The sequence below is a fragment of the Mesocricetus auratus genome, unplaced genomic scaffold, assembly GCF_017639785.1.
Source record: "Mesocricetus auratus isolate SY011 unplaced genomic scaffold, BCM_Maur_2.0 Super-Scaffold_100013, whole genome shotgun sequence".
Classification (NCBI taxonomy): Eukaryota; Metazoa; Chordata; class Mammalia; order Rodentia; family Cricetidae; genus Mesocricetus; species Mesocricetus auratus.
In genome coordinates this window covers 68668378-68740466 of record NW_024429196.1, presented here as the reverse complement: position 1 = coordinate 68740466, position 72089 = coordinate 68668378, and the positions used below count along the sequence as shown (strand labels likewise).

At 41.3% G+C, this 72089-nt stretch overlaps 1 long non-coding RNA gene across 1 annotated transcript; it reads right to left on the bottom strand.

Moving 5' to 3' along the window:
- Window positions 1-23526: 23526 nt before the first annotated feature.
- LOC121143434 lies at window positions 23527-38074 on the bottom strand. The gene is made up of 3 exons (XR_005880619.1): window positions 38010-38074; window positions 24566-24687; window positions 23527-23908 (listed from the first exon to the last, which is right to left on the bottom strand). It is a non-coding gene; the product is annotated as an uncharacterized LOC121143434 (long non-coding RNA).
- Window positions 38075-72089: the final 34015 nt, after the last annotated feature.

The window sequence follows — 72089 nt, the reverse complement described above, 5'->3', positions numbered from 1 at the left end:
TTCTCCTTCCCAGTGTCCTCCTGGACTCCTAGTCCCACCTATCTAGATTCCTATTGGACAGTAGTGCTTTATTGACAAAAGACTTCCCCAACACCCCTTGCTCTAGTTCCATTAAATACAGTAACACCCATGAAAGGTAGAAGAACTTTTATGATGGAGGGTAATATCATCCTACCTGTCCTGCGGTTTAACATCTAAGCCTGGAGGCCCATCTTTCTGCTTATCTCAAATAGATTAGGGAGCCTATGGTAGTTTGAATGTGATTGGCCCCCATAATCTCAAGGGAGTGGCACTGCTGGAGGAAGTATGTCACTGCGGGGCAGGTTTTGAGATTTCCTATGCTCAGCATAACACCCAGTGTCTCAGTCGACTTCCTGTTGTCTGAAAGATGTAGGACTCTCAGCTACTCCTCCAGTGCCACACCTGCCTGCATGCTGCCATGCTCCCTGCCATGAAGATAACGGACTGAATCTCTGAAGCGTAACACCCTTATTCAACTTTATAAAAGTTGCTGTAGTCTTTACAGCAATAAAAACCTAACTAAGAAAGAAGTACCAGGGAGTGGAATAGTGCTGTAAAAGGCCTGACCATGTTTTTATTTGGAGGAATATGGACTTTGGAGTTTGGGTTAGGAAAGTAATGGAATGTTTTAAGCACTGCTTAATGAGCTGTTCCAGTGGGAGCGTGGAAGACAGCGGTGCTAAATGTGATTTGATGAACTGTGGGGTATCAAGAGGTTTCCGAGGACAATGTTAGTGTGTGGCCCAGAGGACAATGTTTGTTAGTGTGTGGCCCAGAGGCTGGTCTTGTGATTTTTTGGTGAAGAAAGTGGCTGCTTTTTGCCCTTGTCCAAAGAGTCTGTCTGAAGTTAAAGTGAAAAGCTTGGATTAATTCCTTTGGGAGAAGAGATCTCAAAACAGCCTCATATAGACTGTCTTGTGGTTATTAGTGGTGACTCTAATGAAGATTTATAATGAAAAGGAGCAAGCTGAGCAGAGGACATCACAAAATGTAAATGTTGAGGAGAAGAGCACCAGGAAGTGGAATGGAGTCTAAGTTCTGTGCTTAAGGAGATGATTGCAGTAAGAAATGGAATAAAGGGAGGCGTGGTCTCAGGGCAAGATCCCACCCAGCCAAGTTTCCAACTTGTGAAAAGAAACTGAAAAGCTTAGAGCCACACATGGTGGGGCACACCTTTAATCCCAGCACTGGGAAGGTAGAGGCTGGTGGATCTCTGAGTCTGAGACCACCCTGGCCTAGAGATCCAGTTTCAGGACAGCTGAGCTTAGTAGGCAGTGAGAAACAGAAAACTGGAGAAGATGTAATTGAAGAAGGGGGCCATGTTCCAGCCCCAGCAAGCAGCAGAACTTGGCAGCTTCAGCCACATGGTTCTGGCTTTAGAGTTAAGGATAGAAGAAAAGGGTTGTGGAATTCACCCCCACCTAAAGAAAGTCCAGGCATGTGTCAGGGGTGTCCCTGAATGGAGACCTAGTAGGGAGGCCATTGTGTGAAGCAGAAGTTGAAGCATGGATTGTTTTGGAGAACCCAAGATGTTAGAGATGCCAGAGTGGTGGGATAATTGCTAAGGAGAGGTACTAACAGGAAGTGGGACTAGCCCAAGAGAAAGAAGTGTGTTGTAGTCAGCAGAGCTGAACAGATTTGGAGATCTGAAAAGCATTTTGACATTAGACATGGAGGTGCAGAGTTTAGAATTTGTCCAGCTGGTTTTCAGTCTTGTTTTGGTTCAGTATTTCCTCATTATGCTCCCTTCCCAACATCTTAGAATGATAATGTATATCCTGTGCCATTATATGTTGGAAGTATGTGATTTTTTTTTTATTTTACAGGGTATTAAAGTTAAGAGAGTGTATGAATCCCAGAAGAGACTTTGAACTTTGAACTTTTAAACCCTTGTGAAGCTGTGATATACTATAGGAATTTTTTAAGTTTGACTAAATACATTTTGCATAATGATATTGTTTAACTAAACGTTTATGGGGGACAGAGAGTAGAGTGTGGTAGTTTGAATTTAATTGCTCCCCATAATCTCAAAAGGAATGGAATATTAGGAGGTGTGGCTTTTTTGGAGGAAGTGTGTCACTGTAGGAGTGGCCTTTGTGGTTTCCCATGCTCGGGATACCACCTAGTATCTCAGTCAACTTCCTGTTGCCTGCACAATGTAGGACTCTCAGTTACTACTCCAGCACCACATCTGCCTGTACGCTGCCATGATGATGATGGACTGGATCTCCGAAACTATAAGGGAGTCACCTGGTTAAATATTTTCCTTTATAAGAGTTGCTGTGGTCATAGTGTCTCCTTACAGCTAGAAAAACCCTAACCAAGACAGAGCCTTTTCCAATATGCTGCATAGATTTTAGTGATAATCCAATTCAGTTAAAGGCACTCAACTGCAACTCCATCTCTCTGAGGTGGAGGATGGGGAGTAAATAAATTTGGACATGAAGGGAAACAAGGAAGTGACCAAGCGTTACTTAGAAAACCCCCAACTATCACCTCCATTAGTTCAAATTCATCAGTATTCTCTGGAAATTGCAAATCAGGCACAAGCTGAAGTCTTCACTATGTACTTAGATCCCTGACCCACTGAACACACGCAGGCAGTACACTGCAATATTTTGCTCAACAGAAAACTGCATATTCAATAGTGCTCTCTTAAGATTATAAAAGAGCCGAGATATTCCTATGACCCAGAGACTTGTAGCCATGGTAACATTGTAGTACAATACATTATTAAGGGGCTGGTAGTGATGCTGGTGTCAACAAACCTGTGGCTTTGCCTGACCTGTAAAAGCATAGCATGTGCAATCATGTTCAACATTAACTGAATATTTGGTAATGGCAGTAAATATCTATGCAACTGGTGCATGTACATATTATAATACATGATCACTATACCTAGTGTCTTCCTCCATAGAAAGAAAGTTTGCTATCTTCTCCCTTATGCCAGCACCAGTCACACATGTCCTGTTTATTGTGTCTCTTGACTACATTAAGAGTCTACCCGGGCTAGGCATGGTGGCCCATGCCTATAATCAGTACTTGGGAGGTAGAGGCGGCAGGTTCAGCTGTCTAAGGCCAGCCTCAGCTATGTAGCATGTTTGAGGTCTGCCTGAATTACAGGAGACTCTGTCACCTCTCCAGAGTTCCCAAAATAAAGGCCACTTGGAGTGAGTGCTCTAACTAACTAGGTTTGGGAAGACACACCCCAGAGTGTTTGCACAGGAGGAAACCACCCCACAAACCATTTCTCATAAATAAGAACGCACCTCATTCAAAAAGGGACACATTGCAGAAAACGGGGGACTGTGGAGTGCTCAGTCCTAAATGGGACATCTGTGTCATCTTTTGACTCCGGGAACATCGTGAGAAAGCGGGAAGAAAGACAGCCACAAGTTAGGCAGGACTGCTATGAGATGTCTTCTGAACATGACGGAGACAGCGTACTCATGAAAGCACGGTGGCTTTGGTTGTCTGCATGAAGCCTGCACAAGATTATGACAGACAAATTTCCTGTATAGATGGAGGAGGGCTCAGGAAGCCTCCACCCGTAATTGAGGAGCTTGAACGATCGCAGGCTGATGAGGTAGTCCATTTCCTTTTGGGTGTGCATGGCCGTACACCAGGTGGCCATTACAGCACTGACAGGACTAAGTGGTTGTGGGAAGAGGACATCGAGCAGGAGGGAATGTGACTGGGGAGTCTAAGGGGAGCTGGAGGGGGGCGGGGCATACCATCACAGTACATTATATACATATGTAAAAGCATCAAAGAATGAATAAAGATATAATAAGATCGATTTTTATTTTAAAAAAACCACAAGTGACACATATCTCCTTTTTCAATGACCCTGGTATTGTCTGAATTTAAGTTGAACCCTATTGCTTCATTTAGAATCAGCCAAAGTTTCTGGTCCTGAATTATCAAAAAATATAAGTCGGGAGGAGGTATGGGTTTCGTCCAAGGCTTGTCAGTTCCTGATAGTGGTTGCCCCCAAGGCCCTTTCTGAACACCCCTGTCAGACAAATGCTTACTTAGTGATGATAAAGCCCCCTTCGCTGTTTTATTTCTGTAATGTGGAATCCCAAAGCCTCATGGTCCCGTTTTCCAGTTCGTTTCTCTGCGGTCACCTAACATCACAGCTGCATGGCACTCAAGTCTCTTAGTGTTAATCGAGGGAAACAATTACTTTTGAGACGCTTAGAAGCTTCTAGATCTTCTAATTTTCTGACCAAGGTTAAAGACAATCATGTTGAAAGTCACCTCAGTAATGTTTAAAAATAAAACACTCTAAGCTCTTAAAAAAAGATACATAGTGCTAAATAAAATCCCAAAGGATTAATTTTTAAGGAATGAGTGCATTTGTTCTGCTCATGGGCTTCCTATCCTCCTCCATACTAATTGAGAACCATTCTTGCTTTTAATGAAAGTTTGTGTGTGTGCACATACATACACACAGGTGTCATCTCTCCTGCTCCTCACCTTGTGCATGTCAGCAGGAGCTGTGGAGGGATCAGGGCTCTGGGGGGATCATCTCCCGAGGAAATGAAAGAGAAACTCATTTTTCAACCTTTTATTGTTGCCCTTGTGCCTGCAGCTTCGCACAGGGCTCTGGGGTGAGGGTCCCTGCAATACCGTTCTCTCCCATTGTGAGTCCATCTCAGAGTTAATCATTTTCTTCAAGGAGGGAGTGCTGTAATAAAGATAATTAAATTGAAATTTAATATAGTAGGGCATTGCACTATAGCTGGGTATCAGATGAGGTTTCTGAGAGAAATCATTTACTGTGAGGGTGGAGTGTATGGTATGTAATTAACAATTATGTTTGTCAGGGTTATGAAACAGAAAATTAATAACACGGTGACTGTGCAGCAGTGCCACAAGAATTAAGGTGACTAGGCTATCATTTACTCTCACAGAGGCAGCGTCTCCCTCTTACAGAAGCAGAGCATTAGTTCATGTGAATTTACTGACTTTTTTAAAAATGCCTCTCAATTTTAGCCTGGGAATTTATTTTTCTCTCTGCAGCAGTTATTTTCAATCCTGACCACATCCTAGAATCCCCCGAAGAGCTCTGTAAATCCCGCTGATGTCCAGGTCCACTGCAGACACAGCAAAGCAAAAGCCCTGAGGTTGAGACCGGAGTGCCAGTATTTCAAAGAGCACTCCAGGTGGTCACCATGGGCAGCCAAGATTGAAGAGCATGATAGTAAATATTTAATGTGATTGATTTCCCTGGCAGAGGTGTTCGGTTAAAAGGCATGGAAGGAAAAAAAAACCCTACAGAATAAGAATTCACAGGCTGTATTCATCATGACCATTGAAATTTTTCAGGATGTGTCCACGAATAGATGGTCTGATGTTTAGACACCTCTGCTTCCTGCAAAAACCCTTTTGAGAATCCAGGATCCTTCCTAGCATCCATTCCTCAGTTTCCATGAGCCCACGAATGTTTTCACATTTCTCAGTGAGCCTGGCCACAGAACTCTCCAAATGACTATGAGCAAGTACTGACTCTCTCCTAGCCTGTCATCCCTCTGGGGAGGCCCATGACAGAATGAGAGGCCAGCTTGGTCACAGCAATGATCCCTCACTGGGGAAATGGAAGCATGCGTGCTTGGAAAATCACCATGCGAAACACGCCTGCTGATCTCTGCAAAAGTGAATGCTTCTAACCTCAGAACATGCAGCTAGTTCTTGCTCCGAGGGAAAGCTGCTATTGTGTGTGAGTGCATATATGCACTGCTATTCATTATCACAGCGTGCATATACATACATGCACACATATATAATTGATGAAATTGCAGACAACTTTTGGGTAAATAACATTTCCTTATTGGTCTCTGTGTTTGAGCCACCATCAAACTGAATTGCTGGTGAGTTTATTATTCACTGGCTTGCATAATTTACTTTTGGTGAAATATGTATTTTGAAGCTATCTTCCTTGGATTTTCAGTGGTCTTTTATTGAGAACCTTTGGGTTTAGCAATAATAGGCTATTTAAATATATTTTCAAAATCCATGTAAGAAGTAATTGAACTTGGCCTGCTTTTGGGAAGTCGAACATACCTTAAGATGGTTGGGTGTGTGTGGGTAGTGGGGGCGATAGAGTTGCCTGGGAATCAGTTGAGATTCAAATGCTAAAACCCCTTTTTTTGTCCTCTTTCAATTTTGACATAAACTATTAGTTAATGATGAACTGGATAAAACATTTTAGTGCCCATCGTATTTGGAGAGGACATCACATTTGCTTTTGATCATAGCCATCAAGATCCTAACAGTTTCTTTTTACACTTGGCCACATGTAATGCAGCCACAGGACTTCTCACCCAAGTCAGTTTTTCCCAGTGCATATTTTTCTGCAGAGATTATTCTGATTTTTCTGACAGCAAATGAAAAGAATGGGGAAAAGCAATTATGCATTTGACTAAGAACAAAAGACCAAGCCTATTAAAATATGAATGCTTTGAAATTCAAATTGGGTTAATCACATTTATCAATACAACTCATTTTTAATTTGCTTTCTCTTTTATTAAATAACTACTGCCTAAATTGGAAGACCATGACTGTATTTACGTAGGCAATAATGTAACTAAATAAGTGTAACATAGCCTTGTAGTCTTGGTTCTTTCAACTCTGACTAGAGGTACCCATGACATGTATGCAGACATGACAGGATGTTTTCTATAGACATCAACTTTGGAGGCCAGGGGATGGCTCAGTAGACAAAGTAACGATGAACAAGCATAAGGTCCCGAGTTCTAACCTCAGACCTTGCAGTTTCAGCCCTGGGAGCCAGAGCCAAGCAGATCTCTGGGGCTCAATAGCTAGTTGTCTACCTGGTGAGCTCCAGACCAACAAGGGGCCTTGTGTACTAAAAATGTGGAAGGCTCCAGATTAATCATAGTGAAGACTGATTTTCTCCATCACCTGAATATGTGCAGTCACATGAACACACACAGTATTTTCCATGTGTTTTATGGAATGAAAACTGCTGAGAACATGGGATATCCGAGGGAAGGGAAGATGGCTCAGTGGGTAAGGCACTTGACACACAAGTGTGAGAACTTGAGTGTGAATCATCTGAATGCACATGAAGCTGAGCAAGGACCCACTTTGTCAGAGCTCAGACTGTCAGAGTGAGATTCTGTTCCTAACCTAGTGGAGGGTTAGGATGACACACCTCTAAGTATGTGCTACACCTACATCCACACACATCAACACACATCAACACACACACACACACACACACACACGGAAAAATGTAAAATATCTGCCTATGTCTAGATGACATATTTATAACACAATCTCATCTATCTACATACCTACCTACCTATCACCTATCTATCTACCATCTATCTATCTATCTATCTATCTATCTATCTATCTACCTACCTATTATCTACCTACCATTGTCTATCGTGTACCCATCCACCTATCTTCTATCTATCATCTGCTTATCTAGCCATCTAGCATCTTCCCTTAACCCATCCAGATGGCAAAAGTTGACTCATTTCACTTCTGCATTCCGCCCTCCTTTTCTTCCTCCTTTATCTGTTTACAATAGTGTATGAATATGTATTTTCCTTTCAAAGGATCACATGGAGTGGAATATTCATTAAGAAACTAGATACATTAATGTTATTCTGGAGAAAGGACATGTCTTTGTGTATGCATCTATAAACCCCTACAGCCACTGAAGCTCTTCATAGCTTTTAGGTGAATATCAAATTAAATGTAAGGGAGATTCAGCATTTGGATCTATCTTCTGTTTCTCACCTTTATTTCCTGATACAGAATGAGTCAGAGCAAAAACAAAGAAGTGAGATAAGTAACAAGATGAATAACATGCAAGATAAATAACATACATGATAAATAACCCTTTGTAGGCAAACCCTGGGGATCCAAAATATTAAGAAATGTTCATATAGCCACATGGAGTCAATCTCTCCTTTCCTTCTTTCACCATGTTCCATATCCAGTGACATTTCCCTGGAGTTGCCTATCACTTGGACTGCGTACATCTGAACTGCATGGGCACTGTAGTTACCATGACACTTAGGTGTGACTGAGGGTCTAAGTACCTCACCCGTCCAAAGGTGTTTATTCTTCTGAACTTTCTCTGCTACTGCCTTTGTTTCTCATGGAAGGCAAAATGATGAAGCCTTTACAAATGCGTTTTCTTATTTTCTGCAATATGTATTTTTTCAGTCCTACACTGACAGCTTTATTCCACAGCACAACGGCTGTTGCTAAGCTTTCATGAACAATGCCATCCCTGCAAAATCACTCAGGGAAGACAGGCTTACAGAGACAGATTTCAGCTTCAGAAAGGATGTAACAAATCACTCTGTGGGAGGAGGAGGAAAACATATAAAAATGATGAAGTGTACCTAGATGGGAGTGTGTTTTTAATCACCACCTTTACAATCAAGCAAAATTCTAGAAACTTCCTCAGTGGGGTCTATGCTTATACATTCCAGTGCCTTCCTTTCTGGGGATCTATACCTCTGCACTCTCCGTCTACCTGTCTGCCTGTCTGCCTGCCTGCCTGCCTGCCTGCCTGTCTGTCTGTCTGTCTGTCTCTCTGTCTCTCTCTCTGTCTCTCTGTCTCTCTGTCTCTCTCTCTCTCTCTGTCTCTCTGTGTCTTTGTCTCCCCCCCCCCTCCTGGTTCTCTTGACCATGCCCATTGTTCTGCAAGGGGCGGAATTCCAGGCCTGGGCTCTTTCAGAGGCTGGGGTGCCTAACGTTTCCATCATGAGCCACCCCCCTGTCTTCCAGCCTTCTGAAGGATCTGTGTATAAATGTCTGTTGGCCTTGCAGCAGTGAGGCAGCTTCCTGAATGGCTTAGAGCTAGCTTCCAGTTGCCAGCCTCTGAAGTGGCATTAAAGCAACGTTTCTTTCTTAATGAGTATTAAATTTACTTTCAGGCAAACCCTCTAGATGACAATAAAGTGTTCCTTGGGCTTGCTACTGGCTCTCTCTTCCCTGCTAATTACTCTGTTGCTGGTTATTACTCAGTCTTTCTCTTTGGATGGAGAAGCTTTGGATGTTTGCTTCTTATGCTTAATTTCAAAACTAGGAACAGCGTGAACACTCTTCAAGTCTCTGAGCAGGGTCTCTTCTTAATTCTGAAGCAAATGTGCATGGTTTTGAGGCTGCGGTAGACTATGAAAATTTGAATCCAGATCTTACTCTATATATCAGGGCTTGAACAACCGTCTACCAGTGGGCCAAGTCCATCCCAGAACCTTCAGCTAAGAATAGAATCTGCCCCACCTCTGTGTACCTCTGTGTGCTCCCAGAGACCAAACTTACCACCTTAAGATGACAGGCAAGCATTTTTACCAGCTTCCCCCACATTCCTTTCTTTTAGGTTTGTATGACAGGGTCTCCTAAGTTTCTCAGGATGGCCTTGAATTCACTCTGCAGTTAAGATCCTCCTGCCTCAGCCTCCTGAGTAGCTAGGATCATAGGCCTGTGCTACCAGGCCTGGATAATTTCACATTTTAAATAGTTAGAAGAAGAGTCCGGAGTGACGTGTATCTGGAAGAGCACTGCAAACTTATGTGTTCACTCTCCAGGGCACGTCCCCCTCCCCTCTTAAAGATATTGAGGTGGTGACAGTTTATGACGTGAAAATCATCTGAGATTTTGATTTTGACTTCCACAAATGAAGTCTTGTTGGAATTCAGCCACATTTGTTGTGTCTGTATGGGCTAGAGCTATTCCTATGCAATGGTGGCAGAGTAGGTAGACACAAATGTCACCTAGCTACACCAATGGCACTGGGGCCCACAAAGTTGAAACATTTATAAACTGCCCCTTCATAGGCAAAAACTTGTGATGCCTGGTTCAAGCATTTGATTGATCAACGGCACATCAATTTCTTCTCACAGCCTCAACAACTTCATCAATCAAAATGCATTGATCGCATAGCAAATCAAGGGGCTATTGTAAAGAACAAATGAGGTCATTGATCTCTCAGCACTTAGGGGGCTCATGGTTACGGAAGAAGGCAGAAGGCCTGGTTGTTAGCCATACTATGAGAATTGTTCTTCTCCTTTACTCCTTTAGCTGATTTTATTTTTATATAGATGATGTATGTCCTATGCAATACATTTACTTGTTAGATATGGTTTTAAGATAGTCGTTTAAAGGAATTTATCATTTCTAAATATTCATGGGGTATTGTAAGTCAGGTTCTCATCTGCTAATATAGATTATATGAAAATTAAAGTCTACTACTCTTTCATAGAGTCTTCCAGGGACATCTTACAGGCATATTTATGTAAGTTTTCCTCTTCATCCTCTTTTGGACATATCTACATGTTTGTTTTAATCATTTCCAGATTGCCAATTGGAGACAAAGTAAATTGTATATTCTCCAACCCAGTTGGACCTTTTCAAAAGGTTTGCATACAGAATAAAAGGGAAAATTGGGGAATTTATTATACTTGTCAAACATAAATTATTTTTATATTATTTTAAATGCTTAATAATTTAAGGTAGTTCTTGAAAAATTCCACCTTAAGTCTGAGCCTGTAAACTCATTTGTGGATAAAAATCCAATAAAGATTTCTCTGCTGACAGGATGAAGGCATTTGCCATGCTGCTAATGAAGGAGGGAATAGAGGAAATCCATTTGGTTATTTTCTGATTTCTGTCCAAAAGCAATTGCCTCCCGCTGTGGTTTGTTCTTCGCGCTCACACAGCGCTGGGCCATGTCCAAACCCTCCATCTATTTTGATCTAGGAGAGCTAACTTCTTTGATGTGTATCTGTGGCTCTTAAAGGGTTGTGCCAGGTTTAATCAAAGGTACATAGCTTCAGCAAAAATAAATGACGAGAAATGATCATAGCATCACACTCAGGGGCTTCAGGCTGCAGACTTTGCCGGGGCCGGGCCCTCTCTTCATATGAAGGAACCCCCCAGTGTCTCTCTCAGAAGAAATAATTTCAGGAAAACAGAACAAAGGGAGCCGGGAAGTCTTCTCAGGCTCTTCCTTCAATTTCATTGTGCAACTGATATTCCTCTGGCTGTGGCAGTGAAGGCCACCACTGCTCTGTAGTGTATTCTCACTGAGAGCATGAGCCAGAGGCGATGCTGAGCTTGGGGCTAGGATCTTTGGGGCCTCAGAGGGAATATGCTGGGGATAAGCATGAGACATGCAGAGCCTACCCTAGCTTCAGTGAAGCAAGTGGTTACTTAGTGACTTTTTAAAATAAAATGTGAGGGTGGCCACAGTTGATCCACATGGCAATTGCAAGAGCAAGGAGCCCCAGAAGCTATTTATCTCGGACACCAAAGTGTTTCCCATACAAATATATCTTTTCCCCTTAAAAATGTGTTGTATGTACATACACAAATATGCATATATTGTTGTCAAATCACATAAAGTGGATGATGTATGAAACCCATTGACGTATCATTTCTACAACCTGGAGCCCAGATTCAGATCTACAGCCTAACGTGTGTTAGGCAGGCTCCCTGCCACTGCACTGCACCCCCAGCTCTATTCTTTTTTTCTAATGTGCGGTCAGTGCTCATATTTTGTGTGTATGAACAGCTATGTCTGCTGGTGCATGTTCACATGTGTGCCTGTGCAGGTGGAGGCCAGACATGGACAGCAAATGACTTTTCCTCTGTAGGTTTCATTTATTTTCTGAGATGTGTTCGCTCACGGAATCTAGAGCTTACTGATGTCTAGCCTGGCAGACCTTCAAGCTCTAGGAACGCGCTTGTCTCTACTCCTGTTCTCCAATGTTAGGGTTGCAGGTGTGCCACCAAACCCAGCTTTCTCGTAGGTTCTGGGGATTCCCTAGCCCAAGCCCACACACTTTTGTGACTGAGCCATCTCTTTAAAGTTTAACTCCTTATAAGATTGGTATGTAATGCTTTCTACCAATTTCCCCCCAAATGTATTAATATTATGCTATGCTATTGCTATTATATTCAAAAACATGTCCAGGGGTCTCACTGTTCTGTTTATAAATCACTGCAATCACTGTGATGTGAATTCTACAAGGTAAAATTTTGTTTTAAAAAGTTTTGTTCAACTTTGAAAATCCAAATCAAAAAGTATCTTCATTCTTTTAGGCTAGATGGTGACTGAATAAACTCCTATAGACTTTACTTGATCAGTCCCTTCTACAAAATTTTCTTAGCTTCGCATTAAGCAGATGTCACCTTCCTGCCTCCCTCAATGCCATTGTATCCTGTGAATATCTTGATAGCGTAACTATCTGACTGCTACTCGGGCACTAGCTCAGAGTAAAGTAAGCCTCCCCCAGAACTACATGACTCCTTAAAGACTGCAGGAAATGGAAACGTTGCCTGGCTTTGGTGCTGAAATCAGTATTTACTAAAGTGAAGTTGCCTTTTAACTTCCTGCTTTCATACCCTGTTCTCAGCCTTCTAGAGACAAACTTTTCACATCACAGTCATCCTCAAGCTTGTCAACCAAGTCACCATCTGTCTCACAAAGGTTATGGCAACAACCTTCTATTTAGTCCTCCATGGCCTTGTGTAGCTTTTCCTCTGAGTGGAGACATTCGCACCTGGAGTGGGGAAGAGAGGTAATCTTCCTTGGAAACTCATTAAGTTACAAGGCGCAAGAGGCTTCTCCCTAAGGTTGTGTAAGGTTGTGTACCAAACAGCTGCTGGAGGAGGCGGCTCTTTGGTGGGGCAGTGCCCAAGCTGGGCACAAGGCTCCGGCTTTCTCTTGGCGCCAATATTGGGATGGGTATTTTTGTGAAGCCTTTGCCTTTTGATTCCCTCTTGTCCTCTAAGTAACTCTATTAATCCCATTGGAGAGCCACCCTTTAGCGGAATCGTCATTTGAACCATCATCAGCGCCCTATCTTGTTCATGTCTTCCTAGGAGGGCTCACTCAACACCTAATGTATTTTCTTTGTTTAACATGTAATTCCAGAATGGAATCTATAGCTATATTTATGGTCCTCCTACTCCTTCTGCCTTTTGGATTACACATGGCATACTCACTGTCATTTCTCTGTCTCAACCTCTTGCCATTTCCTTTCCGGAATTCACTGGCCAACCTCTGGCCTCAGGGACCTTGCTTTTACTTTTCTTCCTGATAGCCAATATCTCAGCTTCTTTCCCGCTTTCCTCTCTTGGCCTGAATGCCCTGTCTCAGTGAGTCCTTCTTTGACTCAGATTTCAGATTATGCTACTATGACACTATTTCAGATTAAGACCTGGTGGTCTTCGTTTCTTTTGTCTCCTCAAAAGCATTTCTGACGCTTACTTTAGTGTTTACTTCTGCTTCTCCCATCCATGCATAAGCCCCACAAGACCCAGGGAAGTTTTAGCTGCTATACAGTACCTCCAAAACTGGTCTGTATGACTGGATGAATGGATGGTTGGCAGGTTGGGTCAATAGGTGGATCTACCTGAATTGCAAGTGAAAAGGGTACAGATAAAGTGCTACTCTGTGAATTTTTGTTACACTCCTGGAAGCCCAGTTATTTAGAAAGTTCAGATGGGAGGCTAGCGAATTCAAGGCCAGCTTGGGCAGCAAAGTGAAATGCTGCCTGACAGGAAATATGCAGCCATCCTTATCCTCAGAGTTAGCTGCGGGTTCCTGTCTATATGCCTATCCGTGGTGTGATGATGAATATTGTTTTCAGCGTGCTTAGCTAATATGCTATACCTACAGCCTCAGTCCAATTCTCTCCTGGCTATGTCTGTGAGGTAAGAAAGCACACCCTAAATGTGGGCAGTGACATTTAATAGACAGTGACCAGAGGAGAAATCCATGACCTTTGGTGTCCCCAGAGCCAGTCTGAAGCATGATGATGCCATCCGCAGCTCCTGTTTCTCATAATATATTAATTATGTCAAAGCCAATTAGTAGATGGTGTTTTAGATGAAATAATTCAAGCATCATTCCTGTGCAAAAAGTGATCAAACTCCTTTAAACAGGAGCAGCACCAAGAAGCTAAACTAAAACGCACAGGTGTCTACCTTTTTAATAGAATTGCCTGCAATTTCAATAAAACGTGTTAGAGAGTTTTTTTATAACTTCTTAAAGAAAACAACAATTCTCCAAAGGCTGCTGTGCTCTGTATTCCTCGGCCACTATTCTCATGGCGTTGTTCATCTTTACATACCCATATTGGCACTGTTAAGTTTAAACAGCCTCCCCGCAGAATGCACCCTAGGTGTTAGCGTGGTTTCTTCCTTTATTGCATTAAAACTTCTTAATATATATAGTCTTAACGTAAGAAGCTTTTCCATACAATGTATTTTTTATCACATTTCCCCTCCCCCAAATCCTTCCAGATCCTTCTCCACCTCCCCAACCCAATAATATCATTGTTTCTCCCCAAAACACACAGATCAACAAAACCTCCAAAGAACACAAATCAAATCAAATAAGACAAAAAATTCCAAAGCAAAACAAAAGGAAACAAAAAGCCCACAAAGAAAGCATGGAGTTAGTATTTGTGTTAGTCAACTACTCCTGGGTGTGGGGCTTGCCAAGTCAAGTGGTTGATATTCCCAATGCCACTCCACTGAGAAGACTGCTTTTCCCTGCAGATAACAACGGCAAATGGCCTCTTGGTTAGCAGTGGGCCCTTGTGTCTACACACCCCTCTTAGCACCGGGACTGGTGTGGCTTGAATTTGTGTTGTTCCTGTGTGTGCTGCCATGGTCTCTGTGAGTTATGCTTGCGTTAAGTGTGCTTGTATCAGGCATGTTTCTTAGTAGAGAGAGGTATCAGTGATTGTCTATGTGTAATTTTTATTATTACTGCTTAACACTTGCTGGATGTTATGATTTGAAGAGTCATCTTTCCTCAGCCCAACAAATATTTTCTCTTTTGCTACTCTCAGTCCATACCTCCATACCTCCAGTAGATCTGATGTTGGAACCAGTGAATTTACCCTACATACTTTTTAGTTTTGTGTCTTTACTTTTTATTCCTCTGTATTGTGCTCTGGGAAATTTCTTGATTTGATTTTCCTTCTTTTAAATGTAACCTCAGTTATCCCATTGAGCTTTTAAGAAGTAGCTGTGAGATTTTAAAATTTTTAGATACTTTGTTGCTCCTTTTCCAGAAAAGATTGTTGTTTTTAAATGGAGCAGTCTCACTGTATCAGACAGTTATTCAGATGTTTCTTCTAATTTATGTTCTGTGTTAAAATGTTGACTCTTAAAAAAAAAGAAATTGTCTTCTAGATTTTATTAAATTGGCCCAAATTATTTTTTGTTGTCTGTAAGGTTTTCATAGCATTTGATGCGATCAGCGACGTGTATGTAGGGAGTTGGAGCAGACAGGTAGGAAGAGAGGAATATAGCTAGTCAGCTGTAACCCTGAAGGGAGGAAGAAAACCCGCACTCACAGCTCTTCCCACTCTACTCTTCAGAATAGAAGAGCAACCGTTCTCAGGTGGCACCCGGCCAATCTCTAACTCGGAATCAATTGCTTTGCCAACAAGGAACACAAAAGATGTTCATTGTTTGCAAACCCTCTTCCCTGCAAGGACGCCTTGTCTCCACACTTGCTGACGGCAGGTTCAGACATTTGCTGTGGCTGCTTCATGCTGCTTTTCTCCTGTGCCCTGTTCCCAAGGCTTTCTGGAAGAAAGCAAATCTGCCTCGCATCCTGAGGGTAGGGAGACTTTCCACTTCCCAGTGTGATCTCTTCATTACTGCTGTGGGACCGCAGCAGGTGACTGTAGTAGAAGACAGTAGCCAATATAATTATCTACACAAAACAAGCCAGTGGGTAGCCTTTGGGTTTTTGGAGTTTTTTGTTTTCAAAATTTGTGTACAATCTCTTATCTCCACATGGTGTATTCAGATAGATTTGGGGAATTGTGATCGTGATGTAGGTGACTCTCTGTCTCTGTCTCTCTGTCTGTCTGTCTGTATGTATGTCTTTCTCTCTCTCTCTCTCTCTCTCTCTCTCTCTGTGTGTGTGTGTGTGTGTATTTGCATGATGGAAAGATACAAAGGGACAAGAAAGAAGAGAACTGAGTAACTGCTTTATCTTCAACTTCTCTGCTGTTCTTTATTTCCTCCTTCACTAACCACTACAGGGTAAACAGAAATGGAAACTGGAAACAGATTAAGACTAAGGCAGCCTGCCTTTAATCCCAGAGCTTGGGATACAGAGGCAGGCAGATATTTGTGAGTTGGAGGCCAGCTTACAAATCGAGTTCCAGGACAGTCAGGGCTGTTACACAGAGAAACCCTGTCTCAACACACATATACACACACACACACACACACACACACACACACACACACACACACACACACACACGCACGCACGCACACACACACACACGCGAGAGAGAGACAGAGAGACAGAGAGAGACAGAGAGAGAGACAGAGAGAGGGAGAGACTGATGCAGCCATTATTCCTCTTCCTCCCCCTTTTCCTCCCTCAACATTTAAGTCTTTGAAAACTCCTGTCCCACTATCTCAGATTTTATTCCTTTCCATGGCACCAGCAAGCATACATTGTATCTTTACTTTGCAGCTTTTCTCTGGGATCACTTGTCCGTCCTGTCCTTCAACTTACAGGTCCTTGATAAATCAAAAACCCTATGTATGGCCTTGCTGAGCTGGTAGCCCCACCCTTCATGTTCATTGGCATCCCGTGTCAACTGGAATCCTAACCATTGCCGCGTCAATGGGAAACATGTATTCTGAGGACTCAAGGACCCTTCCCAGACAAAAACTTAGATACAGCCATGTTGAAGTTTGGAAGTGTAGAAGGTATTTATCATTTTGAAGATTAATTTTATTTTTATATATTTCTCCCAACCCCCTCTGTATACCACATGTTTGCAGGTGTCTTCAGAGGCTAGAATAGGATTTCAGGGATCACCTGAACTTTCAGGTGGGTGTGAGTCATTCAACATAGTGCTAGAATTCAGGTCCTCTGCAAGGGCAGCAAGTGTTCTTTATTTTTTTAATATTTTCCATACAACACATTTTGATCATGTTTTACCCCTTTCCCAACTCCTCCTAGAGACTCTCTACCTCTCTACCCATGCAATCCTATGTCCTTTCTCTTAAACACACACACACACAGAGACAGAGAGACAGAAAGACAGAGAGAGACAGAGACAGAGAGCACAATCAAAACACATAGGGCAAGTGTGCTGTGGAAGAATCCTCTTGTGCACTGCCAAGATTTGTCAATGAAATTGGTTTAATGAAACACTGATTGGCCAGGATCCAGGCAGAAAGTATAAGTGGGGTGACCAAACTAAGGATGATAGGAAGGAGAAGGCAGAAGTCAGGGTAGCCAGAAGACACAGAGGGACCAGGAGAAGAATGTGCCAGGCTAATAAAGGTACCGCCATTTGGCGGAGTGTGAATAAGGACTATGGGTCAGCTTAAAACATAAGAGCTAGTCAGTAATAATCTTGAGGGGCTGGCTGAGCACTTATAAGTAACATTAAGTCACTGAGTCAATTATTTGGGAAGCAGTTGCTGGATATTTGGGGACAGGTGGGTAGAAAAGAATCATCTGACTATAAAAGTATAATAAGACAGGAAAAAAAATAAGGCAAATCCAAACCAAAACAAAACAAAAACTCCACCACCACAACAACAAAATAACAGAGTTCATTTTGTGTTGTTCAACTAATCCTGGGCATGTAGCCTGCCCAGGAAAGAGGCTGACATACCCAGTGACACTGCCATGAAGAAAGCTGATCTTCCATGTGCCAGCGGCCATCAATTGCCCACAGCTCCTCAGTCAGAAGAGTGACCCAAGTCTGCTTCCCCCTGTCAGTGCAGTGAGTGCCGTTGGCCTTGAGTCATCTCCCCAGAACCATACAGTACACTTTTAAAACAAATCCTATTAAAGTCTAGATATTCATTGTGAACATACAAAGGAACAAATATTACAAATACACAAAAACGAGTTACATCAAGTTTCCAAAGAGGTTATTTTGTTCTCCTTTGTTCCCTCCCTCCCTTTCTCCTTCTCTTCATCTCCCCCCTCCCTTTATTCTATGTCTGTCTCTGTCTCTCTCTCTCTCTATTTTTTTGTTGTTTTTGTTTTTGTTTTTTTACTTTTTATTTTAATTTTAAATAGTTTGTTTTACATGTCAATCCCAGTTCCCTCTCCCTCTCCCTCCCCTCCTCCCGCACCCCCCCACCATCCCCCCAGCCTCCCACCCTATTGCCAATTCCTTCCACCTAGGAGATATCTAGAGTCTTGATAGTTTATATAACTGGATCTCTCTCTATTTTTGAGTCAGGGTCTCACTATGTATTACTGGATGACCTGTATCTCACTGTATAGACTAAACTGGCCTCAAAGTCACTCACCTCTGTCTCCCCAGTGCTGAGATTAAGGTATTTCAGACTGTGATCACTTTGTTGTTTGTGAGTGCACTTGAAATGTATTTAGTGCACTGTATATTTTTATAGGGTTTTCTCTTGGAGGTCATTATTTAGGACACTACACTAATGTGTTAAACTGAAATGGTATATTCTATTGAACACTGTTGGACACTGAGCAGAACTATGATTACTATCTTTAGAAATCTAGAATGATTTCTTTTTTTTTTTTTTTTGGTTTTTCGAGACAGAGTTTCTCTGTGGCTTTGGAGGCTGTCCTGGAACTAGCTCTTGTAGACCAGGCTGGCCTCGAACTCACAGAGATCCGCCTGCCTCTGCCTCCCGAGTGCTGGGATTAAAGGCGTGCGCCACCAACGCCCGGCTTAGAATGATTTCTAACTTAATTGCTATAATGGTTTTGAAACAGTAAAGTTATTGATAGGGAGGATAAATTATAAAAACAAATAGTTTTTCATCAGAGAATCAAAGGGTGTTCATAGGATACTAAGCTAAACCTGTCTCGTGAGGACTGTCACCCTTCACTAGAATTCACTCTTACAAACTCATGTTATCTAGCACTTGAGAATTACCCACCTTGGGTTTATGTGAAAGATTATGGCCTCAAAAGTCTTGGGATACTTCATATGTGAAACCTAAAAGCCAGGTGTTGTGGCTCATGCCTTTAGTCCCAGCACCTGAGAAGTAGAAGCATGTGGAGCTCCACAAGTTCAAGTTAGCCTGATGTACATAAGTTCCAGACCAGCCAGAGTTACATAGTGAGACCCCCATCTCAAAATGAATAAAAGATTAATGAAAAATGAAAAGTGAAACTTGTAAGTACCAAATTTTGGGTCCTGATTCCATTTAGTAGTATATTATAATGAGTCAATCTGGCTAAACTTGGCTCCCTTGAAGCTGTAAAACATTACCAAATTGCTATAAAAATTTCTGCTGATAAATTAAAGGTTGAACAAAGTAGTCCTAGATTCCATTTCCCCACATCAGGTATATGTTCATCTAACTCCTAATGGCATCTTTGTCACTCTATAATAAAGCAGCTTTCATGCTCTTCTGGGACCGTGTGTGCTGGTGGCTTCTGTTCTGCTCCACATACAGGTCTAGTTCCTTCACCAATGGATACTTCTTTATAACACTTCTTAGTCTTTCATCCAATCATATTTCTCTCTTCCTCCACATTCCTCGACCTCAGGTCTTTGTCAACCATAGAGTCACCATGCTTCTTCATCAGTATGATTCTAACGTTGTCTGTGGCTATGTACCCCTCCACCTGTCCTAAACGCAGCTTCCGAGTGGCAGCTTGGAGTATGGTCCCATTGCGTCTTTCTTGGCATGCTTCACCACTGATGCAACTTGTCTGTAGGTTAAAATCATATTGCCTTAACATGGCTCATAAAATTCCTTTGAACCACATATGATCTTATAATTCTGCCTCACGCCTCACTAGCTCATCTGGTGTTGTGATGTTTGGAAGGATAGCCACTCAAAGTAGATGTGACTGCTTCACTGAAATTGTTTTCGCATGTACATATTTATGTGTTCTTACTCATGTGTATACACAGTGTGTGCAGATATGGGCACATGTGTTGGGAGTATGTCTATGGAGGTCAGAAGTCAGTATTAAGTTGAGTATCTTTCCTGATTACTCTCCTTATTTTTTTGAGACAGGGTCTCTTAATGAATTAATATGGATACACTAGGTGGCTAACAAGTCATAGGGACAATCCTGTCTCTTTCTACCTAGTGCTGTGATTCTAGGCATGCATTACTACACCTAGCCTTTCACATGGGAGCTGTGGGTCCATACACAAGTCTAAATACTTGGGTTGCAAGTGCTTTTTTTTTTACCATCTGAGCAATCTCCATAGTCTTCCAAAGGAATTTAAGAGGAATTGAGTGAGACTATAATAAACTCCATTTCTCATTTTAAGAATTTCAAGTGGTTAGTCATATAATATGGTGATATATTATTTATGATTTAATAAAGCTTGCCTGAGAGTTCATAATGCAAAGCCAGCCATAAACTATGGAGGTCAGGCAGCAGTGATACACAACTTTAATCCTAGCAGCCACACTAGTTACCCATAGAGTCAGGCAGTGATGACACACACCTTTAATCCTAGGACTCAAGAGAAGCAGATGGATCTCTGTTAGTTCAAGGCCATGTTGAGCTATACTAAATTGATCCAGTTCTAAAGAGAAACAGCTCACACAAAGGTGATTGCAACACTAGGGAGGTGGAGACAGGAGTGATATGTCTGGGTGGAGAGAGGACTATAAAGAAGAAGCAAAGTCTTAAAGAGTTCATCTCCAGTCACATGAGGAGAGGCTGCAGTCTGAGGATTTGTGGAGCTAGACAGTCTGAGGTAGAGGTAAGAGCTAGTGGTGAGCTTCTTTGCTTTACTAATCTTCAGCTTGAAGCTTGAACTCAATATCTTTCCTTGGGCCTTTTTTTCTTTTGTGTTACAATGTAAGACTATGCAGTAGCATTGGAGAGAAGAAATGAATACCTCGCTATTCTAGAATGTTCCACTTGGGAAAAAAAATCACACACAGCCAGTGGTCACTTAGTAAATCATTTCCTAACTAAATATACTTTATTCTTACCCATGTTACTTATTTTCTGTCTTTCAATTATTTAATTGACAGACAAAATTATTTACTTGCTAGCCCATATCAATTTTTGTGTCTACTTCATCCATTAATCTTAGTATTTGCTATATATCTTTAACGTCAATATCAAATTAAAAATTAAACCAGTAAGAAGTAAATAAAAGTAAAGTTCTAACTTAAGTAAAAAAGTGTACTTAATCTTGTCTTGAAAGTTCTCTCTGTGTTTGACATTTTAGTTGGGTATTAAACATACAACAGTTACTTTAATAATGCCAGCTATAGAGTTCAATGTAATTTGTGGTCTGTATCCTCACTTTAAGTAGGAGAGTTAAGCAAATTAAAATGCTGCTTAATACCTCATATATACTAGTGTCTATATACTCTAGTCCAGTATGTAAAGTACTTATTCATTTTAACTTTAAAAGCAATTATGTCTAGTAGTAAAAAGATAATTACAATTTTCTTCATTAAACATTAATTTGTTTTTAAGATTGATGAATCACAGTGATAAAACAAAAGGTGGTGTTATGTTACAGTTTCTTCAGAAACTGAAATATTCCATCTTAAGCAAGAAGAACCAACTCAAAATAGCTTCAGGAAGTCCCTGAAACTGACCAGAATCACTAGGTCCCTCCCTGCCAGAAGGAATAAGAAAATCTGAGAGTTCCCCTCAGACAAGGAAGCTGAAATCAGAGAAGACTCTGAGACCATGCCAGAGTCTGGAAGAATCAGAAACCAGCCGAGCTGTCTGGAAGACGAACTGAGTCGCTTGGAAAGCACATTCTCCAACCTGTGGAGATGCCTGCAGGCTGTGCAGTGTGCTCCAGGTTCCAGCTTTGTAAGCCTTCGTGAGCCTTGGTGATGCAGCTGTCTTTGAGTCATTTCTGTTTCTGTAAGTAACCCCAATAAAACTCATTGGTTCACCAAGTTGGACTTTGGTGGCATCTCTACTTTGGTCTGCCGAGGGGTTTCCCTATCTTGGGTGAGCAGATCGTGTTGCATCTCCCCAGAAAAAGTTTGAATACAACAAGTGGCTTACTATTGCTAATTTAATCATTTAACTTACTGTGAGAAATAATTAGTAAGACATTTAAAATGTCACTCCGGAAGACAGTTTCAGCTTTTAGCTTTCACTCATTTGTGAAAGTTTTATGTGATATTCAGAGCCTTGGAGTTAAAGAACTCGGTGGACAGGGGCTGTGAGTCTGCTTTGTCTGCTCTACATTCTGTCTCTACAGTTTTCCCCTGCTCTGATAGTTAAACACATTCACAATTGGGCGAAAACGTGTGCTGTGGGTGAGCAAGGTAGCCTAGTGGATAAAGGCACTTGTCCCCAAGCGAAAGGGATGAGTTCAGAGCCTGGAACCCATGAGGTGCAAGGAGAGAAGCAATTCCTGAAAGTTGTCCTCTGGTCACAGTTGCCGCTGCATGTACATACTCATCCACTAAATTAATTAATTAAAAAGTGAAAAAAATGATACTATAAATTCTGAAATATCACCACCTCTTTGTTGTTATCTTAATAATTGCAATAACTTCGCTATTTTATTTCTAAGTTAAACGTGTGTGTGGGTGTGCGAGACAGGAGACAGCAAGCATGGGGGTCACCGGAGGAAGGGAAGGGAGGAGTGGGGAGGTAGCTGGGTGGCAGAGAGCTTGCCTAGTGTGTGCAGAGCTCTGCTTTAGTACTGGAAACGCAGTGGGGAGGTAGTAGGAGCAGGGGAAGATAAACAACTCCCAACAGAAGCCTTTTTATCTACTAAAAGCACCTTGAGGACAATTAGTTTAAGCTAGAATTTATTATTCTGATTAATAGGTGCTAGTGCAATATTGGGACAATTATAGGCCATCTCTTTTCATGCATTTAAAAGGTGTCATTTCCCAGAAACAGTTATCTATAGAAACTGTACAGTCCATATACATAGTTGTGGGGTAATAAAGATTTTACTCACAAAGTAGCTAGCTGCTCACTAACTCCCACCAAGTCTGTGAAAACGAGTGAAATAGACTACATTGTTGCTTCCTTCCTAGTGGAAAAAGTGTGAGAAAAGGGAGTACTGTGACTGCCTCAGGACTGCGGACTCTTGCCGGCAGGATAGCAAATGAAGCCGGTTTTCAGGACTTGTATCCGGAGCGGTTGCACACGCAAGGGAGAGGAGGTAAGTGCACTTCTCTTCACAGAAGCTTGGGGATGCTGCTGACATGGGCTCTGCCACACAGACGTGTAGGTGCATGAAGACTGCAGAGCTCCAGCTTGTGCTGAAAACCTACCCAGGCTATTTCTTCCCACTGCCCATTGGCTAGAGGTCATTATACAGCTCTGTCCTATTTAACAGGAGCTTGGAATGAAGGGTGAATGACTACTGGATGAGCACTTCAGTTTAGTTATAATCAACCAGAGAAAGAAAATCAAAACCAGGGTGCCTCAGTTCCTACCGGTGGTATTTATTAAAATGGATTGGGAACAAATATTAATGTGAAACAATTCTACTTTCAAACCAAATGAATGGCAAGCTGATTTTATTTGAGACAGTTTGCTTCTTTTCAAAAAATTTTACCATGGTTAACCTTTGATAATTAATAGCAATTCAGGGTGTATGTTAAGCTGAGTGGAGAGCATTGTTCCCCAGCATGTAAAACGGTTGGTCATTGGAGGACATAGTACCGAGGACCCAATGGAAAAGCCATTACAACATGGATTAAGTTTTCATCCACAGATTAACTGCCTAGTGGAGTTTGGGGCTCAGCTGCAATATCACAGTCATTTCCACAATGGGAGTGCATTATTAAACATGCAAATTGACACCAGGACATTCACTAGGCCTGCAGTCAGAGGCTCTCTCTTCAGATATAGTAGGAGTTTTCTAGAAGGGTGGGATCCACACCATGTCAAAACTTCTTTCAATGTGCCTTTTGTCATCTGAAAAATAACAAGGTCAAGTTTATATGGGTTTTTAAAGTTTTTCCCTTAGAATGTTAGTTCTGGTTCATAATTATCCATCTGTCCTAGCCTTTTGTCTGGCTTTTCACTAGCTCTTAACACAGCAAATTGGACCGTCCTCACTCAAAACTCCAAATCACCTGAAACTTTTATGTGTTGACACAATTCTGTCGTGGGTGGGAATGCCCCCAGCATTCACATCATAGGTGCCAATCAAAACTCAATCATATGAAAAGGGCTGTGTAAGGTGACCTAAAGGCTGTGTCTCAGAGGTTCATGTGACACATAATTGAATTTTGTGAGTTTTGGTTTTCATTCTCCAAATATTTTATTTATGAATGCAAGTATCCCCAGAATCCAAATAGATCCAAACTTCAAAACACTTCTTTCCCAGAGCACTTCAGAGAAGGGACATGGGGTGCTGCAGCATCTCAGCGTTCTCTGCTTGGTAATTCTGAAGTCTGCTCCATGTTTGTTTCCTTTTTTCTCTCCACACTGGGGCTGTTGTTTTGTCTGTGTGCTTGCTAGCGTGCCTTCTAACTTTCTGCCTATGCTGGGAGGAGTGGAGTTGTTGGCAGCATTGGTTTGAGTCATAGACCCATGAGAATAAAGGTGGGTTTATAAGTGTTTTCTCACCAGTGGATTCGAGACCTTCTTTTCCAGTTGTACTAGTTATTTCCAGGAGTGTTCTTGATTCTGAGGAAATTACTCTTGTGTGTCATTTGGATCATCTAAGGATGGCCATGGAACATCTATACCTACAAAGGAAGCAATATAATGTGTGGACACCAGGGCATCTAATGACCATACAACTCAGTATCAGCCCAGTTCCCATAGGAATTGATATTTCAGTTCCTCCTTAGTCTATAAGCTAGCAAAATTATTGTGTTCTCTTCTAGATTGTTCTTTATTAGAAATTATCTTCTTAGTTTTCAGATATACCTTGACTCTTAAGATCACTGGAATACAATTTACCTAAGGCTGCTCTTTGGGTGGCACGGTTTGTGGCAGGTTGGCACAGGTACTCTTTGGAGTGGTGTAAACCCTTAGGCATGCCTCTTAGTAAAAGTGAAGAGAGTCCTTGGCTTTCTGTTGGACTTAGGATAGCTCTGAAAATGTTTAACCAGAATGGAAGGGAGATAATGCTGTGCTTGTTTCTGGCTGAGGCCTGAAGACACTGATTACATCACTCCAACAGGCAGATTTTTGAGAGTCCTCCAAAGTGTCCCTCTGCCAGCATGAACTGTTCTGTATCTCTCTTGACTTTGAGGAGGATTTGGGGTCTTGATGGATATCATTCCAGCGATCCTATATCTTCCTACAGCAGAAGTATTTACAGGTGCAATTAGGGTTCCTAAGAAGTTGTCTGTGCATGAAAGGGAGATAGACTTGGGTGGCTAAGGCTTAATCATGTGATTCTCTGAAAAAATTATTTCCAACAAATGTTGCTGGGACAACTGATATCCATAGAATTTCCTCACACCACATTAAAAAAAGAAAAACTTAAAATGGAACTTTAGATTAAAATATATTAATGCTGGAAAACACAAAGGTAAATATTTTTAAAGTTGACAAGGCATCAGTTTCTTAACTACAAAACACTAGTGTTTACATAAAAAGAATACTGTATTTTATGAAAATTAGAAACTTGTATAATTCTAAAGACATAATTGAGAAACTAAAATGTTAGCCAGAAAAAGGGAAATATCTGCAAATCATATCTGTACTAAGGCAAGTGTCCATAAAATATAGGAAACTATAGATATTTGATAGCAAACATATAAGCAGCTTGCTGAAAGAAGAAAATGAGCAAAGGATTCCCCCAAAGAAAACATGTAAATAATTAATAAGTGCATCAAATGCACCTAATATTAGTAGTAGTTATTAGGATAATGAGCAAAATCACAAAGACATACTAGGATAGGTACAACAGAAAAGATAGAAAATATTGTGAACTGAAAAGCATGTGGAATGAGTCCCTTTGCATTACTCATAGTAATAACACAGCTTCTTTTGGAAAAACAGCTTAGCAGACTCTCAAAATGCTTAGCATAGATCCACAATAAGATCCAGCAGTTGCACCTGTAGGTAAAAACCAAGTGGATTTCACTTATGTTTCTCTCAGGGATAAGCACTGCCATCATTCCCAATTTTTCCAAGCAGAAGGTACTTGAAGGACATCAGTTGATGACTAAATACAATGCATTGACAGTGAAAGGATTAATGCATGATACAGCAGAGATGAGTCTTGAAAATATTATGCGAAGTCACAAAAGAATGTGTATTGAATGATTCCATTCATCTGGTATGACAAGAAAAATCTAGAAATGAACAGGAATAGGTGCTTATAACTCAAGGTAAGTGACAATAAAAGGGACAATGTTCATATAGAGAATGACAGATATGCAACCATCACAGCTGTCTAAATTTAAAGCAACTCTATGACAAAAAGAATGCATTGAATTGCACACCTTGAATGAGTGCACTACATGATATATGAAGCATGTGTTAACAAGGATGTATGTATGTTTGTGTGAAACTGGGATATGAAATACTCTTGATTGGGGGTGGTTTGTTGCATACAGGCCAGAACTAATCTACCTCAGCTTCCATTTCTTGGCAATTTGCATTTGGAGTCCATGTGCCATGATTTCAAAAGCCCAAGGACTATGTAGTTCTCTTGGGGATATGTTGCCACATCATTCCCAATTTCTCCAAGTCAGAATCTACCCTAAGGACCATTTATTGATGAATAGATGGCAAACTGGTCTTCCAATCCCAGCCAAGAGCCGTTTTGGTCACCTGGTCCAGCTGGTGTGGATTGCTGCTGCCTGGGATCCCAGAGTTCCCTTCCTCCTAAGAAAGAGCCCAAGCTGTGCTCAACCAGTCTACAGGGCTGTGATAGTAATAAACCTGAGGGAGTCTTTTATCTTGGGGAAGAGATGCTTACAGGGAAAGCCAGGTTTCTACTTTTCTCCATTTTGTTTCTAGAATCCTTCTGCAGAACTGTGTATTGACACACAGAAAAGTATCCTCAATTCAAACCCAAATACATCCTTCAGTGGAGGAGGTATGTTCAGATGCTTTCTGTATTAGAAGGAAAGGCAAGAGAGCTAGATTGCTACAAATAGTTGAATAATGCATTCACACAGTTAGGTAGGTGTAGATGGATGTTTGCATTTATAATGAAAAAAGAAACCACAATGCAGATCCATTTAACTCACATTAATATGACTATAAAAGCTCACAATTCTAATGGTGTAGAAGTGGTACTAAAGAATAAAATTCCTATGTCTTTATAATGCAGTTGGTTTTCCTTTTTATACTAAATAAAGAGAGCTGAGTAGTGACAATTCTGGCTCCTGTGTCTACATATATTAAAGCTAATCTGTTTATGTATGATCAAATTCTGGATAAGAAGGGATCTTCTCATGGAAGAAAGTTGCTAATTCTAGTACAACAAAATTTTAAACACTCTTGAGTAAAAAGGGCACGAGATTCAGATCTGCTTTGTTTTGCTAAAATTAGAATCAGCATTTTGTGAGCTCCAGCCTCATCAAGAAGTCATTTCATTAGTCACCCTCCTGGCACTACATGGGGATTAATCTCTCCTTTCATCAGCCCCTCTGACTGTTGCACAATCCTATAAAGTCCCCCACAAGTCCAATTAATACTGCTGCTTTCTTTAAACCTCGTGAATGTACAATTAATAACCAATGATCATGGCAGAACAAAAGAAACAACTTCAGATTTTCTAAATCATTTTGACAGACAGCTGAATTCCATGGAATATTTCAAGAAGTCGCTGTCTAACTGTTATATATTTATTAAAGATGAATTGGATTGAACATTTAATGCCAAGACCAAGAAGCTGTGTTATAATTAAGCTTTGTATATTCTCTTGATACTAAAACACTTCATTTCCAGTGTTTGATAATCTCATCATTTAGCTTGAGCTAAGGTCAGTTTATTGTAAATTCATCTTTGATCACTGTCTTAGTTTGGGTTGGTATTGCTGTGAAAAGGCACCATGACCATGCAGCTGTTATAAGGAAAACATTTGATTGAGGGATTTGATTACAGTTTCAGGTTCTGTCCATTATCATCATGATGGGGATCCTGGATGCCTGCAAGGCATACATGGTGCTGGAGTTGAGAGTGCTACATCCTATAGGCAACAGGAAGTCAAACTGACAGTCACACTGAGGGAAGCTTGAGCAAAAGGGAGCCCAAAGTCCATACCTACAGTGACACATCCTCCAGCAAGGCCACACCTCCTAATAGTGCCACTCCCTTTGGGGCCATTTTTCAAACCACCGGAACCACACATTTTAATTATTAGATATTGTTTTGGTTTTTACTGAGTTGTACTTTCCTCTTTGACCAAAAACCCCTGCATAGCAGTGAGATGGCTGCTGTGGCTCCTGTGGAGTCCCTGATGCCTACAATAGGACCTGACCAAGAAGCCCACTGACTTTCTGAGTAACTAAAGGTGAGCTTTTCTCTCCACTAATAATACTGCTGTGTCAGGCACTGGAGGTGCATGCCTTTAATCCCTGTAACCTGGGACACAGGTGGATCTCTGTGAGTTTCAGGCCAGCCTGGTCTACAAAGTGAGTTTCAGGACAGCCAGTGCTACACAGAGAAATCCTATCTCAAAAACAAAACCAAATAAAACAAAAATAATAATGCTATGTAGAAATAATAGCAGATGCCCAACTGGTCTTCATTAGTGGCAAGCTAATCTGGTTGATAAGGCTTAAAATAAGATCTAACTGAGCAGTCATTTTGTCTAGTAAATAGGACAGACTTGTCTGGCCTCTCAAATGAAGGTGGGTTAAAGGAAGTCTACAAATACCAGGGAAAGGATTAACAGGTATTTATTAGTGGAGCACTCACACGATGTAAATAACCACCACAGTTTTCCTGTTCCTGGAGATGCAGCCTCTGCCCTTCAGGATGCTCTGACTACAATCCAAGAGAGCATGAGCCAGACCCTCCTCTTCATAAGGGGTCACATCCGCACACTGAAGCCATACCCCAAGGTGTGGTCATCACTCCAAATCCACTGACAGAACAAGATGCCACTACATTCAAAGTCAGGCTCACAGATAAGGTAAGCATGTTGCTATGCTGAAATTATTCAGTCCACAGAACCCAGTAGATTTCAAACTAAATGTCCCTTTTATCTATCTAGAGGGCTGGAATACAATGCTTTGTACTTGCCACCAGTTGGTAGGGTGCCCCAGGCATCTTAGGTGAGGAAAAATCTTTTTTGTTTTTTATCTGTAACACCAAAGTCGTTGAGTCCAATTTTGCCACAATGGCCATTACATTTCATTCCTCTCTAATGTAGGAATTAGGGTAAGAGGTACCATATGCATGCACACACTTTATGAGAGAAAACATGGCTTACTTTGCTTAATATAATAATCTCCAGTTTCATCATTTTCTGTAAATGCCACAACTTCTTTTCTTCTTTACAGCTGAATAAAATTCCATTGTGTATACATTACTGCATTCTCTTTATCCATTCAGTTGTTGGTGGAGCTCAAGGCTGTTTCTATATTTTGACTGCTGTAAATAGTGCATCAGTAAACATATGAAAGTATGTCTGTGGTTTGCACACACACACACACAGGAGCTAAATCACATAGTGTGTCTGTTATTGTTGTCAAGCCAACAGTTGAGGGATGCTAGTCTTCTTTGGCAGAGACTAAAACTCAGAAATTCTGATAAATCAGATGATAAGTCAGATCTGCTGGCATTGGAAGATTTCTTTCCTTTCCAACTACAGGATACCACAGCTTGACATTGAGCCACGGGACAGTCTTATGCTTATTGGGTCCTAGAACTCAAATTAAGATGCCACTGTCTGTTAGTTACTTTTACTTTTCTTGTTAGGAAAACAAAATACTAGGGAAAAAACTTAGAGAGGAAGGGGCTTTGGTTTATCATTTAAGATGGGATACTGTCCGCCATGGTAGGGAAGTGTGGTAGCAGCTGTAAGGAGTCTTGTCACATTGGCTTTCACAGTCAGGAAGCAGGAAGTAGAACTGGGCTACAATCTCCAGGCATACCTCCAATGACCTATTTCCTCCTTTTCTACAACCTTCCAAACAGAGCCAGCAGCCAGAGATCTAGGGAATCTATGGGGATATTTTACCTTCAAATCACAGTGTCCTTCTCTATATTATTCAGTCAATCAAATTGAAAACTGGGTTTTCTGAGTGCTATACTCACTCAGGCCAATTTCAGAGCAAATAGCTGATCTTTATCAAACACTTAGGAAAGAAACAGCAGCTTCTGCTACCAGTATGAATGCATTTGCCATGTAAGAAAGTTCGGTGAGGTTCTAAATGGGAGTAAAATGTGAGCTAAAATTTGGAATTACAACTATGACCTTCTGCTATCTATCCTAAGATCTTCAATTGATACAGTATTCCAGAAAAATTTTGACTAGTAATTTTGTACATTTTTGACCATGTTTAATTAGTTTTGTTGATGGAATACATGAAGCACAATACGTGAGTATAACAATTTATTATTTTATACACCACTCACTACCTACTCAGAGAATAATAACAAAGTGTCAGGGACACATACATAATTTTCAGAAAGAAAGACTAGGGCTATGGTTGCCTATACCCTCACCTCTGTTAACATAGCCTATGCTAAGTCATTTTTACTGAACTGTGGATTTGAAAAGTTCTGACTTGCTTCTGCTTTGATAATGGACTGTAGGGAGTACTGGCTGACCTCATCCAGAAACCATGTGTAGATACATGTCTTGGAAGCTTGTGGTTCAAGGTCAAAAGAGTAAAACAATTCTCACAGTTAAAAACAAAGTACTGACCACTGTCCTCTTCCAGCACCCTTCGCTAGAATCCACACAGACCTGAGTATGAAAGGTGATAAATCTTTCACTTCTAGTGCATTCATGCTTCCATATTTCCCATTCATAGTCAATTTGGACAGAGATTTTCTTTCAATATTCCCATCAAGGATTTTACTTTAAACTTATGGGCTGATCATTCTCTGCTATGCTTTTGCTGAATAGTGAGGACTGGAAAAATGAATTCAGCCTGATTTTCTTTAAGGAACACACACACACACACAAATATGTATGTACACGGTGGGTGGGTGGAGAGCTGGGAGGGAGAGATGAGAGACATGTGCTCTTGCTATTTAGGGCGTTTGCAAGGGTGGATCATGGTAATCATTACAGGCACTGTGATAGGGTCACTGAGATTGTACTGGGTTTTCACTGAGCAGCACCGCTTCGCTGTGGAACAGGGTACAGTGTTTATATTGGGTTTTCATTGCACAGCACATTATCCTGCAGAACCACTGCCCTGTGGGACAGCAGAGCGGGTTCCTGAGTCTGGAATTCTACCTGTTGATTTGACAAGAGCAAGAGTCACTCTAGCATGTGACCCTCTCGGTGTGGTATGGGGGGTGACAGGGGCAGAATTTGTGTATGTATGGTACTAAAAATGAATCATGCATGCTTCCCTTCATGATTGGGCCTATTTATTAGGCATTAATAACACCAAGTAAACAAGCTTGCTTCCTTAAAGGCCAACATCACCTGAAGGATTTAACTGTGATTTTGGCATTGGGCTAACCAGTCCTACTTTCCCAAAAAGTGCACAATACTAAGCATAATATCTTTCCTACATGGCTCCTGGGGTTTAGAAAACTAAAGGGAGACCAGGATAAGTCTAAATAAATCTTTTCTGCATGTTTGCATGTATGACAATGGCATGGAACCATGGTATACAACCCAACTTGAATGCCAATACATGCAAATTTCTGTTCTACTTAAAAGAAGGAAACTGTTTCTAAGAGGAAAATAGAACTCATGCATTTTAGTTTTAGTAGAAAGTTCTTCTAAAGATCTGTTTATTTTCAGTACATACATATGTATACGCTTGTGAGTTTGTGCCCCATGTGTCTACAAGTGCTCATGAAGTCCAGAAGAGGGCATCAGATCCCCAGAGCTGGTATTATAGGTTGTGAGTTTCCTGATGTGAGTGCTGGGTATCAAACTCAGGTCCTCAGGCAGATCAGCAAAAAGTACTGCAGAACCATCTCTCCAGTCCCAGAAAGTGCTTCTTGACAAAAACGGGTCCATGATACCTCCTCTGGGTATCAGCTTCATCTTCTTTTTCCTTCTTACTTTAGCTTTCAAAGCAGACCCAGACTATGGATGAACTTTCTCACATTTGCTGATACCTTTGTGCTAGTGACCGATCCCTGAAGCTTTGCCATCTGGCCTTAGGATGACAGTGTAGCTGACATCACGACCAAAGGCATTGTGTGCTAAACCATGACTACTACATCTTGTAGGGAGGAGAAATGGAGACAGACTTGGCTGAGAGGCAGCCCAGGGAGTAATCTTCCTCAGTAATGTATTTCAACAGGGCGAAAATGAGGCAGAAAATCCTCAGTGTTCCTCGAAATAATCAGTATGCTTTAAAGAGGAATGTTCCCCCCAATTACCATCACAGAGTTATCCATCTTTTCAGGATTCATCCCTACACTGATCTTTTTCATTGTCCCACATATAAAATTTTTTTTCATTGTCCCACATATAAAATGTCTCTCACTGTGTGGGACACTGCACTTAGAGACAACACAGGAAAAACCAGGTTGAAAGTGTTCCGTTTAATCAAGAGTAAAGTCAATGTCAGAGACTCAGTGTTCTAGATCAACAATTTTCAGGATTGATACATCTTAATCAAGTAATTAGGTGACTTTTTCAGCGGCGTTTGCCACACCAGAGAGAGGAACAGATTTGCGGCTTTGCTCCGATGCCTGCTAGCAGCAGTGCGGTTGTTAACACAGACATTTACACGGAGCCACCAGTTGGCAGGGGCTAACACTTTATTGCTTGCTATTCCCACATGCTGAGGATTGTGGGAAGGCTGCCAAGCTTTCTGTCTCATGTAGCTCTTCAGCATAGTAACAACAGAATGCTTCTTCAAAAAGAAGAAAAGCAAGGAAAGAAAACAATGGAACCAAGTGTCTATTTTTTTTAGAAAGGCATTATCATTATTAAAAAATAGAATGAAGGATTTTGGTAGCAATTTTTCTACTTTCTTTTCTTCCTTTCTTCCTTCTTTCACTGTCCTTTTTTGCTTGTTTGTTTTATTTGTTTTGAGACAAAGTCTTATGCTGTAGTGTGTGTTGGTCTGGAGCTAACATGTAGACTGGCCTCGAACTCACAGAAATCCTCTGCCTCAGGCTCTCAAGTGGCTCCTCATTTTGTTCTTCTATGTTAAATGCCTTTTACATTGGAGCTGATGTTTTTAAATTTTTGAAGTCCTTTCAGATCACCCTGAGGCCCCAATAACACAAAAACTCAGACCCTGCAGGTTGGAAGTGACTGTGAAGCTCTTTCTGATGAACAAGGTGCTGCCATCTGGAATATAACCTGGAGAGCGAGAGTTAAGGAAGAAAGAGCATGCCTATGTATGGTTAGATCCCACAGTGATGAGCCTAGATGTCCGGAAAACAAGGGTTCCAAAATGGCAAGGGCCAATTTTGGTTCACATTCTGGATACTTTCGATTAAACTTGTTCTAATCTTTTTTTTAAACATTATGATTACAACCCATAATTTCACTTCTATTAGGAAAAACTATTGAACATTAGAGACTTGTGCTGAGTTCCTGCTCTGGTCCTCACCAGTTGTGTGAGAGCAGCCAAGCCTTGTATATCCTTTCCAGGTAGACTGGCTCATCTGAGAGAATGGCAGGCACCCTTACACTTGACAGTATTTTCCTTACTCATTTGATGACACATTGTCAAGCTAACTTTTCCTGGGGAGATGAAACCAACCGTCTATTCACCCCAGGTAGGGTACCGTTACAGATCAAAGCAATGGCCAGTTCAACCTGATGAGTTCACGAGTTTCTCGAGCTTACTTACAGGAACAACGGTGAGGGGTTATCCCAGGTGACCCCAAAGAAGATACATCACCACACAACCCTAGCCCATCATGGATGATAGCCTTACAGAAGATGCATCAGGAAGTCCCCTCTTCAGCTGCCCTCCCACCTCCACTACACTAGAATTTCCCAAGATCACTTGCAGCTGAGGAGGAAGCAGGAGAGACTAGTGCCTGGAATTCCAGTTGAAGACCCTGGGATCCTCCCTTTTCTCTTGGGGCATTACCATCATTAGTATACTGTTTTGTGTACTTAGTTACTGTGGCAATTAGGTCATGGATCCTTCTTGATGACACGCACAGGACTGTATGGTTTATGGCAGCAAATGTCATGATCTGTCTGATGTAACGTGGGCTCTGGTGTTTGGAGCCAATGGGCTCTGATTCTCCCTGTGGTTTCATTGTCCTTCATCAAGTATAAATAAGTGAACTCAACCTCAAAGAATTCTGGGACTTTTCTGTTGTGTGACCATTGAAAACATGTGAACTGAGTAGGATGTATACCCGATGGAGGACCTCAACAGAGGCAAGGAGTAGGTAACTGTTTCTCAATCATGGAAGCTGTGAATATGATCAACTGGGAGGTGAAGAACATCTTAGAAGTGTCAAATACAGATTTGGACACGACATAGCAGGCGATTAACTCAGGAATTGAACATAAGAATCGACTCTGGCTCTTAGTAAGACTGGTAATATCAAGGCAATGCTCCTAGAACAGTGACTCTCAGCCTGTGAATCACAACCCCCAAAGACCAATGGAAACTAGAGATATTTCATTATGGTTCATAACAGTAGCAAAATTACAGTTATGAGGTAGCAACAAAAATAATCTTGTGGTATGGGGGGGCTCCCCACAATATGAGGAACTGTATTAAAGGTCACAGCATTAGGAGGGTTGAGAACCACTGCTCTAGATAGTGAGGATAAAGGGGAAGGGTAATACTGAGAGGTGGACAAGACAAGCCTTGAGTTTTACATTCTGGTTCAGAACCAACATTTGCATTTCCTGTTTAAAAACTTGGAAAGAATATCACTAAAGCACTTTGCCCTGAAGTTGGCCCCTTTCTTCCATAGTACATCTTTCTTAATTCACCCAAGTAATTTTGTTGGTGTGAAACATTATTTTATGTGAAGAAAAAAATTTAGTTACTAGCTGAATCTTTCTACTTTAAAAATTGCTAATGCCAGTTTTAAATGCAAGTATAGGGGTATTTAATTTTCATATGGAATCAGCAAAATAATATATACCATAGTTTGTATATGTGCATGTGTTTAATTCTAGATACAGGGACAGAAACACTCACTGCACACTATTTCCTGTTTTTCTATATCTATTTTTACCCTAATTATCTAATATTGGTTTATTGAAAATAAGAAATTATCTTAAGGCCAGGTATGATAATTCATGCCTGCTCAGGAGGCTGACTTAGGGGCATTTTTGATGAGCTTATAATCAGGCTGGGATACTTAGTGAGTTCCAGACACCTTGAACAAGTAACGAAAAGATTTTAAGAAGGAAAGAAAGATAGAGATATGTATAGTCCTATCTTTCTATTAACTTCTGTGCTGTCATTTTCAGCGTAAGTGATTGACTGGAGCAAGAAGTGACCTATAAGAAATTCCAAAAAGGTATTTCTTATTCCTTCACATTTCTCAAACTGACAACACCTTCTTTGCATACTGGGCAACCTCTAGTGGGAGTAGACACCATGGTTTCCGAGTCCATCTTCCCCATTTCCCCATCTCTGCCTTACCCAGCTGTGAATGTAACATACTTTCCTCGTCCTTATCTCAGTCTGGTTGAGCTCCCATGCATTCTGAGGAGTGCAGACTCTTCCTATGGCAGCACCCTGGGTGCTGTCTGTGAACGGGAAGCAGAGGTAGTGGACAGGCATATTGTACATGACTCCTCTGCTTAGGCAGAATTGGACTGAATGCCCGTGCCCCCTCCCATTTATATATTAGAACATGAATCCAGTGTATCTGCTTTTGGATTTCAGGTATTTGGAAGGCAATTAGATGTGGTGGTTTGAATAGGTATGGACTCGTGTGTTTGAATGCTTGGCCATAGGGAGTGAGCTGCACTATTAGGAGGTGTAGCCTTGTTGGAGTAGGTGTGGCATTATTGGAGGAAGTGTGTTACTGTGGAGGCAGGCTTTGAGGTTTCAAATGCTCAAGCCACACCCAGTGAGACAGGTTACTTTCTGCTGCTTGAGGAACATGCCACCCACCATGATGACAATGGACTAAACCTCTGAAACTGTAAGCAGTCCCAATTAAATGTTTTCCTTTATTAAGAGTTGCTGTGGTCAATAGAAACCCTAAGACATTAGGTCATAAGAGTAGAAGCTTCCCAAACGCTATGACGGTAAATCTTTTTTTGGGGGGAGAGGGAGCAGGTTTCTAGACAGGGTTTCTCTGTATTGTTTTGGAGGCTGTCCTGGAACTCACTCTGTAAACCCAGGCTGGCCATGAACTCACAGAGATCCGCCTGCCTCTGCCTCCCGAGTGCTGGGATTAAAGGCGTGCGCCACCAATGCCCAGCATGATGGTTAACCTTGTGACAGCTTGGGAAAATCAGCTTGGGAAACTCTCCGTTTTCAAAGTGCTGCACTGAAGAAGGGAGACATCTGAGTGTAAGGGACGCCCTTCCTTGGTCTGGGGTTTAGAAATGAGTGGGAAGGAGAAAGCCAGCGGAGCAGCAGCAGTATCTCCCTCTGCTTCCCCACTATGGGTGCCATGTGACCAGCTGACTAAAACAATGGACACAATCTAGGACTCTCAAAGGATGAGTTCAGAGACAAAATTGCTAATAATTACAGGCCAGAACTAGCAGAACATTAAACCAAATGTGAACCACTGGGAAATGTATAGGATCCATGGACTTAGGATATCTTAGTGATTGTTCAAAAAAGTCAAGGCAAGAAAGTGGTATCCAGAAATGTATGATGATCATAATGACTAATAATCAATCTAAAACCTTTTCTGGCAATATCTGAAGTACAAAATATGCACATATTCTTTTAGAAAAGCAAATTAGTAGGCACTAATATCAACAATTAATAAATGAGACCTCATAAAACCAATTGTAAGGCAAAGGACACCATCATTAGGACGAAGTAGCAGCCTACAGACTTGGAAAAATTTTTACCACCTCTATATCTGATAGATGAATATCCAAAATATATAAATAATTCAAGAAACTAGGTATAAAAAGCCAAATAATTCAATTTAAAAAGTGGGGTGCAGATCTAAACAGAATTCTCAATAGAGGAAACTCAGAAGCAATTCTTAAAAAAAACATTGTTCAACATCCTTAACCATGAGGAAATACAAATCAAAAAGACTTTGAAAGTCCATCTTTATACCTTCCAGAATGGCTAAGATCAACAACACAAGAGAGAGCTCTTGTGGACCAAGGGGAGCTCCCATCTATTGCTGGTGAGAGTGCAAACTTGTGTAACCACTAAGGAAATCAATATGACAGTTTTTCAGAAAGTTTGGTATTGACTTTTGGGCATTTACTCAAAGGACACATCATCCTATCACAAGGACATTTGCTCAACCATGTTCATTGCTGCTCTATTGATAATAGTAAGAAACTGGAAACAGCCTAGATGTCCCTCAGCAGAAGAATGGATAAACAATATGTGATACATTTATACCATGGGGTATTACTAAGCTGTTAAAAAATAACATCATGGAATTTGCAGACAAATGGATGGAACTAGAAACAAAATCAACAAGAGTGAGGTAACCTAGATCCAGAAAGATAATGTGGTATACGTATTTACTTATATATGAATATCAGCTATTAAATAACTGATAGGCAACCTACAGTCTATAAACCCAGAGAGATTAGGAATAGAGGAAAGAATACTCCTGGGAGGGAGGAAATAGGATAGATTTTATAAGTGATGTGGGAACAGGCACAGGAAGATTGGGTGAGGAGGTAGAGGAGAGATAGTATTGGGGGAGTAATTAAGAGAGAGACAGCGGGAATTGAGGGTCATTTGAGGGGTGGGGCAGAAATACAGTGAAATGGAAATATATTAACATATAAAATTATATGAAAGTGATTCTAATGAGGTCTCTTAATAATGGGGGAGAAGGAGTCTCAATTCACCATCTCTCGTCACCAGTACCAGGACTGTGTTGCATTCAATTGAGTTGCTGGCCAACAGGGTTCCATGGAACTCCTCAAACAAACCAGGCTGTTACCAAAACAATGGATTGTTCTCCACAAACTGACATCGGGGGTCACATTGCTGATGACAACCCTCATGCCACTCATTGAACACAAATGAGTGTGCCTATGTGTTGCTTTCACTCCATGTGTGTGTGTCTTTGGTGGAGGAAGGTACTCTGAAGGCTACCAAAAGAAAAATGTAATCACCAACCCAGCCACAAAACCTTTGACCTACAGTCTGTCCTGCCTCAAGATGTGCTAGGGCAGTGGTGGCACATCACTTGTGGGAGTGGCCAACCAATGTCTGGTTTAACTTAAAGACCCCCTCCAAGAGATAGAATCCATGCTCGACACTCGACACTTGGATAACCAAGACCCAGAGATTACATAGCCCAGCGGCCTAGAGTAAAACCAAATACTACTGGTCTTGAAAAAAAAGTAACAAATGGATCCTGATGATATTCTGCTATATTTATGAGTTCCTTATCCAGCCATCATCAGAGACGTTTCCTTCTGCAGCAGACTGGAAGAGATGCAGAGACCCACAGCCAGACATCATGCACAGATAGATAGATAAATAGATAGATGGATGGATGGATGGATGGATGGATGGATAGATAGATAGATAGATAGATAGATAGATAGATAGATAGATAGATAGATAGATAGAGATTCCTTGGAACACACAACTCTAAATGGGTTTTATCCATCAAATCTCTCCCCTCAGAGCTCAGGGAACCTCATGGAAGAGGAGCCAAAAAGAGTGTAAGAGCCAGATGGGATGAGGACACCAGGAGAACAAGGCCCTTTGGATCAACCAAACAAGGCATATATGATCTCGCAGAGACTGAAGCAGCAAACATAGGATCAGCACAGGTCTGCGCGAGGTTCTCCGCACATATACGGTAGCTCTCAGCTTAGTATTTTTATGGGACTCCTGAGTGTGTGAATGAGTGGGTCTCTAATTCTTGTGACCGATCTTGGGGAGCTTTTCCTTCTGTTTGGTTGCCTATTCAAGTTTTGATGTGATGGTTTTTGTTTTATCTTACTATACATTATTTTTGTCATAGTTGGTTGTTTTCACTTAGAAGCCTGTTCTTCTCTAATGAAAGACAGAAAGGGAGTGGACCTAGAGGGGAACGGAGGTGGGGAAAAATTGGGAGTAGTACAAGGAGGGAAAACTGTAATCAAGATACATTGTATGGGAAAAGAATCTATTTTCAATAAAATAAAATAAAAAAGTGAATTGATAGTTGGAATAATTAAAATGTAGCTGGTTTCTGATATTTCTTCTAAAACACTCAATATATTATTAATTAGACGATGATGAAGACCTTCTCTAGAGAATCTAGGTTGAACAGGAAAGCTTTGGGTTAAATAACTTAAAAGAATTCATTTTCACTGGGCAGTGGTGGCACATGCCTTTAATCCCAGCACTTGGGAGGCAGAGGCAGGCAGATCTCTGTGAGTTCCAGGCTGGGCTGGACAGACAGCCTCCAAAACAATACAGAGAAACCCTGTCTCATAAAAAAATTCATTTTCCTTTATGAAGACAGTGGGGATGCATATGTATGTTAGAAAGACAATTTTAAGGGTTTATTTATTTATGTTACTCTGCACAGAAACAAAATAAAAGCTAAATAAAAAGCTCACTGCTAAGTGTGGGATGCCTCTCCTCAGAGTGTCCCACAGAGAAATCCCCAAATAATATAAGCTATTTCCATTGTTCTTGGTTCACTACCAGAACCTAATGATAACACCCTATTGCTGAAGATACCACACATGTTGAATACAGAACACGGAGAGATCAAGTCCTTGCTAACCAGGAAGCTGCCTCTCTGCTGTCTAGCCCTCACAGTACTGTGTCATCTGCTGGGGGTTGGAGGGAAGTCATCAACAGTCTTACACTGAGATCTCAATGACGACAAATGTAGTCATATATGATCACAAGTGCAATAGTGGCATGGATCTATGGAGGAAGCCAATTGCTTTCTCATTGAATTTATGTCCTGTTCTACCAGAGGAAACACAGGTCTGACACTGCATATCTGTCAAAGAACCCCTGGATAGCAACCTCATAGACCCTAGGGGTGAATGTACTACTATTACTTTGTTAAATGTCCCCTAAATTCATGTGTCTGCTTTCAGACATTCTCAGGACTCAGCAGAAAAGTTTCTTTGTGCAGTGGGTGGTGGTTGACCACAGATTTACACACAACTGGTCAGCGTGTAGAGAATATAAGAGAGCTCAGCCACAAACAGGGTATCTATATCCCACCCTCTCCCCAAGGCTCAGAGACCATCATGGAAGACAGAATGTAAGAGTTATTGGTCAGGGAGGACCATAGTGAAACATAACAGGACAGCCAGACTCATAAATCTATATCATCTATAGAGGAATTCCTGAAGTTCATTCTCATCACAGAATATTAAAAGAGAGCAGATCCAAGTCAGTCTGCCCTTCCTAGCCATGGTTTCTGTACCTAGGATCCTAAACAATATGGACTGCAAATAGTCAAAAGATTCTGTCTGGACTGAGTATGTGCAAACTCCTTTCTTGTCACTCTGAAGAATGCAGTAGAAAACTTTCTTACATGGTAGTCATATTTTATTTACTCAGTGTTATAAGTAATTTGGAAGTGATTCAAAGTATGTATGAGGACTTGTGTAGGTCATACAAAAATGTTACCCAACACCCTAGGGATACGAAAGTATGAGTGTGTTTGTTCTCTCTAATTCCTATGGACTAGTACAATTGTCTGAGTTTGACTGAGTAACTGGGCCACATCTACAGCCAATGCCCCAAGCAAGAATGAAGAGTTCCTATTCTAGAGTCATGTCTTCACAATTTGGAGGTAGCTTTTTTCCTCCCTTAATGGAAGTGAAGTGAGAAGAGAAGGCATGAGCAGTTTGCTGGGCTCTGAAATCCCAACGAGGGGGAAAGAAGCAACTATCTCAGCAAATGCTTGTTAGCACAGCCCTTTAGAGCAGTTTCCCAAAGATTAGTCTGGATTCGTCATAAGCCTATCCCTGCAGCAAAGCCATTTGTACTTCTTGCCCATGGGAACAGCTGCTATTTCGTTACTGGATTGGAGAGACTCAGACCCTTTTGTCCTTCCCCCCTGGGCTCTGAAACCATCCCATGAGGGTATTGGAATCACAGCCAGATTTCCAGTATTTTACTTCAAGCCAATTTACTGTCCAAACCAGGTCTTTAAAACATGGCACTGGTGCTAACAGCGCTATTCATCTTATTTCTAGAAACATGACCCCACCTCTGGTTTACTGCAGCCCCTACCCATCCTAAAATAGACTTTCTGTCTCCACAAATGAGGAAAGGTCACTGTACCCACTCTGTGAAACTCTCCAGTTGTTCCTGGTTGGATTGTACATCTCTCCTGTGTCTCCATTGTTTTCTGGAAGTGCCCCAAACAGAAATTTGAATGAACCAGAAACTCAGTGTCTGAGAATGGTCCCCACACACAGTTGCCCAATTGCCCTCATTAACATGCCATCAGGGGCTGGTGGAGAGTCAAGGGCAACAGAGAGGGGGGGGGCTTCACAGGAAGGAGGCATGCTACAGTGAAGTGTTCCCCATGTGAAAATGTTACTGTTCAGAATCCTGGGATGAGTATACACTCTGTGTAATGAGCAGATTAGCTAGGTTTTTGAGTTGAATATTATGGGCATCAAAAGGTAATAATTACAGAGATAACCTCAAGCTAACGGGAACTTCATCTCCTCTCTCCTCCCCAAACTTAGAAATGCCAGGCTCGTTACATGAGGCTAAATCTTGCAGAAACACTCCAGCTGTCTGAGTCTGTGAGAGCCACCAGCATCTCCCTTTCCCCCATTTGCTTTCAAGAGTAACTCTAGAAGAACCTGCCTGGCCTTGGAGACCTCAGTTACCTTTAATACCTCCCTATTCTTCCTCACTCTGTTTAGGAGAGAGGGAGGGGGAGAGAGGAGAGAGAGGAAGGGAAAGGAGGAGAAGAGAGAACCTTTTACTTCCAATTGTAATATTAAGTCAAACTTCTAAAACTGTCAGTAATCTCAAAGAAGTGTCAAATGTCCTTTCCCAAAAACACTTGACAATATTTGTGTCTCTCAAGTGGGGAAGAAGAGTATATTTTTTGGAGACATCATACTACATTAGAAAACACTTTAAAATTAGGTTGGGCCTGTTCAAGTCTAGCTTGATTCAAATTTGAGCCCTTGAGCAAATCGAGTATTTGTTTGTCTGTGTCGACTATGAAGAGTGAGAAGAGAGATGTGAGAATTAACTGAGAAGTTGAGAAAGTGAAGTAACTGAAATGCATGCCACGTAATTTATAAGACATGCCATACTAGCCACAGGTTGACCACCTTTCTTTTCATCTTGTGTGGGAGATCATTGACTTTCTGCCATTTGGGACATCCCTGAATGACAGGTTTCATGTTACATTTTGTTCCTGGCATGTGTGTTGTTCTCCGGCACATGCCTTACTTATTAGATGAGCCAATACACAAGATAGGAAAAGAATGGCTTCGCTGGGTTTCATGTGTCCCAAATCTGATGCAATGGCCACTATGAAGCCCCTTACAGCCACATCTAGGCAACCCATAGGAAACCTGGGCACTGATAAAAGTTAATCTGGAGGTCACCAAGGCACACAAGGAAGTGAGCAACCACATAATCATAGTGTTTTTACAAATGGGAGCCATCTTAGATATCCTCTAGACCAATTATGAATCTTAATGTAACTACTGTGTTTTCCAGTGGGTCTTAGGAGACTCCTTGAAAGGGTCATTTGACCCCCAAAGCAGTTGAGAGCTACAGGTTGAGAACCTCTGATCTAGATCAAGCTTCATCACTGTGGGATTTACCTTACATGGGGCTCAGGCAAATGAATGCAGGGGTAGAGCAAGAATTGCTGGTCATGCACTGTTCAGCACCAGGACATGGTTTCTGAATGCACAGGGACCAAAAGTGCTTTAAAACCAAGTACGGAACGAGTCTGGAGTATGCCACTGTGCTGCTTCTCTGCAGCCTGGGTTCAGAACGGACAGCATATGCACTTTGCACTCAGCCTGCCTCCTCACTCTGCACTACACAAATCACTCTGCCCTACACAAGGTCTACTTGATAGACCCTGGCTAGGACCCGAAATTATTGGTATGTAACAAACTACAGTGTTTTTTATCATACATGCAAATGATCTGCTGTGATAGAAACATAATGATCTAATTAGAGAGAAAGCAAATACTTTTAATATTTTCCTACCATCCTTTAGCATGTAAGTATCAAATTTGTATATCATTGGACTGTATTATATTAAGCAAATAAGCACATGTTTCTCATTAGTATGCAAATTTTCTTTGATCTTTAATAGATGGTAAAAATTTATGTACAGCAAAGAACTGTCTCAAAATAAATTACACTGTGATTCGTTATCAGAAAATGTTTGATTTGTTTGCTTATTTTATATACCAGTACTCTCAGGATCACAGAAAAAAATCATGGAGAGAAAAGGGACTTGAGTGGAAAATTTACGAATGCAATGACATTCACAGTTCTTTGTGACACCCGTAAGAGATGCGACACATTGTCATCCAGAACTCAGAGACTCTCAGTGCCTGTGTGCAAAGAACTATCAAAAGACACTAACTTTTTTTCACAGATAATATGTATTCTATTCTCTATTATATTTCATTTTTAAAGACTTAGTTTTGTTTGTGATCATGCAAATGGTTACAGGTGCCCTCAGAGGCAAGGGATAGATCCCCCTGGAACTGGAACTGCAGGCAGGTCTAATTTACTAACACAGGTGCTAAGAATAGAACTCAGGTCTTCTACAAGAACTGTACATGCTCTTAATAACTGAGCCATCTCTTGAGCCACTCTATTTCATTTTAAAAAATATCATTTGCTAATGCTGCTATTGACTGGTGCTGGAAGAACAGTGATTGGCACACGTAGCATCAAAATCTGTAATCTCTCTCTTCTCAAAATATTCCTACCTGGTCATCCTGCACTCAATTCTCATTGTTGATTTTATTCTGCTTAAATTTCAGTGCAACCTGTGAATGATTCTGTGGCTTCATCAAAAGGTTCTTCATCACCCGTTGATCCCCCAACAAAGCACACAATGTCAAGCAGCAGCAAGGAACACACTTGAATAGGTTTGGGGGAAGGTTTTTCACACTGCCAGACCAGTTCTCCAGTTTAGGCTTAGTAGCTGGTGTCTGACATGTCACCAAAAGCCATGGGTGTTCCCTGGCCCAGTGCATAGCCTGGTGATATCACAGGTCTGAATCATGTTTTCTCAAGAGATGCATTTAGCAATGTCCTAAAAATATCTTCATGTTCTCATTGTTCTTCGGGCCACCTGGTTGGATGGCTGAAGAGGATGAATTAAGACAGATGCTACCACAGCTGTGTGTGACATCACCTCTCCAGCTCCAGGTTATCCTAGGGCATCTGCCTCTGTCCAGCAACTTCTCTGTCTCCACCCCACCTTGGAGCTCTTCCAAGCCTTCTTTGAAAGTTGTCTTGTGGCAGTAAGGAAATGAATTAAAAAAACAAAACAAAACAAAACAAAACAAGTTGTCCCCAGGGAATTGAGAAACACAATTTTAATTATCTCTCACATGTAAGAAGTATCATTAAAATATTGATTTATTTTAAAAGTCCACGGGACTTTAGAATTCTACATTGCACAGCTGAGATGATCTGTCGGCTGCTTTACTTTCATGCTCTTTAGTGATATCAGTATTGCAGTCCCCGGAACTTTGGTGATCTCTCATTCTGGAATATACATCTCATGTTCAGAGCATAAGAAGAAGGCTCCAGCAGATCTGGGTTTAAAGCCCACCTCCATCCTTAACAGCTCTGGGAACCAGGCAGGGGACTTGCCTCTCCCACCTGCAGCTCCTCATAACCATGATGAATAATGTATTATGCAGAATTATGAAGGTGAATCACTTGGCTTTGTATGGGCACAATCAGTGTGGATCACCACTTACAGCGTTTTGTTTTCTCTTAGAGAAGTTGCTACCATGAACATTAGCGAGATGCTATTGAGTTGGTTATATCGGTTTTAAAAACCAGCTTGTTAGGTGCTCTGCATACAAGTAGCAAGTTATTTTGATGGCTTATAATCCACAGAACCTCTAAGTGTATTTGGTTGCTGACTGGGATGCATAGTGACTTCATCCATATTAACATTAGATGGTAACAAAACCTAGCTAATGGGATGGAATTGACAGGCTCATCACTGGTGATAAAGTGTAGATCTCAAACACATACTTACATTTTCTGGGTAATAATTATTGGGTCAGATAATCTCTAAGAATAGATAAGTTTAATTATTCAGATTTAATAATTATTACCCATCAAAATTCCAACTGTGTTTCTGTGCTTACATCTCTGCAAGGTGATAGTGTGTCAGTTCTACTCTGTCTCAGGCAGATCACTGTCTAATGTGCTGTCCCCAGTGGTCTGACACATACAGAGCCATTCACTACCTACCTGATCAAAAACGTGGCGTGAGGAGAAAGGAAATTAAACCCATGTCCCATGTCCCAGCTGGGGCAGCTCATCCACAGCAATTTTTTGAAAATTCCTTTCCGTGGAAGTAAAATCTTTTGGTTCTTATCATGTCAATCATTTTGATCCCTCTTGTTCTAAGAGTCATAAATAATTCAAGGTCAAAGACAGATTGCAAAGCAAGACAACCTATTTTTGGCTTCACATTTTCACTCTCTGCTTTCAGTGTCATAGAAGCTGGGAAACAGGACCTAGCTGGAGCCCTGCTTCGAAATTCTACATCTTTGTTCTTTCCACCTTCTTCCCTGAAGAAGTAAACAAAAGACAGACCTTTTGGAGACAGAAAGGAGAACCATTCAAAGATTGCTGCTTTCTCCATTTCCTCTTTAGTCTCCTCTGAATTTCTCCGTGTTCCGTAGTGCTGAGCAAGTACTGTGGCAGGATCAAGTGATGTGCATGTAATTATTGAGAGGGGTGGCACATTCCTCTGATCCCAGCTCTGGAAGGGTCAAGGCAGGAGGATTGGAAGTTTGAGGACAGCTTTACACCACGTAATAACTCTGTGTAATAATAATAATAATACCATTATTAAAAGTCAGTGATGAAAATTCCCACTAGAGATAATGAATAAAAGCAAATGCCCCTGAGCATACATGTATGCAAACGACCTTTGGTAACCACAAGTGTAAAATGCTAATCCAGACTCTCCTAGACAGCCATGGACTGAGAGCATGGAGCTTCAAGGAAAGAAATGACCCAGGGGGATTCTTCCAAGAACATAGTTCACATGCTGTTAGTGAAATGAAGGATCATGCTAAGTCTGTATTGTTCTCAGATCTTGCCTTGAGCTGATGATTGAGCACAGACTTTCGGGGAGAGAACCCACTGGAAAATACAAAAGAGGACAGAGAAAATAGGAAGGAAATGAAATAAGACTGAAGATTATCATGTGGTGACCGAACACTTGCCAACTTTCCCAGCATGCAAGAAGTTCTGAGTTCAATTCCCAGCATCTCTCTCTCTCTCTCTTTCTCTCTCTCTCTCTTTCTCTGTGTGTGTGTGTGTGAGAGAGAGAGAGAGAGAGAGAGAGAGAGAGAGAGGAAGAGGAGGAGGAAGAGGAAGACGCAATCTCTTAGATCTCTTTTATACTAGGAGCTCATGCTTCACACAGAAAAATGAGCTGAAAAGATATCTCTCTTCAGGGAAAGGATGGCTAAACTTGGAACACAGAACTGGATTGGTGGGTACCACATGTGGGGGCAGCAGCCAGAGACCCATACACCAGGCTGCATTTCAACAGCTGCTGGGACTAGAAAAGCCCCCAAATGCCAGGAGCAAGACAGGAGCATACTCATGAAACCACGCTCAAGGCCACAGATGATAGACGTAGGGATGGAGCTTTAATCTACAAAGCAACCAAAAAGGCTATTCTAGAAGTATCAGCTTTAAAAGAACATATGCCTACTGTTATAGCTATTTCTTCATAGTACTTGTTACTTTATAGGAACAAAAGTTCCTATATAATATAGGAACATAAGTCCCTGTATAAGGTCATTGTAAATTAGAACTGGAATTGAGAAACAATGTTTCTGATAGTATTGTTTATAGGGAAAAATTCTCAAAAATCTCAATCTTTGTCATCAGGGAAAGGTTACATAAATGGAAGTAAGTCCATAACATGAAATATTATACAGCTATTAAAAAGCTGTGTCTACATTTATTTACTCAGAAATATTACCACCATGTACTAAAAAATGAGTAAGGCAAGACAGAGGAAAGAATATATGTATTTAATATGAGTCCCACAAATGTATATCAGTATCCATGTGACTCTGAGGACAGAGATAAGGAGATGAAGAGGATGCTTCTGGGGTCTGTGCTTCACTTTTTGGTTTGTTTGTTTGTTTGAGGTAGTGTATATAGTGTATGTAGCCTCGGTTGGTCTTGAGCTCACAAGTTTTAGGCTCTTTCCCTTCTGAATGCTGGGAATTTGGGTTGCCTTTGATAGAAAAAAAGTAAAATGTAAAAATAAAAAAGTGTTAAATGACAAAATGTTAAATAAAAGTATGATTTACAAAAAATGTTATGATTTTGCTCTGCATGTCTGCCAGCAATTGGTGGGTAACAAACACACCAAAACTGAAAGGCAGGAAAACTGTTACTGAAGTTTTCTCACAAGACTGTAAGGAGTGGGTGATTAGGATTCTTGGTTAATTTCAAGTGGGGTCGAATTTAAATAAAATAAATTATAAAATTATTTCTGTGATAAGTGGATTAATTTTATGCATTTCCCAAGTTTCTGATAAGGATTCCAGAACACACTGTATTTCTATTCCTGTTTCTGGAGTGTTTACTACCGCAGTAAGCAGTGGCTGCCACAGGGCTTCACTTCTATAATCTCTACTGGTTATCCATTGAGCACCTACTGCGTGCAAGGAACTTGACAATAACTCTGAACACATATTTTTCATTCTCTTCATAATCAGCACTGTGAGATACACATTCCCAAGCCACAGACAACTAAGTAGCTTACAAAGCTGTATCATGAAGCAAAACCCTCATCTCTCGGAGGTGTAGATTCTGGATATTTCAACTTGTCTCATCTTGTGATGGCTAGTGTTGCTTGTCAACTTAAAGAACCTAGAAATGCCAGGGAGATGGCCCTAATCCCCAAATATGTGTGGGATTACCTTAAATGTGTTAATTGAAGTGAGAGGACACTGGCTGTGACTGTCCCACGGCTGTGATCCTGGACTGACAGACATTGAGAAAGTGGGCCGAGCACACGGAACACCAGTATTGCTCACTTTGCCACAGTGGGACCAGCGCCCTCCGGTTTGTCCACTGCAACTTTACTGCCATGATAAGCTGTAGCCTGGAACTACAAACCAGAGTAAACCAGAATAAACCTCTCCTTCCCTATGGAACTTCAGTCAGAGAATTTTATCATGGCAACAGCACAGTAACTAAGGCACTGAGCACCAGGATGATGATCATAAGATACAGTGATCCAGAATTTGCCTCATTAGAATATTCAATTTGTGAAAACCCTAATAGAAAATTTAACCTGTGAAAATGCTAATAGGAATTTTAACTATAAATGCAGCAATATTAAAAATTAGATTTTCTTCCCTTTTGTATCCTATGCGTGCTATTATATTTTGCTCATACATATTCCTGTTGGAGCTGTGAGTGTGGACCATACCAGAGCACACAGCTTTATTAGTGATGACATCTGGCCCATAGGAATTTTTTGGAGATCCCTCATTTGATGGAGAGCATCATGGGTCTTGGTGTGAGAAGACAGACTTTTACATCCTGTCCCGAATTTTGTGAATAGTCTCTCTTACCTCCTCTCCCCACTGTTGGCTTAGTCAACCGTATTTTCCTCTCTACATCCTCCAAACAAATTTTAGAGATAAATAGTTATTTCACTATAGTGAGGCATTCTTCTGGAATTGAATTGCCGCTTAGGAACATATCTCATGCCTTTATCCTTTGCTCGGACAATTATAAACAAAGTGTTGCTGGCATGCCTTCCCTACGGTTAGAAATTGCCTTCCTTAGGAGACTTACTAAAGCAGATCAGGTGGTGCTCATAAACATTACAAACACCAAACCTAGTTCTTGTAACAAGTCCCCTTTTCCTGGGGGCTACACTGGTTTGGACACAGATGTCTTGAATATCTCTCTGTGTGAAAGTGTGCCGCCTTGACCACACTCTTTATTAGCAGACTGAATGTCTTTCCTCATCACCTGTGGAGTCGCAACATCATTGTTTTCCCTGTCCCCAGCAGCTTTTCCCAGCTTGACTCTTCTCTGCCCAGCGTATATCTGAAAACAAAACAAAACAAAAACAAAAAACAAAAAAACAACAGTTTCCGACTTTCTCCATTGAGACCAGCAACCACAATTCCTTTTTGTGTTTGGGACTTTCTGTTGCCTGTCATAAACACAACAAAATCTTGCAGCAGTGAAACATATGAACTAAGCCCCGAGAGCTCTCAAAGCAGAAACGGTGAAGCGGTCTGTCTTCAGAAAGCTAGCCAAGGTTCCCAGCATGCCTTTCTCAGCATCACGTTCTATCTCCCTTCCCATGAATGCCGTATTCCCTGGGAAAAGAGCATGAAGATGTGCTGATGGAGGATGGAGAGACGGTGGCTCAAAGCATGCACTGCTCTTGCTGGGAACCTGAGCTTTCTTCTCAGCACCCACACTGGGTGGATGACTACGAGCTGTAACTTCAGTTTTAGGAGGATCCGATGCCCTCTTGTGGATTCTGAGGGCACTGCGCACATGAGGTGCACACACAGACAATCAGATACAAGTGCACATATACACATTAAAGACAAAATAGCTATGAAATGTGACAGTGAGTTTCAGGTTGTGATGCAGAAACATTTAAGGGGGATTGGATGGAAAAGGCTTAAGTTATCGCTCTGTTCCCCCAAATCTTGAGCATTTTGATTTGAAGAGCCACTGCCAATTGGTGGCTGCTGGTAGAGGGTGAGTCATATTCTAAGGCATGTGTTCACCAAGAAACTAGCACTCTTCAGATGGTCCTGCACCATGCGCACACAGGCGGCACTAAATGGACTCCGTGGATTTAAGAACACATGAAGTTGGAAGGGAACAGTGGTGATGGGGATAGGGAAGGAATTGAGAGGAGAAAACAGAGGTAAATTGGATTAAATCATATTACATGCATGTATGGAACTCTTAATCAATAATTTGAAAATAAATCTCAAGAAGGCTGATGAAATTCCCTGAAACAAAGCACGCAGGCTTTAGGAGCTCTGGGCCAAACACACTCTTCCCGGTACCACTCAGCCTACCACTGTTGGAGACTGCCTGGAGAGGGGTATTGTTTTGTGAGATAGAAGTGAGGAAAACAACACAGGATCAATGAATCTAAGGGCTGAAGGTTTAAAAATATAAATAAGATTAACATACCTGCAACCCAACTGACCAAAAGAAAGAGAGACCCAATTTAGCAGACTTGGAGATGAATAAGGAATCCTTACACAGACAGTTAGAAATTCAGAACAATATAAGGGAATATATTCCCTACTCCTAGAAGAATCCTAGAAGAAACCCTAGCAGAAATGAACTAATTTCTAGATTTTTCCCAAGTGTATGAGCCAACTCACACCAAATAAGGAGATTGACACGATAATAAAAAATTTTCTAACAGCAACAACAAGTCCAAATGGATTCATCACAGAATTCTACCAGACTTTCAAAAAACTATGTCCAATAAGTCTTAAATTGTTTACTTTAAAAAGAAGACACAACTCCAAACTTCTTTTCCTAACCTAGCATCACTTTAACAAAATCTCAAAGGATATAACAAAAAAACCCAAAAGCTATGCACCAATATTCCTGTGGAAAAATTACATAAACATCTTAGTAAATGTGGAAAAGATCTTTAACAAAATGCAACATACCTTCATGACAGAAGTCTTAAAGAGAATGGGAATAAAAGGAACATACCTTAATATAATAAAGACTATATATGACAAACTCACAGGAAACATTATCCTAAATGAAGAAAACATTGAAATAATCCCAATCCCACTAAGATTAGAAATAAAACAGGGCTACCTACTATCCCTGCTACTTTTCAATATAGTACCTATAGCATTAGCTGGAGAAATAAAACAAAAGAAGGAAACTAAAGCAGAGCAAGGAAGAAAACAACAAGCCTAATTGTCCCTATTTGTAGATGATATATTATAGAGAAGAGGTTCCTAAAATTCTATTAAAAGAAGTCTTTTTGAGTTCCTTGTAAATTTTGGAGATCAGCCCTTTGTCAGATGTGGGATTAGTGAATATCTTCCCATTCTGTGGGCGGCTTTTTGTCTTATTGACTGTGTCTTTTGCCTTACAGAAGCTTCTCAGTTTCAGGAGGTCCCATTTATTAATTGTTGATCTCAGTGTCTGTGCTACTGGTGTTATGTTCAGGAAGCAGTCCCCTGTACCAATTCATTCAAGGGTACCTCCCACTTTCTCTCCTAAGAGGTTCAATGTGGCTGGATTGATGTTGAGGTCTTTGATCCATGTGGACTTAAGTCAATAGACATGGATCTATATGCAGTCTTCTACATGCCAGCATTCAGTTATGCCAGCACAATTTGTTGAAGATGCTTTCTTTTTTCCATTGTATAATTTTAGCTTCTTTGTCAGAACTTAAGTGTTCATAGGTGTGTGGTCCATATCAGGGTTTTCAATTAGAATCCATTGGTGGTGTCTCATGCCTTTAATCCCAACACTCAAGAGGCAGAGGCAGGTGGATCTCTGTGAACTCAAGGCCAACCTGGTCTACATAGCTAGTTCTAGGATAACCTCCAAAATAATACAGAGAAATCCTGTCTCAAACAAAACCAAAAAGAAAAAATCCTTTTTAGAAATGCTCAACATTTCAACAAAATGGCACAATAAAAAAATCAACTAATGAAATTCAATAATTTTTCTATATACCACATACAGGCATGCTGAGAAACAGATCGAGGAAACATTACCATTCAAAATAACCTTAAAAATATTAGGAATAAAACTAACCAAGGGGATGAAAATCTTTATAGTAAACCCCTAAGACTATGAAGAACAAAATTAAGAATGACAATAGAAGATAGAAAGACCTCTTACGTTTATGGATTAGTAGAATTAATATTGTGAAAATGACCATCCTACTAAAAGTAATAACAGACCCACTTCAATCTCAATAAAATTCTATGATATTCTTCACAGGAAAAAAAAGATATAAATGGCACCCAAATAAACACAACAATTCTGAGCAAGAACAGTGGGGAAGAAATGAATAGATTGCAAGTTATATTTCAGAGCTATAATAAGAAAAACAGCATGTTTGGGGGGTGGCAAACTGGTTCCACCACTGTGGAAATCTGTGTGGAGAATTCTCAGAAAGCTAAAAAACAGATATGCCATATGATCCAGCTATACCGCCCCTTGGCATATGACCAAAGGACTTGATACCCTGCTACAGTCTCAGCCATGTTCATTGCCACTCAGATCACAACAGCCAGGAAACGTAAACAAAATCTAAATGTTCCCCAGTTGATGACACAGTAATGAAAGTGTGGTACATGTACATGATGAAATTCCATTCAGTTGTAAAGAAAAAAGGTCGTGAAATGCACCAGTAAATGGATGGAACTAGAACATATTGAGTGGTCTAACCTAGACACAGAAAGGTAAACACGTTCTTTCTTACCAGTGGGTCCAAATCTTTAGATTTGAATATATAACCTAAAGTAATTGCAAAGGCCAGAACACTAGAAAGGGACTATGGGGGACCCCATGGAGGAGGAATGCTAGAGAGCATAGTAGGTGCCATGAAATGGGAAAGGAGGAAAACAGGAATGGGGATTTGGCCTAGGGAGGGGCAGGGGAAAGTAATACAGAGGAAGAGGAACGAAGGAAAGATAACACCAAGGATGCTTGGGAAAGCTATATGTAAACATCAATGCATGGAATTCAGGGACATCACAGTAAAAAGGCAGAAAGACTGTAAGACCTAGAAGATAGCTTGGAGCTAGGCAGTGACTTCTAGAAATGGCAGGGATGCAGCACCCATCCAATATCAACAATTTGGTTGCCTAAACAAGAACTGCATACCAGTGGATGTGTCAATCAATGTGCATAGGGGGAATTTCACAAGACTCCATCTGTAGATAAAGAGCTACGGGTAATTCATAGCTTCTGAGAGCTACTGAGTCAATCTTTTCCAAGGATGAGCCCCTGGATCAGTTATCAAATCCCAAATATGGTTATCCCTAAGTACACACACACACACACACACACACACACACACACACACACACACACACACAGATCTCAGTGGGATATATACATACATACATATGGTCATATACACAAAACATGCACACATGCATAGTATGCCATATATAGTAATAGTTATAGAATAAGAGATCATGAACTTGAGAAGGAGTGATGATCATGGGAGAATCTGGATATGGAGGAGAGAGGTGTGGAAATGATGTAAATACAGTACTCATGTATGAAATTCTAAGAGAGAGAGAGATCTAAAACTTTTAGAATCAGAAAAATGTAAGAAAAGAAAAAAGAAACTTGCTGTGTCTCCTGGTATGACTATATGTTTGTATGCTCTTGGAGGGATGAGGACATTTAATACTTGGGAACCCAAAGCAGCAGGCCTGTGCATCACAAAATGCCTCCAAGAGTAATAGAGAAGAGAGGAACCTCCACACTGCAGCTAAGCCCATGGATTCTTTTGGTTATAGTAACAATACCCTGCAGTGACATTTGTTTTTGTTTGTTTGTCTTGTTTTGTTTTTTGAGACAGGGTTTCTCTGTATTGTTTTGGAGGCTGTCCTGGAACTTTGCTCTGTAGAGTGGGCTGGCCTCAAACTCACAGAGATCTGCCTGCCTCTGCCTCCTGAGTGCTGGGATTAAAGGCTCATGCCACCAACACCCAGCTCTACAGTGAGATTTGACTCAGTGTGTATAGCCAGCCCGAAAAACAGCTCTTTAGACTCTAAGGGTGCTGGCTCTGAGCTGTTGTGTCAACTATACCTTAAGGAAGCAATTCCAGTGACATAGCAAGTTGGTGCTTGTATTTCTTGTCATATCTAATATGAGCTCGGGAACCAATGATTCTAGGCCCAGGCCAGGGTTCTCTCTCATAGGTGCAGGTCTTCATGCATGCAGTGTGGGACGCTATGCATGTGAGTCACTCATTTGAAAGCCCTTGTTAGTGATGCTGCCTCAAGCTCTGCATGTATTAAGTGTTAAAACCATCCTTTAGCTGGATATCCAGCCCCAGGATGAAATTGTGCCAATATATTTAAGGTAAAATTAAGTGGCCACTTAGCCTCTTCAACCTGTCCTGTGATGGACTTCAGCACTGACTTCTTGCTGGCAGAAGCAATATTTCTAGATTGACTTGGAAAGTCCGTTCTGTTGGGCACTTCCGTCTTTCCTATCTCTATCACCATGGCTGCTCAGTCATAAGCCTGTTGCGATTCTAGTGTGTGTGGGTACACAAGATGGCCGGTCATCTCCCCTAGACGACAATTATTCTGCTATTCAGTGTGTCTTGTCGCTTTCTAGTAGGCATTAGCATACACTTCATAGCCCCATGTGCTAGCCACATGTGTCCACTCTAAATATGTGGCCTGATCTTCTAGTTCTTTATCTGCTAGGACCAGAGTTGAATGATCAGGCCATCAGCCACTGCTGAGCAGTCTGTATGTATTTGTGCCTTGGGTCACTTAACATCTGTACAAGGTAGTTGGCAAGACATACTACTTAGTCTCTGCTGGTCAGAGTCCTTGACCAGCTACTCCTGAGAGTTTCAACAACACAGCCAACATTTATATCAAGATTCACTCGTGGAACAGGCTGACTAGTCCATAAACAAATTGAAACTGTGTCCTTCTCTTTCCGCCAACTGCAGGAGAGCTCCCATGCACATCTGTGGGTAAACTGGGAGTGGGCAGGGGCTGAGCCTGAGGTGGGAACTGGTAGTGAGCTGACTCATGTGTGCTGTGTACATCCTTCATCTATCAGCCAATTGTTTCAGGAAGCCCACCTTTGACGTTTGGTAGGTTTAATGAAGTTTAGTGCTACGTGGGAAGTTCTAAGTACATGCTAATTAGTTGCTCACTGCATTCTTTCCGTACCTAGATCTAGTTACTGGCTAGGGGATATTTCTCAAAATGTGTTTAAATTCTCCATTGCAGTTCTCCCCTGCTCCAGAGCCCAGTGGCATACATTTGTGATACCCTCCCACTTTGAATTACCATAAGCTTTATACTTTGTCTTTTGTGACATGCCCATAAGATAAGCCTGTAGAATCGCTTTTTTTTCTAGAATTACATCTTGTATCTGGGTCCTTTTCTGTCTACATACCACTCAAATTTGGCAGACTTCCATGATCTTTGGCATACAGGCCAGACAAGCATCTTTTCAAATGTGTAGGCTTGTTCATTTCCTTGTGTGTGTGTGCTGTGTGCCTGTGTGTGCCCTTGGAGCCCTGAATTGGGCATCAGATCACTTGGAACTAGAATTATGGGTAATTTTAGGCCACTTGACATGGGTGCTAGGGACCACACTTGAGTCTTCTGCAAAAGCAGTAAGAGCTTTTAGCTGCTGTTCATCTTGAATGAGGAAAAGTGTTCTCTTTAAGATCCAAATGGGATCTTCTATTCAAATATTATGCTTCCTTCTTCATGGTAGGCAGTGAAAGATGAGAAAATCCATCTTTAATTTGGATGTGTATCCCAGCATACCCTGACATTGGACTCCTAAATGCTTAGTGGAAACAAATCCTCAAATCTTTATAGGGCTTGTTTCAGATAGTAAAGTGTATGAATCCTCCCAGTGCCAATTATGGTGTAGACTGCCCTGTAAGTTTGACTTAATGAGATAGTCTGAAGGCCATCCTAATAACCTAGATGTCTTCAGACTATTCTAATAGTACGTAGGAAAATGAACTTAGGGTTGGGTATAAAACTGTACAAGAGTATCATTATCTGTTTTTCATGGAGGCAAGCCATTTCTTCTTCCCTGAAAAATGTGTTTACTAATTCAATGTTAGGGGTTCATGATGTTTCATTGAGATCCTACTTCCTGGTACTTTGGTACTAATAATTATAGATTATAAACATAACCCTTGGTTTCTTGTCGTATTCCCTCCTGGAGGCACTTTGTTCGATTAACCATCTCCACCACTTTGATTACTGTGGTAGTTACAGCCTCTGGTTCTGGCAATGAGGGACTGTCCCTGGCTGCCCTCTCTTTGGGACTCTTGTCTTTCCTTTTACTATTATTGAACAAGGTTCTGTGGCCACTTGTCCCACAGTCCTTACCCACAGTGAAGTTTTATCCTGATTGTCTTATTGTTGGTTTTCTGAAACATTCATATTGCCAATGTATCATTTTATACCCTCTGTGAAACAGTTGTGTTAGCTTGTGTTAGAACTACAGGGATTTTCAGGGTATTAAAGGATGCTGTCTTCTACCTGACTGGGTGGAAAGAGACTGTGGTGATTTGAATGCAATTGGTCTCCATACTGTCAGAGGGAGCGTCACTTCTAGGAGGTGTGGTTTTGTTGGAGTGGGTAAGGCTTTATAGGAGGAAGTGTGCAACTGTGGGAGCAGGCTTTGAGGTTTCCTATCTTCAGGGCACTCCAAGTGTCTCTTTCTAATTCCTGTTTCCTGTCTATGAAGATGTAAGGATTCTCAGCTTTGGCATCACATCTGCCTGCATGCTGCCATGTTCCCCAACAGGATGAAAATGGACTGAACCTCTGAACTGTAAGAAACCACCACAATTAAATGTCCTTTATTAGAGTTGCTGCGGTCATGCTATCTCTTCACAGCAATAAAACCTAACTAAGACAGAGCCTCAGACCATGATGTGGGCTGTTGACAGACAGCTCTTAGGGGTCCAAGAGGACAGGGAATGATCAAACAAGAAGGATACAGTGCCGCTGTGAGAAAATACTGGCTGGCCGTTAGGAAGTCCCTTCACAGTGATTGTCAGAGAGATCCTTGTGCTGGCAGAATGGCCTGGCTGTCCATGATGGCTCACTTTACCTTGAGAAAAAGTGTCCTCCACATCTACTGTGGCTGACTTAAAGGTGTGACCCTCGTGGTTATCAGGCCTCCCAGCAGGTCTCCTCTTTAAGGGAACCCTGAGGTAGGCTGCTGCTGCTGTTAAAAAACATGTGGAAGTCTTTTAGAATCTTTTGCCTATCCTGTCCTCTCCGGGTAAAGCATTACCTCCTCAGACTGTGTCAGATTCAAGCTGACACCACTGAAAGTTCTGGGAATTCTCTTTCATTTCAAGAGCTTGTTTCCTCTTTTCTTGTAATGATTAAGACATTTTGTCATCAACCCCTGAAGACTCCTGCAGGTCGCCTGCCATTAGCCTGACGCAGGTGTGTTTTCTGCTCCTGATACTCACGTGGGTCCCAGTTGCCAGAAATCAGATAGTGTGGTTTGATCCTAGCTGTGTGACATGACCCTCAGAAGAACACTTAACCTGTCACCTGAGATTTTTCCCCCTTGGTAAATATGAAATGGTGCCATTCTCTTGTGTAGTCATTATAAGGATAAAACTATGTCAATGTTCACAAACACCAAGTTCAGTGCCTGGCACAGATCACTCACTCACTCATGTTTCCCTTGCTTCAGACTGCCTGAAGGACACTTCCCTGAACTATTGCCAAGTCCCTCTCCCCCTCCCCCTTCTTGTGGGAAAGTTCAACATCTTCGCCCCTTATCATGGTAATATCTAGAGTGGTCTGTCTCACATTCTCTCCCTCAGGAGTTCCCAGCTCAATTTCATCCCTATTTAAAAGTTATGTTCTTAGTTTAGCCAGGCGTGGTGGTGTATGCCTTTATCCCAGCACTCAGGAGACAGAGGCATCAGTATTTGCTTATCTACAAGCAAGTTCTGGGCCAGCCAAGGCTAAAACAGTGACACCCTGTCTTAAAAATAAATTATTTTCTCGGTTTAACCCAGTTCTACATTTATGCCCTCCCCTGAGGCATATTTCTAGATATCAACTCACTTTGACATGAGGGGAAGCTTGCATTATTTTTCCATGGAAAACCAATTGCAGGACACATAGGTCCAGCTCAGCCCACTCCACGGTGCTGTCTCAGGTCACATCAGCCTGCTCTCCAGGTTCCTGAATGCCTATGAAATGTTACTATACAACAGACATTTAAAAAAGCATTTTCTTAGGGACAAGTTTTGTTGTTCCTTTAGTCATTCCTCCTTGCTTACCACTCAAAATACACATGTTCCGGGCATATGCCGGCGCAGACATGCAGACATACTGACTTTAAAAGAGGCATATTTTTGCACTCTTTGACATCTGCTTGTGTTGATTAAACACATAACTCTTCTGTTTATGCCTCAACATGGTCAAAAAAACCACACTTGAACGTGTCAAAGCCTGTCTGTATGTTCCTTAATAATGGGTGGAAATGGTTGCTGTGTATACAATATGGAATTGGTTAGCCAGGCCATTCAGGCCATTCAGGGACTCTGCCTGGGGTGACTTGGGAGTGCTCTGTTGGATGGGGCAATTGTTTTTTTTGGAAGTTGACAGATATACTGACAGAGTCATCCTTTGTCATGTCCCCCATCTGCTCATGTATGTCCTGCCCTTTTCTGTTTTATTGAGGAATGAGGTTAGCTTTTGGGAGCACAATGGAAGGAGGGACTCCTGAGGGTCAGCCTCCCCCTTGGGACACAGGAAGTTTAAAGGGAAGGAGAAGCACTTTATTCAGTGGTGCAGCCACTGCCAAGTTTCCCATGATTCCCCACGGTCCTATACTTAACCCCTACCCTTGTTCTTCAAGCAACCCTAGTTCAACCTACTGGGCCACTGGAACAAATATAGAAATACTATAGAGAAAGGACTAGTTGAAGGAGGAAGGAGATTGGCTAGGTTAAGCGTCTGACATGGTGTGTGTGGTAGAGACTCTGGTACGGGATTTTCCATATTCTAATTAGGAAGAACCTGTGTTTGCACCTGTCAGGTAATGTCGCCCCTGGCTTCCACACCCACAGTGTAACAAGTTTTCTTCTCTCTTTTCCAGTTGCATGCTGCAATTCTGTTCATAGTCATCAGTCATTTGCATCCACAGATGCTTTTCAGAGCCCTGGATTTTAAAAGCAGGCTACTGTCATCCACCTTTTACTGTGAAGAGATTGCCATTATCATGAGACATTTCAAAATGTGAGCAATGATTACTTACAATACAGAAAGAAAAGAAAAAGCCACCTACAGAACAAAAAAGCAGCCTGAAGCTGTGGATGTGACGTCCTAACCCTGTCCAAACTGAGCTCTTAGCAACACATGCACTGCGTTTCATTCTGTGAAGGACACCTTCCTAGCAGGCTACTCTGCTCTGATCACTCTCACGGCCTCTGATTGGCTGCCCATGATCCTCTCCTCATACATAGACAATCTTGCTAGTTCATTGGGTAAAGAGTATATAAGCAACCCATCAAAAGGTTCAGGATGGAAAAAGAATAAAAGACCTTAGCAGCCTGCAGCATCTTGGTAATTGAAGACTGGAGTGTGTGTGTGTGTGTGTGTGTGTGTGTGTGTGTGTGTGTGTGTGTGTGTGCCCACAGCACTTTGTATGCTGACTGCCAATGAGAATATAACCAGGTGGAAGAGCAGAGATACTGTGGGACAAAACAGCTTGGTGAAGGCACACTGGCAGAGAGCACACATTTCACAGAGTGCCTTCCCAGGCTTCAGATGAAATCTGCCACCCCTGCACTGAACACCTGTGCCATTATCACACGATCATGGTTATCAATGAGTTTGATCATCACAGTGAAGGGCTCTGAGGCTTTAGCTTTTAAAACAAAATGTATGATGGCTCCTGAAAGCATTGGTGATGAGAACTCCAGTTTCCATGTGGGTTTGGAAGCAGGGGATAATGTGAGGCAAACCATTCTTGCAGCCATGAATTGCTGGATCTGATTCCAGATATATTGCTTATTGGCTGTGTACTGTCAGGAAAACTGCCACCTTCCAATCAGCTGTCGGTTCAGCCATTCAATAGAGAATATGGCCTGTATACAGGTTTCCTGGGAACTGAATGTAGCAAGCATCATACATGCTGTAAGAAACATGTCTGTTGGTAGTCAGTGTACTGTGGCCTCAATTACTGCTGTTTGTGCTTGCTGAGACAGAACACTAAGCACACTGAGAATAGAGGTTTCCTTTCATTTGACATTGCTCTTGACTTTAGCATGGCTGAACAATTGATAATATCTTTTCTATCCCAAGGAATTGTGCCCTGATAAACCCACACATCTTTGTTAAAGGTGATATCATCTGTCTGTAAAGGGGGCAGGGATTGGCATCTGGATGCTTTAACTGGAACAATAGTTTGCAGCTTTCTCTTAAAGTAGAAGCTGTAGGTTGCTGAAGTCTCCAGTGGGAACCTGGCCAGTTATTCCCTCTGTTGCTGAGAGTGTTTGCTGCTAATGGCTCACAGCTGGGTTTTTCCCTGGGCATTGCCTTCGGCTAACAAGAGCTGACTTGCTTGGTGCTGTATCCTTCCCTGGTGGCAGCGCTTATTCTGTGAGTCATGGATGCAGAATAGAGAGGATTGTCCCTCTTGCTTCTGTTTGGGGCCATTCTGAAAGGTCATTACAGGTTGACCAGATACCTCTTCATTGCCAATGCTACACCTTTCCTTCTCCCCTTCAATGTTCACCCCTCCTCTGGTAGGTGAAGTCCCTGGGAGGTTACGTGAGAAGTGAGTAGCAGGAAGAGAAGGAGGAGGCGGTGGCAAGAGGCCCTTCAGACTGGGATGTGAGTCTGACTGCTGTGGAAGAAGGGAAGAAGAGAGACGGGATAGCAAATGTGTCACCTGCGTCATCGTTGGAGAAAGTCTTGACCAGAATTACGGGTGGGGCCAGGCCAAAGGCTTGCAACAAGAGGAGTCCTTAGTCAGGCTGAAATTTTCCAGTTTTAGTTACCTTGCTGTGGCCAGTCATTGACCCAGACAACCCCAGGGGGCTAATCACAGTGTGCATGCTATAAAAAGCCTGAAGTTATGGTAGTTGAATGCTCTCACCCAATCGATGGGTAAGACTGCCTTGGAAATAAGTCTGTGTGACGTACCTCTTCATTCTTGATTATCTTTCTGCAACATAGATCTCCATCTTAGAGTCCCCTTTCAGTAAATTTGACCCAAGACATGCAGTAGTAATGTGCTCTGAAGATCAAGGTTCTAAGATAGGATTCTGAAGTTGGAACATGTATTGACCGACTGGTAGTGATGACCTCATCAGAGGTGATCATGGGTCCTGTCAGGGAGTAGCATGATGGGAAGGAGCACACCAGCAGAGGCACATCTCAGGCTTGTAAAGATGGGCTAATGGGACTCAGAACAATGGAATCTGGTGGCTATGCAGAGCACATGTTTTACATTGAAGGAAGACAATGGAAGGTTAGTGCAAGTGATTAATCACCAGTTAAATGCAAAGAGTGAAAATCCCTGTGCTTCTTCCTCACTTAATTCTTATCACTGCAGGCAGAGGGCAGAGTCAGTCAAAGGCCCTGGGACTTAACTGTAAGGGTCACAAGTCTCTAGGGTTAAACTTTCAGCCCTTGTTCTCCTAAGGTCACAACCTTTATTGGGAAAGTAGACTCTGTTATATTTACATCAAAGCACCCAGTGATGTTAAAATCTCAGATATCCATGAAACCTTGTGGTCAAGTGAAGTGGCCATTTTCCCTATTAAAGGTAAGCACTTCTTTCTCTCTTGCATCCAATGAAGACAACGCTTCCTTGAAGAACAATGCCAGCCTTGTTATGATGGGCAATCTAACCTTCTCATAGTTGCTGGACAAGAAATTAGGATTGATTTATTAAAAAATATGATGGCAAGTTCTGTGTTTGGTAAGGAAGGAAGGAACTATACTCCCAAAGGCCATGCATGAGACATAGCCAATGTATTATACTACCAAGAGCTAGCTGAGTATCATGGAACTATATCAACTAGATCAACATTAAAGAAGGAGAGGTCATCAACACAGAAACACTTTGTTCTGATGTAGACCTTAACACCCTGGGAAATTTCTGGTAAATGGTGCTAACTTGTCACTGGGATGGCTGGTTGAGCTTAGAAATAGCAATGTCCTTACATTTGATGAAATGAAATTCCAGAGATACAGTGGCAGATGGTAAAATAAGAAATTCAAAGATTCAAAACAGCAGGCATGCAAAAGCAAGTGGTTATACCCAGCCAGCAAATCCATTAGCCAACTGTGCTCTGCAGAAGAGCTCATAGGGGACATTGTTCACCAACGTGATGTGGGCTGTGCTTGTGAAAGGGGCACTGAATCATTAACTGCCGTCTGTAGATCAGGGTGTATGAGAAGGGACGTTGCTTCAGAGCAGGTCTCCCTGGGAGCAAGTGGTTGGAGGTGATGCCCAAATAATAAAGCAAAATTGGTAGCACGTGCCCATCTCCAGAAAATATGGTTTTAATCATTTTAAGGAACTGCAAGTTTGGATGGTAGCCAAGAGCCTAAACCACAGGATTTTGTGGAGATTAGTAACAGAGAGCAACATTCTTGGGACAAGGTAAATGACAGTTCACAACTGTTCTGTTTAGTCTGTAGAAAGACCTGAATGGCAGGCTATCAGGAGTCTGGGAAGCTCCTTCCTTACTGAGTCACTGACTGCTTTCCAGAATCTAGCTAGGTTTTAGACTTTGAAGGCATTGCCAGAATAAGTCCAGGTACCTAGTAAGAAGAGCATTGAAACTCTGTGATAACTATGTGCAGATGCTTCCAACAGACTCCCTGTTAAAGACACCCATAATCATATAGCTAAGCATACACCAAGGAGAGATAAAAATGCATACATTCAGAGCCACATTAATCCTGATTCTTGAGGTCTCGAGTGTCTTAGGCAGAACTATGTGGTTTGAGTAAAAATGCATCACTAGGGTCTATGCAGTTCATGGACCCCACTATTGAGCATTTTCCCCAGTCCTTGTATGTGTGATTGTGCAGGACAAGATGGGCAGTTTGTACCCTGGCTCCCTGATCTGTAGGTTAAAGCTTTTCTAAAGATGATCAAGTGGAACACTTTGTGATTGACCCTCACCCAAACCAAGTGTTGGAGCAAAGAATCACCTATAAGATCTAAAAGATGTGAATATATGTCAATTAGTTTAACCCCAGCAGTTGCCTCACAGGGAGTACCCAGGAGCCATATTAACAGATTCTGGGTTGCCCCAATCCAGCACAAGCTTCTAACAAGACAGATTCCACTACCTGCGCCACCAGATAGCTAGCTACCAGTGATAGACACCAGTGCTGAAAATCACACACTAAGACCAGTCAGTTTAGGGACATATCAGTTGATTTAGAGCTATGACTCTTTACTTCAATGCAGGAGTGTGCTGAAGAGACATCCCAGCTTCCAAATTCCTCATGTGGCCACCTGAAAACTTCCTTGAGCCTATACCATAGTTCAACATTTTTGTCTGTCTATACTCTCCCTTCACTTTCCCATAGGTGCCTGCCAAAACTTTCTGTAGACAAATCTTTATTCTAGAACACGTTTGTTGGATAATCTAACAAGAGAATTCTGCTTTCCATTATCACTTTCTCTCCACCCTCTTGAGTTCCTTTCATTTTCCTTTTCTTAGAGAGAGAGAGAGAGAAAGAGAAAGAGAATAAAAAATGTTAAGTTTCTTTTGTCCTAGGTTGTTTTTTTCAAGAGAAGATGGTGCCTGTGAGTGAATGGACCTTTAGAAAGAGTTGAATGTTACACAAAGGATAAAATGCCAAGGGTGCTGTGAATAGAGGGATAGTAGAGAAGCAGGAAAACAAAGATTGAAGAGTTAGGGTATGATTTTTGAGACAAGGGATCAGAGAGCCCAGGCTGGCCTTGAATTTACTATGTAGCCAAGAAAGACGTTGAACTTTTGATCTTCCTATCTCAACTTTATGAAGTGCTCCCTGCATGCTAAGCAACTGCTTCACAAACTTAACTACACACCTAACCCCATTATAGTATTTTCTAAGACTCACAAAAGCTTGGTTGGGCCTAGAGTGGGAGATTAAGATGAGAAGACAAAAATGGAGAAGGTGCATACAGAAAGGATTATTTCAGTCCACACTCAGATGCTAAGAAGCTTGGCCTTAGCTCTCATTTATGATTTTTGACTTAAAATTTATAGTAAGTTATTATTTAATATATTTTAGTAATTGGAGTTGAAGAAGATACTCTTTCAAATACAGAAGAAAACCACACTCAAACAATGAGAAATGGCTAACACAGTTGATTTGTGTTGCTGAGTTCATATCTTGTTATAGGACCCAAGGAAGAAAGCTCCTGCCATTATTATACAAAAAAATCATGAGTTTTCAAAAGCAGATGTTAAAAATATATTTCAAATTTTAAGTATTTATCAACGTAACTTAGTATTATCAATGTAATTTAGTTTTATTTCATTTTTAAGAACAATCTAAATTCTAAACCAAACTCAGAAATAGAGTTGAATGTTGAGGTTAGTGTGAAGCTAAAATTTCAAACAGTTTTATTTTTAAATTGTGGCAACAGTCTTAATATCTCATTGTCCTTATAGACTCTTATTTTACATATTCTTACTAGATATTTAGAGAATCAAGACAAAATAGTTTAGATTTTGTAAAGCAGATTGTTATGAAACTACGACACTTGGTTCTAACTGCTTAGCGTATTGAGAGTCCCTTGTTTAAGGAAATAATTCCACTGTCCATAGGAATTGAATATGGTTAGGGCAGATAACAGTGACTCAGTAACTAGTTCTGAGAGCAAGAGAATCAGATTTGAATTTAGATTAAAACTCATGTTGCGGCTTGGGATTTAACTCAGCTGAGAGTGTGCTCAGTGTATAGCATGTTCTGAGTTGATTCTGAGCCTAGAAAAAAGTGGGCATGGTGACCCATGCCTGTAATCTCAGTACAATGGAGGTAGAGACAGGGGGCTCCAAAGTTCAAATATATAGTTCATCTTCATCTATATAAGGAGTCACATGACTTTGTCTCACAACAATGTTGTGGGATATTTTGTTTGTGTTCTGAGAGATAAATCTTCCCTGGAGATCAGAGTGTAGAGCTAGCCACTAGTTAACCATGTAGGTCTGGAGGCTTATACAGAGAGGAGACAGGAAGTGATAACATGGGGCAGAGACAGGAAGCGATAAGATGGGGAGTAGACAGGATCTTGGCTTCTTTCAGTCTGAGGATGTGAAGAGGTAAGAAGTGACTGTGGCTGCTCCTCTACTGCTCTGATCTTTCAGCATTTACCTCTGCGTTTTTATTGATCAGACTAATTAGGATCACACTATATAACAACAACAAGATAGGAGATGGTAACATTAAAAAAGAATCATAGAAAGACTAACCCAAGGCAAACCATACTTGGGGAAGGCTGGCTTGTATGACTTTAGACAGAAGGAAAGGGATCCGTTTGCCAAGAAGAGAGAATCCAAGTCACTTGGGGGTTGCTTACATCTACAGAATGAGGAAGAGGCTGGGAAGGATGACTTCAGAGGCTGGCCATGATGATTTCCCCCTTATTTTTTATTTGTATTTAAGTTTCTTTCATACAATATTTCTGAGTAATTTTCTTTCCATTTCTCTAGTCCCTTCCAGAACCTTTCCACCTTTCTACCTATCTACCCACCCAAACCCAACTTCCAACAACTTCCTGTTCTCTCTCTCTCTCTCTCTCTCTCTCTCTCTCTCTCTCTCTCTCTCTCTCTCTCTCTCTCTCTCTCTCTCTCGCTGTGTGTGTGTGTGTATGTGTGTGTGCGTATGCATGTGTCTCACTTGTACATACACACAACAACAAAAGAACCAAAACCAAAAAAATCAATAAGACAAAAAAAAATCAAAGAAGCCAAAATGAAACAAAAAGCCCCTACAAAAATTCATGGAGTACATTTTGTGTTGGCCAACTGCTCCTGGTCATGGGGTTCATCCCAGAATGTGGCTGATATACCCAGTGACGATGTATTGCAGAAAAACGATTTTCCTTTCACAGCAGGTCTCCATCACAAACATCTGCTTGGGTAGCAGTAGGATTTCCTATCCACTTTCTCTTCTCCATACTGGTATTTTATCTGGTTTGAACCCATGAAAGTCTTCTGTGGGCTATGAGTTCATGTGTGTATTAGTCCTGTTGTGTCTTTTGAGTTATCCACCCCGGGCCTCTTACAACACTTCTGTTTCCCTTCCACAAAGATCCCTAAGCCTTAAGGGCAGAGGTTTGATAAAGACAAATGGATGCATTCTTAATCTTTGACTTTCTCTAAAGGCTCTCACATTAAAAAAAAGTTCAGTAAATATATTTTGATGTGCTAAAACATCTGCCATCCGTGGGCACCTTGGTTGGCTATTGGTGTTTTGACATTCCCATTCAATGGATAGTTGAAATCACACAGTCTGCCCTTTTCCGTAAGTGGTTCTTTTCCAGAATGAGAGCTGTGCTCTGATGCCTGCAGGGGTTCTTTTTTGTTGTTGTTGTTGTTGTTGTTGTTTTTTGCCTTTCCCCCCTTCTGATGGCTTCTTCTAAATCAAAGGATACCCTCTACTAAGGAACCTCCATTTTCATAAATCCTTTTAACCATCTACCATTGTGTTTGGGGGTGATAGACATGTTTAGAGTAGAAATTTCGATGGAATTCCTCATGCTTTCCTGTGTATTGAGAATATTTAAGGAAAGGTATTTGTGTTAAAGCAATTACCCATTCACAGGAAGTACACATAAGAGGTTCTTTGTACCCTTCCATGGAAAGTCCAATTTAAAAAGTATCTACAAATTAATTTCCTCCCACTAGGGAATATGTATGATGACTGGATGTGGCAGGGATATTAAGTCAGAAAATAACAATATCAACACTATAATGACTCCTTTGCTTTTCCCAAGAGCAGCTAAGTATTGCCAAGGATCTGAAGGTGACCTGTTTGGACCAAAGTCAATGACAAAATCCTCACAAATATGCAGAACTTGAGACAGTAAACATATTTGTCTGGTACTTAATTAGCTCCACAGAAGGTAAGACAAATCACATTCATGTCTGAAGGAAAAAAACAAGTTACCATAGCTATTACAGAAAGCATTGTTTAAATTACATATTCACATGTGTTTATTTCTGTTTCTCTCTCTCTCTCTCCCCCCACCCACCCCCTCTCTCTCTCTCTCACACACACACACACACACACAAAACACACACACACACACACAAAACACACACACAAGCAAAACTAGTATCTGACGTAATTTTAAATCTAAAATGTGCTCGGCTTCCCCTTTAGAGTACACTGAACTCTAAATGTCTCTGCCTTTTCATTAAGAAAACCTCTGCAAATACAGAAGAGATTGATGACTGTTGTATAATTAATTTTTAAAAATCAAAATCTTTCCTTAACAGGTCCTTCTGTGCCCCCACTAGTATTCTTCAGGCCTTGCCGAGCTGCCTCACCAGCAAGCACTAATGTTTCCTGGACACACATGGAGCAGTGACATTCCGTACCTTTTCCAGGACAGCAGAACAGACTCACCCTTCATCTACATGACATTTTACAACCTTACATCATTTCACTGGTGAAGACGGGGATATAATGATGTCACTAGACCCAAGATAAACCATAGATGGGCATTCATTGGGGAACACTTACATAGACAAATACAAAGGACTGTGGGAGTGTTTCTTGACTTATCAGATAGATCACACAAACAGAAGCCATACCTCAAATTTCCCTCCTTCAACTTCCATCTGCCTGAAGCCACACCCAAAGGGTGGCCACCTTTACAGGTTCACAGACAAGACATGTACACACTGGGAACATCCCTACATATTATGTCCTTATTTAATTTAATAGTAAGATGAGGTTCATGGTCATTGAAAGACTAGTTTTAAATCCAGTAATTAACTAGTAGCAAAGCCTGGATTAAGACACGTGGATTTAGATCTAAATCAAGTTCTGTCTCATGTCCACCATGGGTATTTATTCATGTCACCTGTTGCTTGAAAGGTTCCATCTCTAGGGTCACTTCAGTGACTATTTTAATAATACAGCTGGACAGCTCAAATTCCATTTAGGGGTAAGTGTAGATTGCCCACTTATCTCCCAAATGGATTCAGGCTTTGTCCTAATTCCCATTGTTACTGCCTTCTGAATCTTGGCTGTGTTATGTGCCCCCAACTCAAGCCTACCTTCTGGTGATAGATGATCAGTTAAGCTCCAAAGAGCAGAGGTGAGTGTGACTGACAGGTGCCTCTTCCATGCTTGGCCCTTAGGTACTCATAGGTCTAGTGAACCCCTTCCTCCTGGACAGGGTGACTGCACACTTTTGGAAGCTGTCTTAAAGACAGCAAATGGTCTGTGACTTGGTAAAGAACCATACCATGAAACAGGCCATTTCCAGTTTGCAGCCTCCATGCAGATGTGAATGCACCAACACAAAATGGCAACTTTACCTCAGTCTGCCTGGCATCCTATCCAGTCCCAACTCTTCCAAAAATTTGTTTCCAGGCTTGATGCCTTGTCCGTTACAAATATTCAAGCTTTTTCACCTGAATTAACTCTGTTAGAATGAGATGATAATTAAAAGACCATTTGAATCCCTGGTGCCTTCATTTTCCAGCCTCTCAGAGCCAAGGTGAAAATTTGGGGGTGAAGGAAATCAGAATAATTCTTGTAGGATGACACAAATATGGGCAGTGCACTCACTCAGCACCTCGGAACATGGCCATGATTAAGCTTCTTAAAGGCTTGTATATCTTTAAAAACATATTTAAGTATCCATTTTGTGTTTTAGGAATGTGGAAAATAGTAACTTATCGTAAGTTGTTCATATCTTGCTCTAACTACTTCCATTCTCTTTGCAAACCCCATCCTCTTTGTTTTTCACCCCAAGTTGAGTTCCCATCACTCAGATTTGTAATTTTTCCTCCACCAAATATCATGCACCAAAATGTTTTCGCCCAAGAATATTTTTAGGGCCAATTTACAATGTGAGTAAAGCGAAGTCAAGGCAAAGACAGTGAAGAGAGGCCTACTTCTCCTGTTGTGGCTGATGTGGAATTGGCATCTTTGTCAAAGCACCATTGGCTATTGTCTCTCACTCCACAGAGCAATGATACCATTGAACAGATGGAAATCTAGCGATTCCTTGCGACTTAGCCTCAGGGACCCTCTGTAACACCTCGTGGCTGGTTGAGTTTATTATCAGTCAATAGTGGATAGATTTCCTTCAAATATAACCCATAAAATGTCTGTGTCTTTTATCTGATTTTACAGTATTGTTACCTTTCTTTTCAGATATCATGGTTCAAAGATATGCTCTACTACACCCCATGCTGAACTAGGCTAAACATAATGTAGCAAAGAGAGAGCAATGATGATTCTTTCATACACATTGGTAGTGTGTAAATTCTGTAGATATATAGGACAGGAATTGGATGCTAGAAATGTTCAAAACTATGCATTAGAAATTCTGGAAACACTTCAGGTTTTGGAACCCTGTTGGAATATTGAGGGTGTTACACTAACTGGGATGTATATATTATATGGGGGACAAAAGAGTCAGTTAGTGCCTTCAAACTGAAACATGCAGACGGGGACAGAAAGTGCCTTCATATTTTAGACTGCAGTTTACACTTTGTCTGCATCTCCCCATGAATACTTAGTGGGTTCATAATACTGAGCTGGCACCCCAGTTTGTAGTTGGGGGAGAGGGTGAAAACCAAGGGATTCCATTAGAAATTGCTTTGGGTCCTTCATTAATATCTTAAAGATAATAATACATGCAGAACTCATGCTACTGAGGTCTCCCCAAAGAATGTAATTTTTGTAGTGTTATAACAAATTAAAGAAATAAATTAAGTCATCAGCCCAGCAGAGAAGTGCTTGAAATCCTGTTTCTTCTGGCCTTTATTGCTGTTGTGAAACTAAAATAACAAAATAGCATTCACTTGAATAATAGACATATATATATATGTAAATTGCTAACATACATTTCTATTTTGTTTTGTTACTAGTCTTAGTAAGGTCCAAAAGCCCATTTTGCGCTCCTAATCTCAAGCCTGTACCTGTCACTTACTAAATTTGAATACAGAAAGCCAGCTGCAGAAAGGAATGTATATAGATATTTAGTGGATTTTTAAAATATAGAATTAAAGACATAGAGGATTAAGACATAACACACATGAAGACCACATTGACTCCAACAGAGTTGAGGGCCAAGAGCTTGGTGCTCTGTCTGATGATGGCAAGCTACTATGTGGTACCATGCCTGAGCTGTTGGTGGTCTTCATATCAGTGTCTCTGTGAAGTGTTCTTTTCTTACTGGTGGAAAGTCAGGCTGTGTGTAGGCTAGTACATTAAAACATTGACAAAAATGTTGGAAACTCTCCTTTTGTTTTTGATTCATTTTATTGATACACAATTCCTAAGTATTTATAAATCATGCTGATGATATGTCTTTTCCACAGTAAATGATTCTGTAATGGAATCATCAAATCTGGAAGACAATATAACTTGCAATTCGTCTGTAGAAGGGAGTTAAACGGACATAGACAACTGGCTACAGTACAATTGTACCTATATTTATAGTATTATTGGCTTTTGGAGCCAGGAACGAATGGGGATCAAATTCAACTTAGTCATTTCTCATAGAAGGAAGCAGACACTGTGAGGGGTGACTTGCAGTTCAGAAAAGAAACTTTTCCTTACTAACAGCTTTGATTTTTCTCTTGATACACACATGTGAGTGCACATGCACACACACATATACACACTTTCCCATGCATACACTTACACACACACACTCACACACACATGCATACATACACGCACACACACATTGGACACACAATTTACACATAAACAGACACACACGCAAACACACAGACACACATTCACACAGCGATGTCTCTCACTCACCTCTCAAAGCATCCCTTCCTGTAACCCCTAAATGTCATTCATCGTTAGATAATATGGTGCAGAAATTAATTATTAGGTTTTGAATCTCACACCAAACAAATTAGTCCTAATAGGAAATTCCAGATAATAAAAGTCATCCACACAGGAAGGTTTCTGAAGGGCAAATTATGTGCACCTACCTTGGTGTGCTAATCTAGGTAGTTTTACATCAAGCAAAGAGTATCCCCTACCCCCACAGTTTCCTTTTGTATCCTAAATAATTCTGTATTCATAAATAAGTCTGTAGACACACGCAATCCTCATCAAGAATGAACCATTGAGGTTCAAACTGACCCAGGACTCTTTATTTTCATACCAGGCAATGGATGCAGTATCTGCCTCAGGTGGCTGCTGCGGGTTGGGTGATGCTTCGGGAGGTGTTCATCAAATGTTTTGGAAGAGAGAAAAGTGCAGGTCTTCACTTGAATCCTCTACTAGCCTTGTTTTTTTATCAAGGTCATGAAAGAGTGTGTGCTTTTGAAGAATGATTTCAAAGCTTGTCATATACATGCTGTTGCTGTGTATGCAGTTTTTCCTGTTTTAACAGAAATGCATTTCCATGTTACTGGTATGTTTCTTACACTGCATCTTAGCCACACACCAAGGCTCCTCGCAGGCAACACCCAGCAGCCTCTTGGTACCTGCTGACATTTCACACCATTTCCATAGATGGTAATCTCCAGGTCATCCTGCTACTTAACAATGACTTTGAAAAGGAACCCCAAGAGAGCTACCAGGCTGACCAACCCTGCAACTACCCTGGCTCAGAGTCAGGGACATGAGTTGGCCAGTCAACATCCTCCTCATCGGTGATCTGCTGAAGCACATCAAGGGGTCAGTCCTGCAGACCCAAAGCTGCAGGATCTCCACGACATAGGGCAACAGCTGGATACCCAAAAGGAGCCCCAGTGAGGGCCCAGTGTAGATAGTGTAGCAGAACCT